Source organism: Mandrillus leucophaeus, unplaced genomic scaffold (genome assembly GCF_000951045.1).
Source record: "Mandrillus leucophaeus isolate KB7577 unplaced genomic scaffold, Mleu.le_1.0 Scaffold1268, whole genome shotgun sequence".
NCBI lineage: Eukaryota > Metazoa > Chordata > Mammalia > Primates > Cercopithecidae > Mandrillus > Mandrillus leucophaeus.
The window spans coordinates 337340-409428 of record NW_012101076.1 but is presented as its reverse complement, the minus strand read 5'-3'; positions in this window follow the sequence as shown (position 1 = coordinate 409428).

The following is a 72089-nucleotide window of genomic DNA, read 5'->3' as shown; positions in this document are numbered from 1 at the left end:
CACTAATTGAATTTCCATTATATGTTACATATGTGTCTAAGACCTTTCCCATGTGTTATTCATTTCATATAATTTATACAGTGGTTTGTGTCCCAGAGCCAATCATCCTTCAGTCTATGTCAGCATTTCCCAGGAACTTGCTAGAGCAGATTTCAGCTTAATTAAGTATCTTCCTTTCAGCAATGTCCTCTCTCCCACTCAACCTGCCTTTTAATCCAGGTGACTCTCAAATACCATCTCCTCTGCCCTTGTTTTCACCACAGCCGTCCTCAGAAACCACTTCAATCCTACCTCCCTGCTTTCCTATTCTTTTCTTTCCAATCTTTCTATAGTGAAGGTTGGACACCAGCCCCAGTGTTAAGCCAGCTCTAAGTAAACTGCATCTCTCCCCTCAGATACCAGTACTGACCTCACAGAGAGGAAGAACTTATGATAGGAACCAAATTTCAAACATTCCTACCATTTTTCTGAAACTACGTCCACCTGTTTTAAATCAATGTCATATATTAAGTGAATGTGATTCTTCTTCCAACAGGATAAAAATGAGTAGATGTTACCTATCACACAATTTTTCAAAGCTTTTCTTCTCTTCTTGACCTTTCACATTTTCTTTCCGAGTAGCAAGAGGAGTACTAAAAGGTAAAGTTTCAAAATATGATAAAGTATTCCTCAAAAGATTAGGGAGTAAAGATAAAACATGAATAGTGATGAGGCAGCGCTGAGGAGACCTCTGTGCGCTGCTGAAAAAAGAGAAGAGTCGTGATTTCCCTATGTACAAGCTTCTGCAGGCACAAACCCACCCACAAATTTACCATTTACTCTTCTCATGCAGCATTTAAAAGTCTAATGTGTTGCATTGCCTCCATTTTTCACACACTGGATTCCTAAGCATAAAAGCTGTTAAAAAAAAAAAAATCTATTTTTGCAATACAATTTCTGATATTAGGTGCTGGATCAGGCTCTGCCTTGTAAAACAACTATGGCGATAGCCAAGGGGGAAAAGAGTGCTAAGTTCCTGAAAGAACCGTGAGAAGTGGAGTCCAGACACCTTTCCAGGGTTTGAGGTGTTAATACAAGGCATTCCTACTTCTCTCCTCCCATCCGGCAACACTGTAAGAGGAGAAATGGGAGCCAGACAGAGTTCCCTTTTAGGGAAGTACAGTGGGTGTTTTAATAAAAAGAAACTATTTCCTCCCTGCAGCTCCCCCTACTGGAAAAGGGGGATTTTTCCTCCCTGAATGTTGTGGGTAGCCCCACCAGATTTCTGGTAGGATTTAGGGTGACGGCAGGAAATGGAGATTGATGTTTCATTCCCCGGTTACAGTTCTGTGGAGGAACTGCCCAACGCTACTCAAGTCCAGACATGGGACACTGGGGAATGTGGTGTGGTGGGGAGGCCTAATGGAGGGAGCCAGTCCTAGTATCTGTCCTCATTCACCAGAGCCTTGCCCCTGAGATGTCATAGGGGATAGGTCCCAGAGGTGGGACCTGCAGAGGGTGCACAGGGTAAGCAGTCTTGCTGGAACCACAGCAACATAGGGACAAAGATAACTTCTTAGAGAAATACTAGGTAATGCCATCAACTACATAGTAGAATATGGTAAGAATGAAGATATTTTAGCTTTTATGTATCATTACATATCAGACTGAAGTCGTAAAACATGTGTGTGCTTCACGAATATTTCTCTGAAACTATTTTCAAGAAGAGGCTTCAAAATGGATTTGAGTAATGACAACTAGGTGGAATGGGTGCATCATTTTTCTTCGTGGTAATTTTGAAAGAAAAGCCATTTAAATGTACCTATTTTCTGGCATCTGTTAAAAATAATTTCTCTCTGTACTTTATAGTTTCAGTTTACGTGGATTGTTACATAACTGAAGTAGCTCTACTATTCTCGCCAATCAGGAACACTTCTAAAGGTGAATTCTCTTGATTAACTTTTGCCCTCCTACTCTCCGTTCATTGACCACAGGCAGTGACATGTTGAGAAATGTTTAAAACGGGGTCTTTTGGGAGAAAAAACACACCAGATGTCTAAAGATTGCCAGTTTCTGTGGCGGAATTACTCCCACCACAGCTAACTTCAAACTACCACTGTAACCCCACTAAATGTGAAGTTAGGAAGTGGTGAGCACAATCCATTCTCAAGAGCCAGGGCAAACCATTTCTAGCACACCAGTGACCTGAAATGTGATCGTAAGATACACTCCATCTTCACCATCACTTCACTTAAAACCATTGTTGAATATTACTTTTTATTTTGTGCTATATGCCCTTCCTCAAACAATTCCAAAGGCACTGAAAGAACAAATATGGAAACCAAATATAAACAAGAAGAAGGAAAAGAAAATAGAGAAAATGAAAAATGTCATTTTTCAGAGAGGTCTTGATAGATGAAGTAGCTAATTGTTCACAACATGGCAGATAAAAATCATGTTTTTAATAAGACAAAACAATAGTGCCCCAGTTTTAGATTCATGCCATATTGACCCCTACTGTAACATATCTTAAAACATAGGGCTTTTGGGTGGGTTTGCTGACTGCGGCTTATAAAGTACCTAGACAATATAGGGTATTTATGGGACTTGCTCTTCCTTTGTATGGGAAGTAAGCTTATCAGCCACACAAGGAAGCACAGTTCTTTATACCTCTGCAAAGGGGAGAAGACCAGAGTAAAAAAGCTGGTAGAGGTTTTCTCTAAAGAAGAAGGTGTTGTCCTAACCTGATGGAAGGGTATACCAGTGGCATGCCAAAGAAGCCCAGAGATTGTTTAGGGCTGGTAGTTTCTGAAATAAGGTTTCCACCCAGGCCTCTGAAGTTATTCTGCATACATTCACATCCTCAGCTAGAGCCAAGTGGAGATAAAAATGGTCATTAAGGTGCACTCTCAGAAAATGAAATAAAAAGATTATGACTACTAGCAGTGCCCTTTCTTAGAGGAAAACACCAAAAAGTTATACTGTTTTCAAACGAAAACAAAAAGTGCTTAACAGCATGGCCTCAATTTCACATCTGCGTTAACAATTCAAGAAGAGCAATTTTGCAATCATCTGTGAGTAGAAGATTCTATCACTGGCCCAATTCAATTACATGTTGAACTAAGGCCAGGTTCATTAAAAAAAAAAAAAAAGCATAGCAAAGAGTTTCTGAATTATCACACAGAACTATTATAGAAGGCTCACTTTGATTTTGATGTGCTACATTTACACACTCCAATTATGCCTTTATAAAGCTCAGTGAGCAGCATGAAGTCAACCCAATTAAATGGCAGCAGGGGCAGCAGGAAGACCTTCTTTCACTCCCAGGTCCATTCCTGTCCAGCTCCAATCATCTCATTTTATAATAACTAAACCCTTAATATAAAGCTGAAATTTAGAGGTCTTCCTATTTCTCTAATATATTAAATAGATGAGGAGGCTGGTATAATGGTTTTATTTTAAACCCATTCTATGTATATGTAATATAATATAGTTCCTCATCGCCAAATGGATAGGCCAAAGTTACAGTACCATATGTACTCATATTTTTCACTTGTCATAATCCATTCTCGTTTTTGTCATGACAGAAAAAGAGAGAGAAAAAAAGACAGAGAGTGAGAGAGAGAGAGAAAGAGATGAAGGTGTGCTATACTGCTTCAGGGGAATCTTCCCATATGTGAAGAGTTTCTTCAGTCATGCAGAGGGAGAAGCAGTCCTTGCAACGTGTCAGAAAATTATCGATCCAATATTGCACAGATAGACAAAGAAGAAAACCTAACCAAGAAGGCTAACATCTTTGAGATGATAGCAGGCAGAATGTGATTTCAGAGCTTAAAGCCCAAGTCTGAACATGGTGAGAGTGATACCTACCTCAGAAGTCACTTCTTGCTTGAGCATTTCCAACAGCATTCTCAATGAACCTATTGAACAGGAAATGGCCAGCCAGGGACTCCAGTAGTAAAGTGACATTCATCTTGGCATGGCTTTAACGAACTGGCCCTATTTGGAAAACAGATGACCACCAAACACTCAAGGAACTTTCATAATTGTGAGCTAAGTAGGGCAGCCACAAGCAGGATGGGACAGAAGGACTATTTTAAGGATTCCCTGAAGCACAACTTCAAATGATGAGGCCCAGCTTTGTCATATTGGCATGATGAGGCTATGCTTTTGAAGACCTTAGACTGACTCAGGAAACTCAGAGCAAGCAAAAGGCTCTAATTCTGCAAATAGCAGCTGCAACCACACTTCCAAGAACAGAATGAATTCTTTCCGCCATGCTTATTCAAACTATCTGTCTCTGTCACCATCTTCTTGGGATTGAAAAGTCTACATGCAAGTGATGTGATCTAGATAGAGAAATTCATTCAGAATAATTCGTCCCAGTAATATACATAGCATGCAATGAGTCAATATATAAAGAACTGTTATAGGTTTCTTAAAGTAAATCTACAGTAGCCAGTGAATATATGAAAAGGAAGATCAATCTAAATATTGAACAGACATAAAATTACACCATTAACAAGATATCAATTTTTACCTATTTGAAGACTTTTTAAATGATAATAGCCAATGCTAGGGAGATGATAGGAAAACAGAGATTCATATACATTTATTTAATTAATATTTATTGAGCATATACCATATGCCAGGCACTATTCCAGATGCTAGAAATATAGTAAAGATCAAATCAAGCAAAATCTTTGTCTTCGTGGACCTTACATTCTATAGCTATGAATAAATTATTAAACTAAGTTCAGACAGTGATAATCCTATAAAAAGTAAAATAAGGTAATTGGATAAACAGTGACAGAAGAGGGGTCTATCTTAGACATGTTGGGGAAGGCCTCTCAGAGGAGTTAGCATTTCATTCACTATGGCAGTATAAAGCAATTTTACCTCTAAAAACATTTGTTAAGGAAATATGTCTAAAACTATTACATTGTGAAGATCTTTAATTGCACTCTGTATTTTTTTTAGTTGACACATAATAACTATGTATATTTATAGGGTACAGTGTGAAATTTTGATAAATGTATATATGTGTAATGATCAAATCATCTCAAACATGTATCATTTCTTTGTGTTGAGAACATTTGAAGCTCATTCTTCTAGCTATTTGAAAATACACAAAAAAAGTATTGTTAATTATATTCACCCTATAGTGCTGTAAAACACTAGAACTTCTCCCTCCTATCGAACTCTACTTTTCCAGGTGTTAACCAGCCTTTGGCTAGTCCCCCTCTCCCTACCTTTTCTTGCCTCTAGTAACCATTATTCTACTCTCCGCTTCTATGAATAAATTGTTTAGCTTCTACATATGAGTAGGAACTTGCAGTATTTATCTTTCTGTGCTTGGCTTATTTCATTTAACATAATGTTCTTCAAGATTATCCATGTTGCTGCGAATGACAGAATTTAGTTCTTTTATGGCTAAATAGTATTGCATTGTGTATGTATACCACATTTTCTCTATCCAGTCATCTGTTGATGGACACTTAGGTTGATACCATGTCTGGGCCATTATGAATAGTGCTGCAATAAACATGGGAATGCAGGTATCTCTTTGATATACTGCTTTCCTTTCCTTTGACTGTATACCCAGTAGTGGGATTGCAGGATCTTGTGGTAGTTGTATTTTTAGTTTTCTGAGGAAACTTCATATTGTTTTCCATAATGGTTGTACTAATTTACATTCCCACAAACAGCAGGTAAAATTTCCTTTTTTTCCACATCCTCACCAGCATTTATTTTTTGTCTTCTTGATAACAGCCATTTCAAATGGCAAGAGATTATATCTCATTGTAGTTTTAATTTGCTTTTCCCTGATTATTAGTGATGTTGAGAATTTTTTTATACCAGCTGGCCATTTGTATGTCTTATTTTTAAAAATGTCTATTTAGCTCATTGGCCTGTCTTTTGATCTCATTATTTGTTTTTCTGTTGTTCAGTTATTTGAGTACTTTGTATATTCTGGACATTAATCCCTTGTCAAATAAGCAGTTTGCAAAGATTTCCCCCCATTTTTCAGGTTTTCTCTTTATTCTGTTGTTTATTTCTCCTGCTGTGAAGAAGCTTTTTAGTTTGGTATAATCCTATTTGTCTATTTTTACATTATGAAGATGTTAATTGCACTCTATATCTTGCCTACACTTTTCAGATTTTCTGCATAAAGTCTTTGCCCAGACCAATGTCCTTAAGGGTTTCCTAACTGTTTTCTTCTAGTAGTTTCATAGTTTCCGGTCTTACACTTAAGTCTTTAATCCACTTTAAGTTGGCTTTTGTATGGTGAGAGATAGAGACCTAGTTTCATTTTTCTGTGTACGAATATTTGGTTTTCCCAACACTATTTATTAAAGAGACTGTCCCTTCCCCAGTTAATGTTCTGGAATCGTTGCTGAAAATCAGTTGACTGTAAATTCATGGATTTATTTATAGATTCTCTACTCTGTTCAATTGGTCTATGTGTCTCTTCTTATCCTAGTGCCATACTGCTTTGGTTAATATCACTTTATAATATATTTTGAGATAAGGTAGTTTGATGCCTTCAGTTTTATTCTTTTTGCTGGGAATTTCTTTAACTATTCCAGGTCATTTGTGGTTCCGCACAAATTTTAGAATTTTCTTTTTATTTCTATGAAGAATGTCATTGGTATTTTCATAAGAATTGTATTAAATCTGTAGATCACTTCTGATAGTGTGGTTATTTTCATAATGTTACTTCTTCCAATCCATGGTCATGGGATGTCTTTTCATTTTTTGTACGTCATCTTTAATTTTTTTCATTAACGTTTCAAAGTTTTCCTTGTAAAAATCTTTCACCTCCTTGGTTAAATTTATTCCTAGGTTTTTTTTTTATAGATATTGTAGATGAAACTGCTTTTTTGATTACTTTTTTGTATGCTAATTTTGTATCATGAAACTTTACTGAATTTGTTTGTCAGTCCTAAGAGTTTTTGGCAGGGTTTTTAGGGTTTTCTATAAATAAGATTATGTTGTGTGCAAGCAGAGCCAATTTGACTTCCTTCTTTCCAATTTGGATTGGATGCTCTTTACTTCTTTCTCTTGCCAATTGCTCTAGCTAGGACTTTCAGTACTATGTAAAATAAAAGTGGTGAAGGTAGACATTTTGTCATTCCAGATCTTAGAACAAAAGCTTTCAACTTTTCCCCATTTAGTGTGATGTTGACTTTGAGTTTGTCATATATAGCCTTTATCGTGTTGAGGTACATTCCTTCTACACCTAACTTGTTGAGACTTTTTCTCATGAAGAATTGTTTAAAATATCAATTTTCTGCATGTGTATATTGAGGTGATAATATGCTTTTAATCCTTCATTCTGTTGATGTGATATGTAATGTTTATTAGTTTTCATATGTGGAAACATCTTTGCATTCCTGGGATAAACCCAACTTGTTCATGGTAAATGATCTTTTTAATATGCTGCTAGAATCAGTTGGCTAGTATTTTGTTGAGGATTTCTGCATTTTATGTTCATCAGGGATACTGGTCTATAGTTTTATTGTTGTTGTCGTGTCCTTATCTGCTTTTGGCATCAGGGTAATGCTGGCCTCATAGAATCTGTTTGGAAGAATTTCCTTTTCTTCAATTTTTTATAAGAGTTTGAGCAGAATTAGTATTAGTTCTTTAAATATTTGGTAGAATTCAGCATTGAAGTCATCAGGTCCTGGACCTTTCTATGATGGGATACTTTTTATTGTGGTGTTCATCTCATTTCTCATTATTGGTTTGTTGAGATTTTCTATTTCTTCATGGCCCCATTTTGGTAGGTTTTATGTGTTCAGGAATTTATTCATTTCTTCTAGGTTTTCTAATTTCTTGGTATATAGCTTTTCATAATAGTCTCTAACGATTCTGTTTCCGTTGCCTCAATTGTTAGGGCTCTTTTTTCATTTCTGATTTTACTTATTTGAGTTTTCTCTGTTTTTTCTCAGCCTATTTAAAAGTTTGTCAATCTTTCATGTTTTCAAAAATCCAACTTGTTTGTTGATCTTCTCTATATTTTTAGTGTCAATGTCATTTACTTCTGCTTTGATCTTTATTTTTTTAAAAATAATTAATTTAATTTAAGTTCTGGGATATATGTGCAGGATGTGCATGTAGTTACATAGATAAACTATTATTTCTTTTATTCTATGAATTTTGCATTTGGTTTGTTCCTGCATTGATAGTTCCTTGAGATGCATCATTAGTTTTTTATCTGAAATCTTTCTGCTTCTTTTGATATAGGTGTTTATGGCTATAATCGTCCATTTTAGTACTGGTCTTGCTGTATCTCATAGGTTTTGTTATGTTGTGGTTCTATTTTAATTTAAGAAAGTTAAAATTTTTTTCTTCTCAATTTCTTCATTGATGTATTCATTCAGGAGCATGTTTTTAAATTTCCATGTATTTACACCATTTCAAAAATTCTTCTTGTTACCATCTTCTAGTTTTATTTTATCATGATCAGATAAGATACTTGATTTGATTTCAATTTTTTTAAATTTGTTAAGACTCGTTTTGTGGTCTAATACGTGATCTATCCTAGAGAATTTTCAATGAGCTGATGAAAAGAATGTTTTCTGAAGGCATTGTATAAAATGTTTTCTAAACATTTGTTAGGTTTATCTGAAGTGCAGTTTAAATCTAATGCTTATTTGTTGATTTTCTGTCCAGATGAGCTATTCAATGTTGAGTGTGGGCTGCTGAACTAATACTGCATTGGATCCACCTCTCCTTTCAGAACTAAAAATATTTGCTTTGTTCATCTGAGTGTTCTGGTATTGAGTGGATATATATATACAATTATTTTTCTGCTTTCTGAATTGACCCCTTTTTCATTATATAGTGACCTCCTTTTTCTTTTTTTAAAATTTTTAACTTAAAGTCAGTTTTATCTGATATAAGGATAGCTACTCCTGCACATTTTCGATAGGCATTTGCATGGAATATCTTTTTCCATACCTTCACTTTCAGTCTATATGTATCTGTACAGATAAAGTGAGTTTTTGTAGGCAGCATATATTATTTTTTTCGATCCATTCAGTCGGTCTTTATCTTTTAAATCAGTAATTGAATCTGTTCACGTTCAAGGTTATTATTGAAAAGTGAGGACTTCTACCATTTTGTTAATTGTTTTCTAAGTTTTTGTGTATACTTTGTTCTTTCCTTCTTCTCTTACTGTTTATCATTGAGACTTGGTGGTTTTCTATAGTAATAAGGCTTGATATTTTCTCTGTCTCCTTTGTGTGTCTTCTCTACCAGTGAGTTTCATATTTTGGCATGTTTCCATGATAGTAATTTCTATCTTTTCACTTCCAGATGTAGGACTTACTTGAACATGTCTTGTAAGGCCAGTCTAAGTGGTGATAAATTCCCTCAGTTTTTGTTTATCTGGAAAAAACATTATCTCTCCCTCATTTGTGAAGGATAGCTTTGCTGGGTATTGTATTCTTGGCTGCATATTAATTTCTTTCAGCACTTTGAATATGTCATCCCATTCTCTCCTGGCCTGTAAGTTTTCTGTGGAGAAATCTGCTATTAGTTTGATGGGAATTCCCTTATATGTAACTTGACACTTTTCCCCTGCTGTTTTAAAAATTCTTTTTGTCTTTTATTTTTGACAATTTGACTATAATGTGCCTTATGAAGGACATTTTGGGTTGAAACTACTTGAAAATCTTTGAGCTCTATGAATCTTGGGGTCCATAGCTCTCTCTAGACTTGGAAAGTTTTCAGTTACTATTTCATGTAATAGGTTTTTCCATGCTTTTCCCCTTCTCTTCTTCTTCTGGAATTCCCATACCCAAGCATTTATTTGCTTAATTGTGTCCCATAAGTTTTACAGGATTTCTTCACTCTTTTTCATTCTTATTTTTTTTTCTCTTATTGGGTAATTTCAAATGACCTATCTTCAAGTTCAAAGATTATTTCATATGCTTAATCAAGGCTGCTACTGAAGCTCCCCATTGTATTTTTTATTTCATTCATTGAATTATTCAGCTGCAGGATTGCCTTTTGATTCCTTTCTTTTGATTTCTATCTTTTTGTTAAATTTCTTGCTCATATCATAAATTGTTTTCCTGATTTTGCTGAATTGTCAATATTTTCTTTTATTTCATTGAGTTTCCTTAAGATCATTACTTTGCTTTTCTTTTCTGGAAATGCATTGATTTTCTTTTCATTTGGGATCTGTTCCTAAAGAGTTATTATGTTCCTTTGGTGGCATTATATTCCCTTGCTTTTTCATATTTCTTGTATCCCTGCATTGATGTCTATACATCTGGTGAGACAATCACCTCTTCCAAACTTTCTAAAGTGGCTTTCATAGAGACTGACTTTCACCAACATTTGGATTTTAGTGTGCTGATTGGTGACTCTGTTTCCAGACTTCTTTAGCTGCATTACGCATCAGTAATAACTGTGCACACTTCAGTGGCCTAGTCAATTACCCTTTATTTCCTTTTTAATTTTTATTCATTATTGAATAATAACTACTCTCATAGTATGGAAGACTTCAAGAATGTCAATTAATAAAGCTGCTAAAATTGTGAGATTTGCAACATCATCTATGTTGGACTAACAGAGAGATGAATTGGAGTATTGGTTCTTTTGTAAATTTAAGTTATTAGCTACAGCCCTGCCTAGCCTAGGGTCTTAGAAGTTTGCTCTTCCTGCTTTCTTATTATAATACATTTCCAAACAATGGTGTATAGGGGAGTCATTTTTCAAGCATTAAATTGCTAATTTTCCCAGACCAAACTGAGTATTGGACTGCTATTTCTCATGGCCCAAAAACAAGATGCAGATGAACCGGGGAGGAAGAAAGTTTTTATTTTTATAACCAGTTACAGGGTGAAGGCTTGGAAACTATCACCAGACTAACTCAAAATTACAAAGTTTTCCAGAGCTTATATACCTTCTAAACTACATGTCTATGTGTAAGTGTGCATTCATCTAAAGACATAAGTGATTAATTTATTTTAATCTATAACTAAGGTCTGAGTCTCGAAGACCTTCCTCTGGAGCCTCAGTAAATTTACTTAATCTAAATGGGTCCAGGTGCTGAGGTGATTACCCTTATTTTGTCCGCTGCTAAATCATGGAGGTTTAGGGAGTTCCTTCAGACCCCCATTAAACTTATTTGTGGAGGCCTTGGGAGTTTCTTCAGACCCCCAATAAAACTCGTTTAATCCTAAATGTGCCCTGCTAAGAATTCCTTTGTTATCTTGTCGTGCTTGGGCAAAACTCTTGGTGGGCTTTTGTTACATTCCAGCCTTTGTATAAGGACCCTGGCCCTTTCAGCTTTTAATACTTAGCTTAACAATGCAGTCAGTACTGAACCAGTCATTATGGAGGCCTGCATTAGTGATACCTGGCCTGCCACACTATCGTATTTTTAGTCCTTGCCTAGCTTCTCTCTACTATCCAGCTCTCACCTAAATCCAGGATGCATGACTATTTAGATGTTAGCTTTAAGAAAACAAACAAAAAGGCCAGGCACAGTAACTCACGCCTGTAATACCAGCACTTTTACAGGCCAAGGTGGGTGGATCACCTGAGGTCAGGAGTTCAAGACCAGCCTAGGCAACATAGTGAAACCCCATCTCTACTAAAAACACAAACATTAGCCAGGCATGGTGGCACACACCTGTAATCCCAGCTACTTGAGGGGCTGAGGCATGAGAATTGCTTGAACCCAGGAGGTGGAGGCTACAGTGGGCTGAGATCATGCCATGGCACTCCAGCTTGCACAATACAATGAGACTCCATCTCACAAAAAGAAAAGATCAAAATCAAAACAGGAATAAAAATCAAAACAGGAATAAGTGATGTAAACCTAACATTGTGCTTACTGACTGCTTGATTATTGGTAACGTACTGCTTCCCCAAGTAATAAGCATTATGGAAAACTTAACTATAGTTTCTTCAAACCTTTTATCCTGTGGAAATTTCTATTAATTACTACAAGGCCTTAAAATAAACTCCAATAAACATGAACCCTTCTACTTATTTTAAATCTATCCCACCTACAAGAACAGCAGAACATATTGGTCACAATTCAAAGCCATGTTACATTGGAAAGACATTCTTGCACAAGGGTTGACAGCAATAAAACAGATAGACCTGGAGGAAGAAGGGCCTGAAAAGCCCACTAGTGCATTTGGGCTGGCAATTTTAAATCTTGTGATGCGTTCTAGTGAGGCAGCAAGAGTTCATTATCCCAAGAGTACCACAACCTACAATCTACGAGAAGACATCCAGTCTACCAGCTGATATTCAAAACAATACAGTTTAGTGTCCTACTCCTCAAAGTGTCACACCTGGTCTGGTAGCATCAGCATCTCCTGGCAGCTTGTTAGAAATGCAGGATTTCAAGCCTTTTGTAGACATTATTTGTTAGCTGGCCTATAAAACATATAATAATAATAATTCATAAAGATGCATCAAACTGAAAAATATTTAAAGACACACCTACACACAGGCACACACACACAAAAATAGAGCTTCCTAATGGTAATTGCAAAAGGTTTTATCCCACAAATGATAACCAATTTTTTTCAAAATGAGAAAGTAGAATTTCAGTTACCCATTTCTGTGTAACAAAATTCAATGGCTTAAAACAGTTATTTAACATGATATAATCTCTGCAGGTTAAAATTATGAATAGAGTTTGGCTAGGTGGTTCTGGATGCAGTCAAATAGTGTCCAGGACTGAAATCATCTGCAGTCTCACTCACTCACATGTCTGAACGGGGCACCTGCAGCCTCTCTCTACCCGTGTGTGGTCTCTCTATATGGGCTTTCCAGCATGGAGTCTTCAGGGTAGCCAGACTTCTAATATGGCAGGGAAGGTGGCCATCTAATTCTATCAGAAACAAAAGTGACATTGTTGGCCTTTCTCATTTCTTTTTTATCTTTCAACTTGTTTAGGACCCGGGCAGGAAATAGAGCTGCTATTGGCTAGGGTGACTTGTAGTCTCAACACTTCAAAATAACTTTCCTTTCATTCCTGAAGAGTCTTCCAGCTTGGGGCCCTGCCTTGCTTGGTGCCCTACTGCACCCATATCCTTATCTCCCCAGCCCCTACAGGGCCTCAGTCTGCCAACTTTACTCCATCCACCCCCATTCCCCTATAGGACCCTAAAGCAACCCTGTGGCTTCTGTCATGCCCTTGGCTATCTGCTCATCTCCTGCTAACACCCAAAATCCTGAGTATTAGGCAGGGCTAGGAGATGGCTTCCTTGCCTAGAACTCCAAAAGGGGAAGTCTGTATGATGTGGAGCAGTCTATAAAGTTTCCTGGGGGATGTGAGGTAAAAGAGTACAACAAGGAGTGGCTGTAACTTAACTATAATGGGGAGAGAAGAGCATACCCCTCCTGATTCCCACCCACCCATAGTTCCAAAAGAAGAAAAAATTTTTTTCTCTATCTACTTGAAAGACAAAATTGTTAAATTAAATGACATCAAGTATATAATAGTGAAATATCATAGTTCTCTCTGTGCTATAACAGTATCAATAACTAGTGAAGCCATACGTCAACCACCATCACATGAAGCCATCAGTGCCATTCAAACAATGTTTTTATGCCATGCTCGAGGTCAAAGAGCTGGAACCTCAGGGAGAGGGAGAAGAAGTGAAATTTATACAGGCCTGTGATGATACTACAGCCAACCTCAACCTCAAAACACCCAGGTGATACTCTGCCTGATATATACCAGGTTTCTCAGAGCTGTGAGAAAAGGAGAGCACTGTGAGACCCTTGACTATTTGACTTGGGAGCAGAGGAAGACATCTCTAGTTTCCACAGCATCAGCAACAATTTCCTGAGCAGTGGTGAACCTGGCTACAGAGAATGGGAGCCACACAGCCTCATGCACATGTGACAGCACACAACAATCTGCCTGAAGTGGACGTATGCAGCAACCTGTTCCCCTGGCCACACAAACCGTTGAGGGTACCGCTGATGCCGAGCTGTCATTCAAGGCAATAGACACAGTAGCAGGGACAGAGGCTGCAAAATGAGTTTCCTAGATGATGGCCGGACAGGCAGCCTGAAGCATAGCCTAACCAACCAGACACAGGAGGAAAAAGTTGAATGACTCTATCATGACTTTTCTTCCAAAGGGAGAGAATGAGAAGGGTTACAGCCCAAAATAAATCCCATTTACAATTATGAATATATTTAACCAAGTAACTAAAAGGACTGTACACTGAAAACTATAAAATATTAATTTTTTAAAACTGAAGAAGACAAGTGGAAAGATATACTGTGTTCATGACAAAATCATGACCTTTACAGCAATGTGGGTGAAGTTGGAGGGCATTATCCTATGTGAACTAATGCAGAAACAGAAAACCAAATACCGCACACTCTCACTTATAAGTGGAAGCTAAATATGAAAACAATAGACAATGAGGACTCCAAAAGGGTTAAGGGAGGGGGATCACGGGTTGAAAAACTACCTATTGGGTACTATATTCACTATTTGTGTGACAGGATACGAAGCCCAAACTTCAACATTATTCAACATATTTGTGTAACAAACCTGTACCTGTACTCCCTGAATATAAGCAAGCAAACAAAAACAAAACCAATAAATAGTTTACTTTAAACAGTAAAAAAAAATTCTGAGATACAAAAAAAAAAAAAAGACAGATATACTCTGTTCATGGATTGGAAGAATTAATATTATGAAAATATTCCTATTACCCAAAGTGATCTACAGCCCGGGAAGGGAAGGGAAGGGAAGGGAAGGGAAGGGAAGGGAAGGGAAGGGAAGGAGAAGGGGAAGGGGAAGGGGAAGGGGAAGGGGAAGAGGAAGAGGAAGACGAAGGGGAAGGGGAAGGAAAGGAAAGGATTTCTGTCTTTTTAGGTGACTCACTCTTTCAAAAATGCAAAGGCCCATCTCCTAATTCCTATGTGCAGCTCACTAGTCAACCTGATCTTTCAGGTACACTTACCTGCACTATTCCTTAGGCCTGGCCAGTCCCTCTACAGTCCTTTCCTACCCCCATTGGACTTCCCAGGGAAATATCAATCAATGAAAACAAGATCTGTCCACCAGGCAAAGAAATGATTTATGTCTTTTTTAATATTATAAAGACACAACTATCTACTGTTTGAGTCTGACAAGTTAAGGAGAGAGAGGGATAAAAACAAAAAACACAAACAACAAACAACTCTAGCATCTTTGAAGGAGAAATAATTTCCAGTTTAGTGACGCAGCCTCAAAGACCTAAACACAAACATTACTGGTAGTATTTATCTGGAAATCATTGAAAGGATTTTGTTGTTGTTTTTGTTATATTTTTTCAAAGTACTCTGTAGATAAATCTTGAAAGGAAAGCTCTCTCAGATGTCTAATTTACAACTTAAAAGGATAGAATTTTTACATAATTCTTATGACAGTTACTTACAAAGTACCACAGTTTAAAAAAAAAAAAAAAAAACTCTTTGTGTTTTGCTGTAATAACCTAAATGCTGCTTCTGAAAGTAACCACCAGCCCAGGAAACAAGTTGTACACTCAGAAATAGCAACGAACTTAAGAAGGAACATTGCTGTCCTCAGATAGGGGCTGGGATGAATTGGGGAGAGAGTAACACAACATAGAGGCAGGGTGTTTTCTTTTTTCTGACCCAAATATCAGGAAGGAAAAAGTCTACAAAACACTGTTAACTCATCTGTTCCTCATAATTTGATCTGGAAAAATGATTAAATTATTATTAACTACACTAAGCACACAGGGAGCCTCTGTGAAACAACTATTACGAGATTCACTGAGTTCAAATTTCCTTGGACTTTTAAATTTTGAAGTTGTAAGCTTGATGTTTAACCAAGTTAGTATTTCTCACTTTATTTTTTTATAGACGTTAAAGCTGGAAAGTATACTGTCCTTAGGGAGAGCAAGAAAAAGCACTTCCTTTCCCTCTCCTCACACCAAATTATCCCCTCCCCTGTATTAAGGCCTAGGCCGACCTTCTGAGTTGTGTCACTTCCATGCTTTAGAGTAGTTTACGTATATTTATCCACTTAGTCCACACGACAACCCTGTTAAATATGCACCGCCATCAACTTCATTGTATAAATAAAGAAACCAGCAGAGTGAAGTGAAGGACTTTTTTCTGTTCTCATAGGTAGTAAGAGTAGAGCAGGAATTTGATTTCAGGCAGCCCTGTTCTATAGTTTGTGATCAGGACTGCTAGGAATTGTCCAGGAGGCGCAGTGGATTTTGGTTTGCATTGTTTTGTTTGGAGGATTTGTTTGTCGCTTGACAACCCTGATCTTTATGTCTCCTTACCCTTTCCAGAACTTCCTTACCATCATCTAAAGTCTCCTGGCCTCTTGTCACAAGCTGGAACTTTTTGTTGTTGTTGTTGTTTTACATTTTACTTTAAGTTCTGGGATACATTTGCAGAACATGTAGGTTTGTTACATAGGTATACATGTGTCGCTGGTCTGCACCCACCAACCCAAAATCTAGGTTTTAAGCCCCACATGCATTAGGTATTTGTCCTAATGCTCTCCCTCCCTTCGACCCCCACCCCTTGACAGGCCCCAGTGCATGATGTTTCCCTCCCTGTGTCCATGTGTTCTCATTGTTCACCTCCCACTTATGAGTGAGAACAAGCAGTGTTTGGTTTTCTGTTCCCATGTTAGTTTGTCGATAATGATGTTTTCCAGCTTCATCCATGTCCCTGAAAAGGACATGAACTCATTCTTTTTTATGGCTGCATAGTATTCCATGGTGTATATGTGCCACATTTTCTTTTTCCAGTCTATCATTGATGGGCATTTGGGTTGGTTCCAAGTCTTTGCTACTGTGAATAGTGCTGCAATAAACACACATGTGCACGTGTCTTTATAGCAGAATGATTTATAATCCTATGGATATATACCCAGTAATGGGATTGCTGGGTCAAATGGTATTTCTGGTTGTAAATCCTTGAGGAACTGACACACTGTCTTCCATAATAGCTGAACTCATTTACACTCCCACCAAAAGTGTAAAAGCATTCCTATTTATCTACATCCTATCTAGCATCTGTTGTTTCCTGACTTTTTAATGATCACCATTCTAACTGGTGTGAGATGGCATTTCATTGTGGTTTTGATTTGCATTTCTCTAGTGACCAATGATGATGAGCATTTTTTCAAATGTTTGTTGGCCGCATACATGTTTTCTTTTGAGAAGTGTCTATTCATATCCTTTGCCCACCTTTTGATGGGGTTGTTTTGTTCTTGTAAATTTGTTTAAGTTCTTTGTAGATTCTGGATATTAAACCTTTGTCAGATGAATAGATTGCAAAAATTTTCTTCCATTCTGTAGGTTGCCTGTTCACTCTGACGGTAGTTTCTTTTGCTGTGCAGAAGCCCTTTAGTTTAATTAGATTCCATTTGTCAATTTTGGCTTTTGTTGCTATTGCTTTTGGTGTTTTAGTCATGAAGTCTTTGCCCATGCCTGTGTCCTCAATGTTTTGGCTAGGTTTTCTTCTAGGATTTTTATGATTTTAGGTTTTACATTTAAGTCTTTAATCCATCTTGAGTTAATTTTTGTATAAAGTGTAAGGAAGGGATCCAGTTTCAGTTTTCTGCATGTGCCTAGCCAGTTTTCCCAATACCATTTATTAAATAAGGAATCCTTTCCCCATTGTTTGTTTTGGCCTCAGAAATAACACCACACATCTGCATCTGTCTGATCTTCAACAAACCTGACCAAGGCCTGAACATTTTCTAACCAATGTTATTTAAATATTTACATCCCATGTTCCCCAGGACACTGCCTCATTCTTCTTTGTAGCTCTCACAGAATTTAGTATTCTTATTTATGTATAGTAGGTTATATATATTTATATGTGCATGTGGGCTTTTTATATGTATATGTACAGTTGTGTGCATGTATATATGTATATGTGTGTATATATACATACATTTACTATATACCACATCTTAATTCTAATTATTCAATAACACAATGTTTTGACTCTACCACTCTGTATGAGAAAACCAAGCCATTTCTCATGCTCAAATTTGACAATGCAACCACATAAATATGACAGCAGTCTTGACATACCACAGATTAGTAAACATTCTGACTTTCCCAAGGTCTCATGCTATTTATCAAACTCAATACAAAATTTAAGCATTTCATGTACATGTGTTTTCTAACATATCTGCCCCATTTTTGAAACACTTCAGCTGTTTCACATCACATGCTACTTAACAAGTAGAAAATGGTCGCAGTATGATTTTAAAAATATAATACGCAGGTGTATTCTTGTAGTATTTTTACAGACTTCAAAAGACAATGCTGACAATTCACCAATTCCTTGCTGAAGGCATTCCTTGCAAAGGCACACATGGATTTCTTACCCGCACTAATCATGGTACCTGGTTAGCAAGAGTAAACTCTTTATGGCTAGTGAGAGAAGGAAGGGAAATTTCACAAATTCAAGAAAGAAATGCAAAGCAAAATAGTTAAGATGGAGGAACTGACCTAGTAAATAAAACATAAGATACTCTTTCCAGAAAATTCTTTAAACTTAAAAATTATAACTTTTTGTAACTATAATTTTCTAAAAAAAAATTAATATAGGCCAGGCGTGGTGGCTCACCCCTGTAATTCCAGCACTTTGGGAGGCCGAGGCGCGTGGATCACAAGGTCAGGAGATCGAGACCATCGTGGCTAACACGGTGAAACCTCGTCTCTACGAAAACTACAAAAAATTAGCCGGGCATAGTGGTGGGTGCCCATTGTCCCAGCTACTCGGGAGGCTGAGGCAGGACAATGGCGTGAACCCGGGAGGCGGAGCTTGCAGTGAGCCGAGATCGCGCCACTGCACTCCAGCCTGGGCGACAGAGCCAGACTCCGTCTCAAAAAAAAAAAAAAAAAAAGAAAGAAATTAATATAGCAATTTTTGGCATTGTGCCTACACAATTTTTAGGACAACAAAGAAAGGCTAGTTCTCATATTCTTTGAAGAATACTTCCATGAATATTTAGACCTTTTTAGTCAAGAAATATCTCAGATAACCCTTGTTTAGCAATGTTTCATTAGGTAGAGAACATTGCAGTACATTTTGGATATAATCCAAATCTACAATGGGGTGATATAGGTGAGAAGCTTAATATAACTTGAAAAGACCTAGACTCAGATTCTAGTCCAGATTCTGCTAGGCATGAGCTCCTATATTCCTACTGTCCCTCTGGAGTAATGGCCATAATCACCAAAAAAGGGTTGAGCCTGAAGATTCTACAGTTCCTTCCTTTTCCAGGACTCTATCAAAAGCCTCTGATTTTGGCAGCTCAAATTCCAAATGTGCCTTTAAAATTATAATTTATGTATCTGACTCAAGTAGAATAATAAATAGTACAGTCATTACCACATGTATTTAATCAAAAAACTATTTACTCTTATTTTTCCTCTATTGTACTAGCCAGCTACTTCCTTAAATTGACTAAAAGCAATCTGTTGTTTAGAAAGTCATATAGACATAGAATAGATGAGGTGAAGATGGTTTTAGTAAGTTAAAGTCTAAACAGGGATCAACAATACTCTTTTTCCTCCTAATATTGCTGGCTTAGTAACATAACTTTATTTTGACTATATTATAAAGCAAGGAATATGGTCATTTGATTAAATTGTTATTATAAGCTAGTTTGGAATATTTGTATTATATAATGTGTGTTCAATAAAGGAAATTAGTATACTTGAAAACAATTACCTCTATTCTAGAACTTATAGTAGAATAGATTTAACTTATTATTTTAAGCACCTCCTAAATTGTTAATAAGATTTGCTGATGACACCCTGAACAGAAGCAGTCAGTCTCCTAAGGCTAATTTTAAACATCTGCTTTCATCATTAAAGTTATTGTTTATTTCATCTTAAATGGGAGTAATACAGCACTCAGCTATTCCAGAAATGGACTTATCATTCCTAAATAATTACTAGTTGGAGCATTTTATTACAGATAAAGAAAATTTATATTCAATAATTCAATAAATAGATATATCCCAGTTTCAAGATAAACCACAAAAATAGGCCCTGCCATAGACTAAATTCTGCCTGTTCTCCCTGACCCTTCACCACAAAATTCACAATTGAAGCCTTGACTCCCAGTGTGACTTCATTAAAACGAGGACCATTACTGATGTAATTAGTGACAAATGAGGTCATAGGGTGAAGCCCTAATCAGACAGGCTTTGTGTCTTTGTACGAAGAGTAAGTGAGACCAGAGCTTTCTCCTTCTCTCTCCACTCCAGCAGACCAAGGAATGACCACATGAGAACAAAGCGAGAAGACAGCTATCTGCAAACCAGGAAGAGAGCCCTCACCTGCAACTGAATTGGCCGGCCCCTTGATCTTGGACTTCAGCCTCCGGAACCGTAAGAAATACATTTTGTTCTTTAAAGCATACAGCCTGTGGTATTTTGTTTTGGCAGCCACGTGGGCTAATACAAATGCTATGATGGGAGAAGGAAATCAATATTAAGATAGGAAAAGGGAAGAAGAATAATCCATTAAGTAAAAGATGAATGTACTTTTTAGTGTCCTCTTGCAGTTATTATTTGCTTGTTTCTTTGTTTTGCAGGAGTGGAGATTCCAAATATGGTCCATGAATAAAGAAAATATTCAAAAAAGGGCAAGAATCTAGTGTGTACATGCCATATAATTCTTCACAAGCTCTTTCTATGCTCTTCAGGAACCCAACCTGAGCCTCTGACTCCCCGATTAGCAGATAGGCTTATGCCTCTTCTATCAGCCATGACACCTGTCCATGTTTTTTTGACCTGGCTAGAATTACTATCTAGTTCTCACTGATTCCCCTTCCCCTGTTGAAGGGGTTAAGAATACTATAAATGTACAGATCTCATGAGATTGGCAAAAGTAAGTCCATGTGAACACTGCTGTTGTTTGAGGTCTGATGTCAGATTCATTTGTATCGTCCCAACTGGGAGTACAATAAAAATGTTCTATTAAAAAATAGTGCTTGTTTCTTCTCATAAGAGACATAGCAGACAAAATAGCTGGGTGAGAGCTGAAAGAGTCATTGTAGAATCACAGAGATAGATTAAGTAACAAACATATGCTGTGAATAACATTTCTGGAACATAAACTATGCAATGTGTACTCTGGGGAACCCAAAGAGGTAGAATCTGACCCTGCATATGGTGTAAGGTGATCTCATGAAAAAACACAGCACAAAATCAATCAACCCATATTTACTCAACCCTAACTATGCTCAAAGCATCATACTTGGTGCTATGGTGTATATTCAATTTTTCTAGATTCAGGGAACTAATAATCCAATTGGAGAGAGTCTGCACACAAATACAAATAGATGATTTGCAGTAGAAAATAACAATAATTTACTAGACAGTTATTTAACTTACATGAAGACAATAATTCTTAAGCTCACAGCATTTTGGGTAATCAGGAATGAGGATTAAATGAAAAGCAAAATACTTAAGGGCTCCAGATAAATTTAAGTTTCATTCCCTGCTTTTCCACTTATGAGATAATCTTAGGCAGCTCATTTACCTTTTGTTAAGCCTCAGTATCTTCATCTGTAAGAACAGGTAATAGTAGCTTCACATGATTGTTGAAAAGATTAAAGAACATGATTTGTATAAACGTATTTAACACAGAACCTGACATGTAGCAAGTACTTAATAAATACTAGTTAATCCATTATATGCATTTAAATATCCAGTCCAGGAACTGGTTTGTATAATTGTAACAAATGCTATTTTTCATTCTTTTTTGCCTAAGTGTCAAAATAAGAAGATCATTAACAAGAAATAACATATACAACAAATATGTAATTAGAAATAAATGAACAAAAAAGTGAAGGAATTGGGACTATAGGCTTATCTAATCTGAACTACAAACAGACAAAACCAAAGGCAAAAAATATTACAGGATTACTGACCAAAGGGTGTGGCTCTGAGCCCTGCAGCATCTATGTAATCAAATCCATTAGGAAATCCTTTGGGCAGAAACTTTAGAAGAGCTCTTGTTACCACTACTGTTATTGCCAGGTCCAGGCTACATCATCTGGTAGCTGGGTTACTGAAGTCATCTCTTGACTACTTTCAGCCTCTCCCCTTCCCACTTTGTGCTCTATTCTTACATACGTAGAGTGATTCTTGTTAACTGTGAGATTGCCTTAGTCTGTTCACGCTGCTATTAAAAAAATCTTAAATGGGGTACATTTATAAATAATCAAAACAATAGAAATTTGTTTCTCACAGTTCTGAAGGCTGGGAAGTCTAAGATTAAGGTCCCAAAAGATTGGGTGTCTGGTGAGGGCTTTTCCTCACCAACAGCACCTTCTCTGTGTCCTCACACGGCAGGAGAAGGCAGCCCCCTTCAACTTCTTTTATAAGGATACTAATTCTACTCATGAGGCTGGAGCCCTTCTTAAAAGACCCCATATTTTAATACCACCAAAATGGGGATTCCACTTCAACATGAATTTTGGAGGCACACATTCAGATGACAACATAAATCATGCCATTCTCCTGATTAAAACCCATCCATAGCTCCCAATTTCACTTACAGTAAGAGCCCCTATCCTTACTATGTCCTACCAGGCACTCATGATCAGCTGCCCACATCTTGCACCTCTTCTTTTCTAGTTCCTGACCTCATCTTTCATGAGTCTCCTGTAGCTCCCTCTGCTCCAGCCGCAGAGCATCCTTGCTGTTTGTTGAACATGCCAAATAGCTCTTTGCCTTAAGATCTTTTTATGGGCTGTTCCCTCTACTTGGATCTTTTGTCCTCCGGGTAACTCCCTTATCTTCTTCAAGCCTTTGCTCACAACTCAACTTCTCAATAATGATTACCTTATTTTATTTTATTTATTTTGAGACGGAGTCTCACTCTGTCACTCAGGCTGGAGTGCAGTGGCATGATCTCAGCTAACTGCAACCTCAGTTTCCTGGGTTCAAGCGATTCTCCTGCCTAGGCCTCCCGAGTAGGTGGGACTACAGGTGTGCACCACCACACCTGGCTCATTTTTTGTGTTTTTAGTAGAAACAGCGTTTCACCGTGTTAGCCAGGATGGTCTTCACCTCCTGACTTCGTGATCCAACCACCTCAGCCTCCCAAAAGTGCTGTGATTACAGGCGTGAGCCACCATGCCTGGTTGATTGCCTTATTTTAAACTGTCACCTACCTCCTATAACCAGCCCCTCTAGCACTACTGATTTACTTGTCCTGTTCTCCTTTTTTGGCTCATAGCACTTAGCATCTAGTTAACTTATTCATTATAGTTATGGTTATTTTGTTTTCCCCCAGTAGAATATAACCTTCTACATTCATAAAGATTTGTGTCTGTTTTGTTCATGGTATTGTTCATAGGACTAAAAGAGTGTCTGGCAAATAGTAAGTATTCAAATATTGCTGAATGAATAATCTAATATACTATGAAGATAATTAATATACTACTAATAATCCTAATATACTAAAAATTACTAATAAGTTTAATCTTCTAATATAGTACTAATCTAATATAAACAGGTAAGCATTTGAAGTGTCACAGGTTTCCATGGAAAACACACATCCCTTTGAGTTTGTTGACTGAGCATCACTGCCAGAGGTAGGCTTCTTGTGGGCATGGTTGGAACAGGCAGAGGTATTGCTAGACAGGAAAGCAATAAAAGGGAAAGAATCATACTGGTCTTCACTATGGAGATGACCAGCAAACCCATTTGGGGATGCCATGGTTATAGCTTAATGATCAAACTGAGGCTGTGAATTGGACTTTTAAGTGGATGACTTAAATCAGAATCATCTAGCAAGTCTTTCAAAAATAAATCCACTGGCCTGATAAATTATGTGATGGATCATTAATCTCTGGATGTAAAATTTCCAGAAACTGAGGGATGAATACACAGAGAAATACTGTATTTGTCATGCTCCCCAAAAAGCAGAGTTGATAAAATCAACATATTCATCATCATGTGTGTCTTTAGAGGAAGACCTTGGTTCTGACCCTGGTTGCTGTCATGCCTCTGATACTAGATGAATTTCTTTCCTTCTGTGCCTCCCGCAAGACCCCCAATCTGTATGGCATGGACATGCAGTCTCTTCATATGGAAGCAACAAAATTTCTCCCACTTCTTCCCCAGTTACATTGTTTATCATTTTCAACTTATACCTAAAGTGTGGAATTTATATTTTCCTCTTACCAAGACAAGGTTCTGTTCTCAACAATTTGTTTCAATGGTCCACTGGGGAGAATAGGTGTTTCTTCACATAACCAGATGTGAAATGTGGATTTTTCTTTCAGCAATTTACTGACATATATTTTCTCTCTCTCCTCTTTTCCTTGCTTTTATGTCTTTTAAATCTCTTATGGTGACACAAAATTTTGTGAGCAAAAAATGTCTAGAACTTTGCAATGAAACTTACTTGAGGATAAACTTTTTCTAAACTTTAATATATATTTTCATTTCAATAAAAAAGTGAATTCCCTTTAGTTTTCTTTGTTTAGAGAAATGAAGACATTTTTATTAAAATACAGGTAAGTTCTACATTTTTTACTATGTGCTGTAGAAAGTACTACATGAATGCAAATTGGAGAAAGCTATTTTCTTAGTAGTAGAAACCATATCTAAGAGAAAAAGCTTAAAAGAAACTTCCAAATTCCAAAGAACAACAAAGAATATATTAATAGATTCTCTGTTAAAAGTTTTATGTTAATGTAAGGGGTACCTTGTTGAAAAGGACTCTCTATTAGTTTTAGTCGCTAATGACTATGAGCATTATCACCTTATTTTGTTATTTCAGAATGATTTTGCCTCATGTTCCCTTATATTAACAAAAATCTCTGGCCTTTTTTCTGAGTCAGGGTCAAGATTTAAAAGGAAAAGAGTTACTGCCTCCTCCTTTAAGCAAAAACCATCTTTATAAGGACCTAAAGAGTCTCAAAACCATCTCAAAATTTTTCAAGTGATGGGATATAAATAATAAATAAACACTGTAATGGAAAACATCAGGCAAGGTGGCCTAGCTCTCTAATGGAACACCAGGCTCTGCACTCAGAGCTAGTGACAAGGAAGAGCCAAGCAGGCATTGATGGTACCTCTCTGCATCATTCAGGCTGGGCTGTGTGCCATGCTTCCATAGTGTCTTGAAATGATATCAACCTCTAGAGGACATGGCTAAGTCACACAAGAAGGACACATAGTTTTAGTTGCTGATAGACACATAGCTTCACATGGTGTCAGGGAGTCAAGTCCTACACATGACTCCAGCTGACATTATGTTTTGGTTCATTGGCTTTTATCACTGACCTCTGAGATATAGACAGGCGTGCCAAGAGGAATTAACTTTCCACAACTTAAAAAATAAGTTTTTGTGTCTTCCCTTGTTAAAGGGTAGCAGCCATCTAAGACCCACAGGTGTTAGAAGCACCGAATCTTGAATTTGTTGAGATACTATTGTGCTCTATAGATTTTTTTAACTTCTAACAATCTCTGAAAAGGTCTTCTTTTACTGACTCTAGAGTCAAGGAAACTGAAGCATTTCTTCAGATTTGGTCCAGAGCAACTTCTTTTAATAAGAGGTGAAGTCAGTGAGGTTTCAATTTGACTTTCAGAGTAATTCAGGTTATTTTTAAAAAGCACACATTTTATTGCCATGTAGGGATTTGCACATTTGCCGTTAGGCATAGGATGAAAGAAAACGAGAATCAGTTTTGTTATCTCACGCTGGTATCTCCCAGAATGCTTGCTTTCATGAGTTAGACTCAGAGTTATTCACTGCACCCTATTAGTAGTATTCAGCAGAGAAACAAAGTCACTGTACCATTCAGTTCATCATTGAAACAAACTTGGCTTTAGTTACAGAGAAAAAGATTCCCACTTACGTGTATGAAGGGACTGTGTCAGTCCCCTAAGAGACTCAAAACTGTTAAGCACAGCTTGAGGAAAACCTCCACCATGGCACTTAGGATCTACAAGTCCTTAGAGGTGTTGCTACGCCAAGTTCAAGTCCATAAAACTCACATCACTTTCCAGCTGTTTGAGTCCATTCACCTTTAGTTTTCAGCCATGCCCGAAGGCCTATAGGAAGAGGCATTTTAACTCCACTTACACCAAGAGACTGATCTGGCTGGTTGGCATCCATTCCTAGAACTCTTTCTGCCTCCACGATTTCTCTGGCAGGAAATTCTCTAACGCTGCCTTGCTTTACCGTGTAATTGTGTCCTATTCATGTGTGACCCTCCTCAGGGAGTCTGAGGGCTGGTGAAGTGTGAAGTCAGACCTCAGCTTATGTTGCTGGCTTTCCTTTCCCTTCCCTTCCCTTCACCCCTTCCTCAGTGCTCTACCTTGTATACATTTTGAGTAAATTCCTTTACTGAATAGGACTATCATCCTTTATAGGAAAAAAATGCCTTAAGACAAATTGGTTCTGTGACTCTTTGTAAGTGCATATTTTAGCCCCATAGGCAAGTTTTTCAAAAAAAATCCCAACTGTAATAAACATTTCTCCCAAGGAGTGATTAAAAACCAAATCTGAATGGACAATACTGTCTTATTAATGGACTGTGGAAAGTACAGTAGTGACACTTGTGAAATTAGCAGATTCAGGAATAATGTATTGTTTTAGAATTGTGCTAATTCATTTCCCACTTCTAATCATTTAGTGTGAAAAGGGTTAATGAAATGTTTAATAAATAAAGATTAATTTTAAAAGAGCTTTGCTGGCTCGATTCTATGTAAAAAGAGCATGTAAGAAAAGGGAATAATATAATATTTTATGACATACCCTCTGAGACTCTTTTTTGTCAAAGAAACAATTTGTAAATTGTCCTCACATTATAAACTCTTTGTCTTCTTAGTCTGACACGTGAGTGCCAAGCTTAGTGATTTGTAGCATGGAAAGGCAAGTGTTGTAGCTGGATAGTCACACAAAGGTTCTGCTGGTTTGGAGGGTAAACGTTTCATATATTTGTCCCACAATTAAGCCAATGTTCTGCCCCAGGAACAAGTATATTTTCTCAATTATGAGAAGGAGCAAGACAGTATGTCCATCTCATGTTCTTTTTTTTTTTTTTTTTTTTTGGAGATGGAGTCTCACTCTGTTGTCCAGACTGGAGAGCAGTGGCGTGATCTTGGCTCACTGCAACCTCCGCCTCCTGGGTTCAAGCAATTCTCCTGCCTCAGCCTCCTGAGTAGCTGGGACTACAGGCTCATGCCACCATGCCTGGCTAATTTCTTGTACTTTAGTAGAGACAGGGTTTCACCGTTGTTGCCCAGGCTGATCTCGAATTCCTGAGCTCAGGCAATCCACCCGCCTTAGCCTCCCAAAGTGCAAGGATTACAGGCATGAGTCTTGCCTGGCCCATCCCATGTTCTTGAGAGGTCCTGGCTCAAGCCAATAAGGCTCATCTTTGTCTGCGAGGATGGAGATCAGTTTCAGCCTGCTGTCACACAGACTCTGGCAGCCAGAGACCAACAGGATCTCATAACAATAAACCTGCTGCTGTCCAGGACAGAGCCCCAAGTTGCTAACAGCCTCTCAGGCTTAAAAAAGTAAGTTCACATAGAACAATTGTATTCTCACAGTCAGCCTTGTGATCTTTATAAGTTTATACCTAAAAAGTATAAGTTTGTTATACTTTGGTTCTTCACACCGTCAATAAACCTTTAAAACCAGAATCCTGAGAAATGTTCCCTCCCTTCCCACACACACACATCAGCCTCTTCTGCTACCTACCCATACACACTGATCAGCATTTTCTTTTATCTTAGGAATTAACAGAATGAAAAATACAGTCTTGATGTTATCTTTTGAAGCAGATCTTCACTTTATGAAGAAAATTATTAAAATGTATTGATACTCTCTTGAGGTATATTGCTCCAGGGGTCTTGGAATTTTGTTGGTATGATTATATGCAGCAAATACAGTATCCAAAGTTCCCAGAAAGTATAAAATTTCTACCAAAATCATTGATGATAAATTCTCTCATACGAAAATCCTGCTACAGTCACAGAAATCTTCACCAACTGAGTAATTTACACTGATCCTTGGATGAAGCATAACACCATGTCATACCATATTATATGAACTAACATCCTTTGAGTATGTTACATGTGCTAGAAACTGTGCCAGAGGATTTTGCACGTTGTTTCATTTCATTCTACCAACAGTTTGGACTTATGTATTACTCCAGTTTCTGCCAATGAAAAATGGAGACCCAGAAAGGCTATACAAGTAATCAATAATTCAAACTCAGGAACCCAATTTAAGAACTTTTTTTCACTATGTCAAGATGCTTCTCATTTATTTAGCTTCTCAACATCTATAACAAAATACCAGCAATTTCAAAGTTAAGAGATCATTCAAAAAGGACCAGGCTCTCTAAAGGAAAAAGAGAATATATCTGTTTCATCAGTTTAAAACCCAGGATGCCCTTTTCCTTGGGGCCAAAGTTAAATTGGAGTGTGTTCAACTTATATGCTTAAAATATAAAAACAGTGTTGGCCCATAGTAATTTTTTAAAAGAGTAAATTAATAACTTACTCTTACCAGAAAACTAATGGGAAATGTCCTATTTATTTCTTGCCTTCATTTCAATCCTGTTTCCCATGGCTCCCATAGAGGTCAGCAGAAAAAGCATTTTCTTATGTCCCTGAACAAACATCTAGCTCATGGGAGGACTACAGAATCCACTAAGACAGAAACCCGAAGTTGCTAAGAGAACCTAAAAGGAAAAATTTGTGCTTCCATTGCTATTTCCTAAAGCCCCAATCATTCTGCCTCTGAAGAGCAGGGGTTACTTATTAAGTCATTTGCTTTGTATCTTAGTTTTTAATCTTTCACTGGTAAGACCACTGGACAAAGTTCATCAAGATTTATTGCCATGTCCAAAAGTTTATTCAACTGGTTGTATGATGTTAGAGCCATGCAGAGTAGCCTGTTTCCACAGATAAAGATAATAAAAATTTATAACTCTGCATGTCTTTTAGCAAAAGGAAATTGAATTGCATCCTGATGTCAAACGAAAGCACTCCTGTGTAATTCAATAAAGTAATATGACAGTTAATTATTTTGTTATAATTCATTGTTTAAGTATCTTCTCTGATTTATTTTACTGACACCAACCAGTGTGTCTTTCCTACAGACTGAGATTTCTGGCATTCTTGACTTCCCCATCTCCTCTGAAAAGCACCCTTCAGCTATCAGCATGGGAGCCATGGAAATGAGCATGTGGATTCTAAGAAGCCTTCAATATATGTTCAAAGGAAACTCAAATAGAGAAAAACAGCCTCAATGAACAAAAAAAAAAAAAAAATGAAACTTTTGGAGAAGAATGCTCTTTCTCTACTTCTTAGATGCAGTGCAGCACAAAGAATTTTATTTAGATCAGTAATTCTCAAACTTTGGAAGGTATCATAATCCCTTGGGGGGCTTGTTTGTAATTTAGATACCCACTCCGCACATCCTTGGATGTTCCGATTCAATACGTTTGGATAAAACCTGTGGTCTCACTCCCTGTTTCCAGCATTCTCTATGCCCTTCTCAGCTTTACTTTCCTTCACAGTACCTATTACTTTCTAAGATATTAGACATATAAATTATCTAATGTGTATGCTGTCTCTGTTAGTATCCTCCTATCTGTTTTGTTCATGAGAATGGTGTCTGGTACACAGTGATGTTCGCAGGGAAGAAAGGAAAGCAGACAGGGTGATTGGCAATGTGATCATCTCAAAGCCCTTATAGTCTAGTGTTAGAACCAGATGGCAATCCCAAGATGATAATGTCCATTTGAATCCATAACAAACAGTAGGCCAGGCGTGGCACAGGCTATCGATGATTCTTTTGAGGACTGGCATACATGCAACCCACTCACCTTATTCTTACCTCCTTGCCAACTTTCCTATCTTGCCTTATTACTCAATCAAACTACACCCAGTCTCAGGAAAACCAGGAAAAGTGATGGAAACTTTGTCAACGACTGAGTTAGGGGTTAATTTGTCTCTTCTCATTTAAACATGAAGGAAGAAGATGTGAAAGAAGAAAATAAGAGATAGACAAGTGAAAGAATTCTCTAGATCGATCCTGGAGATAATTGTGTAGAACTTTGCCAAGTATCTGCCTAGTTACAAGTGCTAATCACTTTCACATAAAAAGCCTTAAGAAACTCTACACAGCATATTATTTTGGATCCACTAAATTCTAAATCTGAACAGTCTTAGATCTCTTCCTTCTAAAAAGCTCAATATATAGACCTGTATTACATTTAAAGAACATTATGAGAAATTTGGAAAGACTGAGAGACATTGATGAGCTGGGAACTTGGCTCAGACTCCTATGAGACTTATGATCTCAAACTCACTTTATCAGGCTAATTAAAGGGAGCCTGAAAAAAAAAAAAAAAGCAAAATAGGACTAAATTAAGCTGTGTTATTTAACCATCTCTTGTTTAAAAGAAATGTAATAAGAAGAAAGAAAATTGTGTAATGGATATTTTTGTTATCATCTTTTTGTAGGCAACTTGTTTTTACTGAACAGATGGGCTCTATTGATTTTGATCATAAAATAAATTTCTATGAAAGAAATACTATTTTCCCCCACTGACCTCATTATAAATTGGAGAAATATTCCCAGAGAAAAATAATAGTACGGTGGTAAGCAAGAATAACATCTCCTTTCAAAAAAGAAATAACTAAGGAAGTGCTTACAACTACCTTTCTCCTAGATCATGTTACAGCCTAAGAGGAAAGGCTTTCTAATGTGTTTCCACCATCTACTGCACAAGTAAAAATTAATTTGGAGCAGTAAGTTATTTTTTAAAGCTATTCTCTGGATGAGCTAATCCTGCCATTGACTCATTCAGTAAATATTTTTATAATAACACCATGTACTGGAGGAAATTAAATAAATTAGGTTCCTGACAGTCTCTATATAGCAAACACACAGTAGAATGTCTAATAAACAATATTTACTAAACCTACAATATAAATTCAGTATTATTCTAAGACTGTAGGGTTGGTGGAAGAAGTATGCAGAAATGAAAGATGATTGAGTCCTTAGATTATGAAATTAACAAACTTGAATACCACGCTGTATTTTTTAGAGGCATCATGTGCAGATTGAATAATCCCATCAAGTGCTCAGCAAAATGAATGAAAAGTAAAGAGCATAATATAAAATAAAAAAAGTAAATTTAATTATCCATATATATTACAGTAATAAATAAATGGTATAGAAATCACCTATTATAACACAAAGACTCTAAGAGTGTACACAGATTAAAATATAAATAAATGTAGCATATGAGACATTTACAATAAAGTGATTTGTAAAGACCTTTTAGACCATTTAAAAATATGGTGACTGAAATTTATAATAATAATAATTAATAACATAGTCGGAAGATAAAGTCAAGGAACTCTTCCATGGTAAAACTAGAGGAAAATGAAAATGCTCAATAAATGCCCAGCTCATTGAATTATAATACACACACTCACACAAACACACAGGAATATTATTTTAAAATGTTAGAATATCAGGAAAAATCAGAAAATCCACAAAGTTTCCAGAGACTAAAAGAAGGTCAAATACAAACATACTGGACAATAGATATCCCAATGGCAACATGGGCTACTAGAATACAAAGAAGTGCCTTCAACATTCCAAGAGAAAATAATTTCGATTTCTAGAATCAAATGTGGTAGAATGAAGTATTTTGATGTGTCATAAAATCTATCTACTATATACCCTTTCTTAGAAAGCTACTGGTAGGTGTAATACAATAAAGAAATGGCTTAAACTAAGAAACAGGAAGACATGTTTTCCCAACAATAGCTCCAACCACAAAGCCTAACTATGTCCTAGGATGACACCTATGCAGCAAGCCTAGAGATAAATCGGTACAAATTGGAGAAGGGTGGAAGACTTCAGGAGAGAGGACTTCAAGAATTATTAAAATAGATGATGTGATAAAACATTTTAATATAAGTAAGTATATAAGGAGAACAAAAAGAGAATCAAAAACAATGATAATGGTTAATATACAGTGAACTACATTTTATGGGGGTAAAGAGAATTATGCAACTAAAAACAAACAAGTACTCAATTACTAAATTTAGGGGAAAATGCTTTATAAACATGGAAAAAAAATCGGCATACTGTTGTATCTACAGTTACCAAGATACATATAGTAATAATAAGATAAGCAATGATAGATTTAACTAAAAATGATCACTGATTTAGGAAGATTGTATGGAGAAAATAAGGGCGTTTGAAAGAGCAATGTTGGCTGGCCGTGGTGGCTCACACCTGTAATCCCAGCACTTTGGGAGGCCGAGGCGGGTGGATCACAAGGTCAGGAGATGGAGACCATCCTGACTAACACTGTGAAACCCCGTCTCTACTAAAAATACAAAAGAATTAGCCGGGCGTGGTGGCGGGCGCCTGTAGTCCCAGCCACTCGGGAGGCCTAGGCAGGAGAATGGCGTGAACCCAGGAGGCGGAGCTTGCCATGAGCCGAGATTGCGCCACTGCACTCCAGCCAGGGTGACAGAGCCAGACTCCCGTCCCCCCCAAAAAAAAAGAAAGAAAAAAAGAAACAAAGAGCTATGTTTTCATCTATCATAATAGAAAGTTAATATATAATGTCCGTAATTGGTAATTCAGATAAAAGCAATGTAGAAATATTCTTTCTAAACACCAAAACAACTACCAGAAGAAGTTGAGTTAAGGGGGTTGCCACACAGAGTATGACTGTGTATCAGACCAGATTTTTTTTAATTATAAAGCCTCCAAAAATAATTTACTTTTTAAAATTATCAAATGTACTTGGTTTACTTAAAATGTTTAGTAAAGTAAATATAATGCATTACAAAATAAAGAACAAAGTGGTACTTTCAAAGACCTCCATTACTTAAAACACTCATTCCAGCCATTTTTACTCCATGACATATACCAAAGTGTGTTAGTGCTAATTCCCAAGGTGTAAATATTCCCACTGCAGTTGATTTCAAGCTGTTAACGTAACATCACTGAATATGGAGTTGAGAAGAGATGCAAAGTAACATACTATTATGTAGTATCTCCATCATACAGATACAGTAAATGCAAATAACCTTAAGAGCACAGATAACACTAAAACGTAGTAAAATAATTAGGAACTGATGAGTTTTGAGTATCTATTAACTTTATTTTTTAATATAATGTATTTAATTTTGTTTATAAAAGTTGATTGTTTAATGGTTGCATGGAAAGCATGTAAAATTTTTAGAAATTTAACAATCATCACTCACAAGATTGTATGAGTCAGCTTCAGCACATAGCTGACAGCTAACATTAATATGTCCATTATACTCCTGTGGAGTGGGATGGATATTAGATGGATAGGATGGATGGATGGATGGATGGACAGATGGATGATGGGTTAAACTGCAACTAACAGAAATGATTAACCATCCAACAGGCCATTCTCAGGGATGAATTTCCTCTTCTGTGATTAATCCTTCAAAATTAAAAACCATGTACCCACAATGACGGTCGCTCTGTGTAGTGGCAACAACAAGTGTTGTTAGTAATTCTTTTATAAAAAGCACCATTGGTTATTTTATGACAATTTTGGTCACACTCACATAGAAGAAAATTTGAATGTTTCATCAAGTAGTACCATCTTCAAATCTAAAGAAATTATCAATAATTATCAGTCACCATAAATCTGGGCATAGAGTAGCTATTTATCTAAATTACCTGATGAAACTGTGTAAGAATTAAGTTCTTGAAGTCAATTATAAGTATTTGCAGATAGATTTTGTGTCTGGTTTGTTTTTCTAACTTGCTTTTAGCACCAATACAATGTTTAAAATTATTTTGGAATTTACCACCCAATATTACAGTTATTTACGTGTTTTTCTCTTCTAATTAACTGTGTGTTTTTCTTGAAGGTGAAATTTTCATCTTCTCAAATTTATATACCAGTGCCTAGTTTATATTACCCTCTCACTAAATATTAGTTTGGTGAGATTGAAGAGCTGTCCAATACATATTTATTGAATTAAATTAATTAGAATGGATCTGAATTTAATCTGATGCCATGTTAGCATAATCCTAAAAAGGCTGTTAAACAAAGTTTTGTATCTTTAGGCAGTATAATGTATTCAAGGTGGATTGAAATTCCAGCTCTATTTCTTATAAGCTTCCAGGTCTTTATCAAGTATATAATCTCTGTAAACCTCAGTTTCCCCATTCTAACAAGTAGATAATAATACGGTTGTTAAGGATTAAATCCATATAAAGTGCTTAGTATAATACCTGGCACATAGTAAGCTCTTAATAAATGTTTGCTATTATATTGTCATCCTTTATGTTATAGATAAACCTGAAATGTGGTCATAATATATGATTTGCCTGAAGAGTGACGTAGGTCTTTAAAACAGTGACACATTTGCAATTGCGCGTCACAGGGCTTCTCACAAAATTGAACTTCACAATGCCATCAGATTGTCAGAGTTTCCCTTCTAGAAAGGGAACCTGGGATTCATTAAGCTAAATCAAGACTGAGTATCAAGTGACTATTGACTTTTGATTTTTTCTTGCCTTAGGTTTGCCTTGATGATCCAGAGTGTTAATAGAAGCTGGTATATTGGTCTTCATGTTATCTCACTGGATTTCATGCCAACCATGAAGATTGATGAGTTTTTATTAGTCCTCACAGAAAAACTGATTCTCAAAGTCAAAAGTCTCAAGCAGAGAATACAGGATATTGACCCATCAATTCCCACTACACAGTCTTTTCTAGGACAGAATACTGACGCTCAAAGATTGCGTATCTCATCTCACTTTTCTTACCAAGATTTCTCCCTTGAGATGTGCCATCCAGGGAAATCAATTATATGTGTTCATTCCTGATCCTCAGTTGTTAACATAAAGATGTATACTGAGGCAAGTTTAAAACATAGCTGAAAATCCTTTGACATTGATATGGTTTGGCTCTGTGTCCCCACCCAAATCTCACCTCAAATTTTAATTCCCATAATCCCATGTGTCAAGGGTTGGACAAGGTGGAGGTAATTGGGTCATGGGCATGGTATCCCCTATGCTGTTGTCATGATAAGTGAGTGAGTTCTCACCAGATCTGATGGTTTTATGAGCATCCCGCATTTCCCCTGCTTGCACTCACTCACTGTGTCCTGCTAACATGTGAAGAAGGTGCCTTGCTTCCCCTTTGCCTTCCACCATAATTGAAAGTTTCCTGAGACCTCCCCAGCCATGCTGAACTGTGAATCAATTAAGCCTCTTTCTTTTATAAATTACCCATCTCAGGTATTTCCTTATAGCAACGTAAGAACAGACTAATACAGTAAATTGACACCAATGTAGTGGGGCCTTGCTATAAGATACCTGAGAATGTGGAAGTGACTTTGGAACTGGGTAACAGGTAGAGGTTGGAACCATTTAGAGAGCTCAGAAGAAGACAGGAAGACATGGGAAAGTTTGGAACTTCCTTGAGACTTGCTGAATGATTTTAACCAAAATGCTAATAGTGATATAGACAATGAAGTCCAGGTTGAGGTGGTCTCAGATGGAGATGAGAAAGTTGTTAGGAACTAGAATAAAGACAACTCATGCTATGCTTTAGCAAAGAGACTGGCAGCATTTTGCCCCTACTCCAGAGATTTGTAGAACTTTGAACTTGAGAGAAATGATTTAGTGTGTCAGGCAGAAGAAATTTCTAAGCAGTGAAGCATTAAAGATGTGACTTGGGTGCTCTTAAAAGCATTTGATTTTATACATTCACAAAGATATGACTTGGAATTGGAACTTATGTTTAAAAGGGAAGCAGAGCATAAAGTTTGGAGAAATTGCAGCCTGACAATGCAATAGAAAAGAAAAACCCATTTTCTGAAGAGAAATTCAAGCCAGCTGCAGAAATTTGCATAAGTAGCAAGGAGGCAAATGTTGATTACCAAGACAATGGGGAAAATGTCTCCAGGGCACATCAGAGGACTTCATGGCAGCCCCTCCCATCACAGACCCAGCAGGTCTGGAAGGAAAAAAATGGTTTCCTGTGTTGGCCCCAGGGTCTTGCTGCTTTGTGCAGTCTCAGGACTTGGTGCCCTGCATCCCAGCCATGGCTAAAAGTGCCTAATATACAGCTCAGATTGTTGCTTCAGAAGGTGGAAGCCCCAAGCTTTGGCAGCTTATACATGGTGATGGGCCTGCAGATATCAAGAACTGAGGTTTGGGAACCTCTGCCTAGATTTCAGAGGATGTATGGAAATGCCTGGATGTCCAGGGGTACAGGGGTGGAGCCCTCATAGAGAACCTCTGCTAGGGCAATGTGGAAGGGAAATTTGAGGTTGGAGCCCCCACACAGGGTCCCCACTGGGGCACTCCCTAGTGGAACTGTGAGAAGACAGCCACCATCCTCCAGACTCCAGAATGGTAGATCCACCAACAGCTTTCACCGTGCATCTGGAAAAACCAAAAGCACTCAACACCAGCCCATGAAAGCAACTGGGAACAGGGGGATCTATACCTTGCAAAGCTACAGGAGCAGAGCTGCCCAAGGGCTTGGGAGCCCACCTTTTGCATCAGCATGATGTGGATGTGGGATATGGAGTCAAAGATTATTTTGGAACTTTAAGATATAATGACTGACCTGTTGAATTTCAGACTTGCATGGGGCCTATAGCTCCTCTGTTATAGCCAATTTCTCCCATTTGAAATGGGAGCATTTATCCAATGCCTATACCCCTATTTTAACTAGGAAGTAACTAGCTTGCTTTTGATTTTACAGGCTCTTAGGCAGAAGGGACTTGCCTTATCTCAGATGAGACTTTGGACTGTGGACTTTTGAGTTAATGCTAAAATGAGTTAAGACTTTGGGGGACTGTTGGGAAGTCATGATTGGTTTTGAAATGTGAAAAGACATGAGATATGGGAGGAGCCAGGGGCAGAGTGATATGGTTTGGCTCTGTGTCCCCACCCAAATCTCACCTCAAATTGTAATCCCCACAATCCCATGTGTCAAGGGCGGGACCAGGTAGGTGGAGGTAATTGGATCATAGGGGTGATATCCCCCATGCTGTTCTTGTGATAATAACTGAGTTCTCACCAGATCTGATGGTTTTATGGGCATCTGGCATTTCCCCTGTTTGCACTCACTCACTCCATCCTGCTTCCCTGTGAAGAAGGTGCCTTGCTTCTCCTTTGCCTTCCACCATGATTGTAAGTTTCCTGAAGCTTCCCCAGCAATGTGGTACTGTGACTCAATTAACTCAACCTCTTTCCTTTATAAATTACCCAGTCTCAGGTATTTCTTCAAAGCATTGTGAGAACTAACTAATAGAGGCATCTCTTAAATTGAGAAGTGAGATCTATGGTCCCTTTCTGGAATCTGTGTAAACTTGTAATTGCTTCAATCAGTAGAGTATGACAGAACTGTCACTGTTACTTCTGAGACTGTGTCATAAAAGGCCATGTATCTTCTACCTTGTTCACTATAGCACTTGCTCTTGAAGTACTCAACTACTATGGGCATGCCATATTAAGAGGAAGGCCAAACCATATGACCACAAGTAGATCATCTGGTCTGTAGTTCCAAGGGAAGCCAAATTTGAGTCATTCCAGTCCAGAAGTCAGATATGCGAGTGGAGAAACCTCCAGATGACTCCAGCCTTCAGCCATTCAAGTCACCATCCACTAGCTGTTCCATTATTGCCGGCTAAGTCCCCAGACATGAAGCAGAGAAAAGGAGTCCTTAATGTGCTCTGTCAGAATTTCTGCCCCCAGAATATGTGATCATAATAAAATGGTGGTTGTTCTTTACCACTAAATTAGAAATAGTTTGTTATGCACCACAGGTAATGGGAACATTTAACATGAACCACAAGGAAAGTCATTGAGATGGAAATTCACAGAAAACAGGAAACACTGAGATGTGCATGAAAGGACATTGTTGCCAGGAAACTAGACTCGAGTGTTCACTGTACATGTATATATAGCATCTCCTATCTTTTTTTTTTAGTATCAGTGAATGCTGTCATTTTCTTACTAATTCCCAGCCTCTATCCTGTTGTCTGATCTCTGAAGCTATGCCAAGTACCACCAAAATATAGGCTTTAAGGCAATTTCCCTGATTAACTCTATGTGAAATGCAGCTATGCAAGGGAAGAAAATTTTCAAATATGAGTAAAGGAGAAATGTTCCCTGCTGAGGTAAGAAAGTAAAAGAGCATGAGTTTGGGAAAGACTTTTTCTAAAGGTTATTATCTGTCCCTATTCTTTGGGGATAAATAATAAGGTATTAAATAATAAGAAATACCATAGACTTTTTAAAAAAAACCTGTAGAAAAGAGAGACACTTTATTAATTCATCTTACCAAATTATACCCAAAAATCTTATGATGTCTAGAAGGTATTGGACATTTATTAGTGCCTGCTATTGCTTCTTTGACCTGATGTGCTTTCACATTATAAATGTGTCAAAATCATTAAGATATAGCTATATGAGGTATTTCTTTTCCGTAATCCTCAAGCTAAAATGTCAAAATACCATCAATTACAAAACCAAAAGACAGTATAATTTTCATGGCTGTGAAATAAGTGAGTATCACACAAATGAATGTACAAAAATAATAATACATTTTAATGAAAAGCAATACTTTTTTTTTTGAAATGGAGTCTCACTCAGCCACCCAGGCTGGAGTGCAGTGGCACAATCTCGGCTCACTGCAACCAGTGTCTCCCGGGTTCAAACGATTCTCCCATCTGCTGAGTAGCTGGGATTACAGGCGCCTGCCATCATGCCCAGCTAATTTTTGTATTTTAGTAGAGACAGGGGTTCACCATGTTGGCCTGGCTGGTCTTGAACTCCTGGCCTCAGGTGATCCACCTGCCTCAGCCTCCCAAAGTGCTAGGATTACAGTCATGAGCCACTGTGCCCAGCCAATAAGTTAATTTTTAAAAAGTCCCTGTAACTCCCTCCAGTTCTTCAAAGGTATTATTTGACACTGGTCTTAGTAATGACTAACAGTCATAATTCACTAATATTAAGAGACATCACCCATTTAATGCTTACAGCAATCTTATAAGTTGGGTATCTTTCCCCCTTTTTAAAGGTGAGGAAATGAATAGGCCCAGAGATATATTACTCATAAGGTGGAACAGGAATAAAACAGAGGTAGCCTATTTTCAATGCCTATGTGCCAAGGTGACCATCTAAATAGCACCCGATAATTCAAAACATACTTCCACATGCATCCTTTATCCTCTTTGAATCCCGAAAGTGTCCCTGTGAGCCAGCCTGTCCTTTCTATTTTATAGATAAAGACTTATCAGCTCTGGGAGGCTGAGCAAATTTCCCCAAGGAAAACCATAGGTATGAAACACGTGTGTATATCACAGCTTCTCAATAGATAAGACTTGAAATGTGTTCATCCGTGAGAAAGACAAAGAATGTATTACTTGAAAATATGGTGCCTCATGAAAAAACACATTTTGGTTTTTTGGTGGACCATTTATGGAAAAGAATACAAAATTACAATTACAAAATTTGTTCAGAATGAGAAAATGAGTCATCATAAATTACAAATTTTAAAAAGCTGAAAATATCTCTAACACTGCATAAGTCTTGAAAATAGCCAAAGGAGTTTTATGAAATAACTGCTAACATGGTTTGGCAATAGATTTTCCCTACATTTTTGGTTGCATACTCCCATATGACCTCTTCCTATGACAATGATTTTTAATATATTATGAAAAGAGAACAAAAAGCTAATTCATTCTTTCATCTAATATGATTAAAGTCTTTTATTATTGGCAGTTGAGAATACTTAAGCCCATGACCTCACACATAGACCTCGCTGTTCGTCAATTGCTACAAGTTTGTCCTGCAAACACAGGAACTCAGATATGTTCTATTTTGCCTGTTCCTGTCCAGTGTATGGGGGTTGATAATTGTATATGTTGCATTGTTGATTATATTCCCGACGTGACAGAATGTCCGTTTTGACTAGGAATCAACAAGAACCAAGTCCTCTACAGTGCTTACAATTGTATGCATCCAACGACTGGAATACTTTTTCACCAATTGGCTTTTGAGTCTCTGCACTTGAAGCCTTGTTTCTCTTCCACTACCCACATGCTTCCAGTACTGGGGACTGGTGTATCAGCAGCCACCACTGGCCCTGTACCTTCTGTGGCACACCATCACCCGAAAACCACTCTCACAAAGAAAACATTGGCAACAATTTAACTGACTGTAAACCATAAACACATACATTATTTGGGAAAAAGATTCCCCAAAATTTTCACAGCCCCTCAAAGGCTACCTGACTAGAGAGTAAATATGACTGAGAGGAAATCAAAGAGTAACAAAACTAAGGCCCAAAGAGGTTGTAGTTAGATACTATAGTGTTGCAAATTTTACAAAAACCCATGTCCATAGGAAAACATTGCTTGACCCATGCTCCAGGGCACTGGCAGGAGCCTGTCCCAAGGAGGGACCTTGACATTTCAGCTTCACTGGTGTCACAATGAACCATCTCTGTCTTCCTGAAAAAGAATGATAGAGAAGAGTCTTGCAGAAAGATCTAAAATGTATTAGGAGCTCAAAAGCTTCCGTTGCTTTTTTGACTTTGACTTTCATTAATTAGCCAAGAGAGAGTCAAATTCTAATTGTCTAAGGATTTTCCTACAGTGTCTTTTCTTTGCCAGGGAAATGCTAAGACAACTACTGAGCTATAAAGGGGCAAAATGAGGCACCTAGAGTTTCCAAATAATTTAAGATGCAAAACCACTTCATTTAGATCAATTAAAAATGTTCTTGACTAACTTCATTTGCATGTTTATATTAGTTCTCCACTTCACTTGGATTATGTAATTTTAAAGCTGCATTTAATTATAGCACAAACCTTTATTTATCAACCATCACTGATGTTACCGGTAAATAAGCGTTATCTTTCTATTCAGTATAAAAAGTACATCATAATAAACAAAGAGGAGCAATCTTCAAGCTGGAAAGGTTTGAATGAACATGATGGCAAGGGAACGGAAACCCAGGATTAAGTGGAAAGCAGTTGGGGAGAAAAAAAGCTCTTCGTTACTTTAAATAAACTAAAATCTCCAGACAGACATGATTTCCCTCTCAAAGTACTGAAAGAATCTGCAAATGTGAACATTGCTCACTTTCATAACTTTTGCATAATTACAGAAAACAGAGGAGATGTTGAGAATATCAAAATGGAATAGTTGCCCATTCCAAAGAAGAGGAGAGAAATGTATTTGAAAAAAACACAAGACCAAAAATCTTGGAGTCAATTTCTGACAAAATGTTAAGATATATTATGATTTTCTCAGTTAGGAATTCCACAATCAACAACTCATTATAGTCAAATCTGATTTCTGGCTCCCAGCCCCAATTTTATCTGACAAAAAATAATCTAAATTCTATTAAACTCCACCACTGTCTCAATTATTCAAGTTTGTAAATCAGAAAGGGGTTAAAACCCTCTCTGAGGGATTTTTCCTCTCCCTTTCCTCCATGAGGTTGATTCTAAGCTCTAGGGGAGGGGCATATAAGAAATGCCCACATTGTCTCTCCTGCTGGTACAGAAGGAGCTGATTTCATTTTGAGTTTGCCCTTTCTGCCTATATCCTGTGTGAGCCTCCTGCTCCACATCCACAGAAAGTCCTTTAGGGGACAATGGACACAGCCCCCTCCAATAGCAGCCTTGTGGGTCTACATGGAGTGAGTAGGCTGCCACTGGTGTCTAGGAAATCAACTTCAGCCTGATACGAACCAAAGGCTCTCTTTTCCGAGAGGCCACATCAGTTGCAAACTCAATTGCTTCAAGACAGCCTGCTCCAGTTCAGTTGGTGTTTGTAAACAGCCCTCACAGCAGATTTATGCTGCTCCTATGAATTTGCAGTGATCTGCCATATGCAGAGGTGAAAATTACAAGGCACAAATTTTGGTGTTCCAACATGAGTACAAATGGCCTGAATTGCCTGAGAAACAGCAGAATGCGCAATGGTTTTCTTTGATTTTGGAAGATTACACTGTCCATTAGGCAACAGAATGAAGGTTCAAGAATAAAGTGAAGCTTAATTTTTAAAAAGCCCTATTTTTGCACAACTAAGCTTGTAGCCTATACAATTCACACATGATCAATATAACACTGTCTTTTAAGCACTAAGTAAAGGAGGCATTTATCACTAACAGCCCACATGTGCTTACAAACAATAAGGCTCACTAAACCACTGCTTTTTCGGGTACTTATATTTGTACATATTTTTGGGGTACATGTGACATTTTGTTACATGCATAGATTAATGATCAAGTAAGGGTATTTAGGGCATCTATCATCTGAGTACTTATCATTTCTATGTGTTGGGTACATTTCAAGTCCTCTCTTCTAACTATTTTAAAAGTATAAATCATTGTTAACTACAGCCATCTTACTCTTCTAAAATTAGAACTTACTTATTCTATCCAACTGTATGTTATGTTGTACTCATTAACTAACCTCTCATGCTTTTTTTTTTAAATTTGAGAAATCAGAGAAAACTATAAACCCATATCTTGACTGAAGAAAAATAATGATTTTTTTTTTTTTTTTTTTTTGAGATGAAGTCTCACTCTATCACCCAGGCTGGAGTGCAGTGGCGCAATCTTGGCTCATTGCAATGTCCGCCTCCCAGGTTCAAGTAATTCTGCTCCCTCGGCCTCCCAAGTAGCCAGGATTACAGGTACCTGCCACCACACCTGGCTAATTTTTGTATTTTCAGTAGAAACGGGGATTCACTATCTTGGCCAGGCTGGTCATGAACTCCTGATCTTGTGATCCACCCTCCTCTGCCTCCCAAAGTGCTGGGTTTACAGATGTGAGCCACCACGCCCGGCCAAATAATACATTTTTTATAGCATCTCAGAGGCAAATGACATAGGAGAAGAACTACTTCAAACTCCAATAATTCGAATGAGAAACATGAGGCTCAGAGAGGTTCAGTGACATCTTCAAGGTGAAACTGTCACATGGTAATGAAGAGCAAACTTGAAATCTGGGCTCTTGTCTCTCAAACCATTTGCAAGCATGCTCTGTGTCGCAACTTGTGCTAGAAGTTGTGGATATAAAGATGGATAGTAACAATTCTAGCTTTACACAGCTCAAAGCTGAGTCAGGGACATTAAATAAACCCCAGTTGGCTTCAGTCTCTAGGCCCAAGGGAAATCCTGTCAATTTTCTTCGAAGGGGTGTCCTGGAGCTGGCCTTCAACCAGCTCACAAAAGCCACTTGCGTCATCTCTTCCCAATTCCGTGTTCAGTGACATTATGTTGGTATACTGAAACTGGCAGTGGTGTGAATATTTACACTAAGGAAACCAGCAACACTACGAATCAGAGCTTTCCGTCACCCCAGGATCATTTTTTAAGCATTTACTGGTACACCATTCGGGGACTCTCCTGCGTTTCACTCTTGTTGCTGGCACTAATCTTCTCCAGCCTGTGGCTCTCTTTTCCCTAAAAGCAGGATTTGGAGTAAAAGGAGGGCTTCCTACATTTTCTTGTGACTCTTAAAACAACGATCCTACCATTTTAAGGAAATTGAAGCTATTACAGAGGTAAAAAGAATTAAACAAGCACATGAGGAAGTTACAAAGGTTCCTATAGTTCACATTGTACCATCCTGACCTCAAGTCTCTTTCCTAGTTCTCCACTGAGTTCGTGAATAACTAAAATAACGTACCTAAAGTTCCTAGTATAGTGCTTGGCACATAAGATGATACTCAGTAAAGATAGTCATTGTGATTACAGTATTAATAAACAGAAATATCTTTGGGACCTGGTCCTTGGTCTTTGTTGGGCTGAGGTTGGAAAACAATAGCCCTCCTGATCAGCCCTCTTTCCTCAGGTGAATAGCTGCCCTCCCAGAAGTTTTCCTGGGAGAAAAAGGAAGCCTGAAGATACAATTAATGTGGAACAATATATACCCTGATTTTCTGATCCCCTTTTTTTTCCTAACGTCCCTGACTATATATGTAGACTGGATCTGGTCTTGCACTGGGACTCTGATCCCCATAAAGATGCCCCCTCCTGCACACACACTGTTCCACAGAATTTTCTTGTCAAGAAATATAGTTGAAAATAAGTCAAAAAGGTTCTGAGAACACTGGATATCCACAAGCAAAAGAATAAAATTGGACCCTTAGTTTACACCATACCCAAAAAAATCAACTCAGAATGAATTAAAGGCTTAAACTAAGTAAGACCTGAAACTAAAACTCCTAGAAGAAAATAGGGGAAAAGTTGCTTGACATTGGTCTTGGAAATGATGTTTTTGGATATCACACCAAAAGCTCAGGCAACAAAGCAGAAATAAACAAGTGGGACTACACCAAACTAAAAAGTTTCTACATAGCAAAGAAGATAATTTTTAAAAAGCCAGTCTACGAATTGGGAGAAAATATTTGCAAACTATATATTTGATAAGGGATTAATAGCCAAAATATGTAAGGAACTCATACAACTGAATCTCAATAAGACAACCTGATTTTTATTTTATTTTTTTTTTATTATACTTTAAGTGCTGGGATACATGTGCAGAACGTGCAGGTTTGTTACATAGATATACACATGCTATGGTGGTTTGCTGCACTTATCAACCCATCATCTACATTAGGTATTTGTCCTGATGTTCTCCCTCCCCTAACCCCCTGCCCCCGACAGGCCTTGGTGTGTGATATTCCCATCCCTGTGACCATGTGTTCTCATTGTTCAGCTCCCACTTATGAGTGAGAACATGTGATAACCTGATTTTTAAATGGGCAAAGGACTCGAATAGATATTCTTCCAAAGAAGACATAAAAATGGCCAATGGGTACATGAAAAAGTACTCAACATCACAAACCATAAGAGAAATACAAATCAAAACCACAATGACATGTGATCTCACACTTGTTAGGATAGCCATCATTAAGAAGATGAATGATAACATGTGTTGGCAAGGATGTGAAGGAAAGGGAACATTTGTACAATATTGGAGAAAATATAAATTGGTACAGACCATTATGGAAAACAATATGTAGGTTTCTCAAAACATTAAAAATAGAACTACCATACAACCCAGCAATCCCACTGCTGGGAATACACACAATGGAAATGAAATCATTATGTCAGAGAGATATCTGCATGCCCGTGTTTATTGTAGCACTATTCACAATAGCTAAGACAAGGGAACAATCTAAGTGTCCACTGACAGCTGAAAGGATAAAGAAGATATGGTATATGTATATTATACATGATGGAATATTATTGATCCTTTAAAAAGAAGGGGATCCTGCCGTTTGCAAACACATGGATGAACCTCAGGGACATTATGCTACATAAATAAGCCAGACACAGAAATAAAAATAATGCATGATGTCCCTAACATGTGAAATCTTAAAAAGCCAAATACATGGAAACAGAGTGTGAAATAAGGGTTGACAAGGGTGCAGATAGGGAGAAATGGGGAGATGTTCGTTAAAGGGTATAAAGTAGCAGATATATAGGATGAACAAGTCTAGGGTTCTGTCCAGGCACAGTGGCAGCTCACACCTATAATCCCAGCACTTTGGAAGGCCGAGACAGGAGGATCGTTTGAGCCCAGGAATTTGAGGCCAGCCTGCTTGGATAACATGGTGAAACCCTGTCTGTAAAAAAAATCCAAAACTATTAGCCAGATGTGATGGTGCGCATTTATAGTCCCAGCTACTCAGGAGACTGAGGTGGGAGGGTTGCCTGAGCCCAGGAGTTCGAGGCTGCAGTGAGCTGAGATTGTGTCCCTGCACTGCAGCTTGTGCAAGAGTGAGACCCTATCTCAAAAAAAAAAAAAAAAGAGGAAAAAGAAAAGCGAGTCTAGAGAGCTAATGTACAACATGACTACAGTTAATAATACTGTATTGCATTCTGAAAATTTGCTTAGAGCGTGGATTTCAGGTGTTCTTACTATGAAATGAAGGCAACTATGTGAAGAGATGAACACATTTATTTGCTTGATTTTAGTAATCATTTTACTATGAATATGTGTATCAAAATATCATGTTGTACCCCACAGAATCACTAAATAAAGTGGCAAATACCACAGTAAAGCACAAATGCAATGTATGTTAGCAGTTCAGGCTGGGATAGGGGCAATGTGGAATGTGAGAAGGCCTCATAGGTTCTTTCCAGGCAAGATGTGTCTGTGAAGCAGATGAAGAAATGTGAACATAAGGACAGTACATTAAGGAGGATTTATTACTAAGGGGAAAAGGTGCCAGGAATCTGTGATAAAAAAGGTCTCAGTCAATCCAGATGGAGGTCCCTAGTGCCAGGCATATGTCTTTCTACTTGGCCCTAGGCTGCTTAGCCATCTGACATAAGAGAAGATGCAAGACATTTGCTTATCACATTTTTGGATGGCACAAAGTTGGGAGTGAAAAATAACACAGCCAAAAGAAGAACAGAAGACCACTTGGTATGATAAGATGAGCTCCTCCCAAAAGCAAGGTGAAGTTTAGACATGATATAAGCAGACTCTGACTCTTGGGTGTGCACATAAACAATGAACATGGGAACATTCTGTCCTTCAAATATAATCTGGTTAACACAGGCCTGTGCCAAAGAGCTTGGAGCCTACCTTTCTCACATGTTATCTCTTTCAGATCCTGTGAGATTGAGGATGTGATCTGTGGCTGTGGCACTAAACATTTCTTTCCAGATGGTTATCTGACCATTGAAGTGAATGAACCTGATTTTTAATGTTAAATGAAATGTATTCTAACCAAATCAGCTAACCAGAATTTAATATTTGGATTGGGAGGAAAATTTGTATTGAATTATTGGGGCAATTTCTTGATTCTTCATTTAACATTGCTTAACTTAATAGTAGCAGAGAGAATATCAAGGACTCTTTCATCCCTTTCACTAGTTATTGAACATTCATTAGTGGTACAAGACAGGATCCAAATATGGCATGTAAGAGATGTCATCTAGAAAAAAAAAAACTGTGCTTAATTTTGACTGTCCATAAAGATGGCTTCATGACCACTCCAAGAAAATGCTTCAGCAAATAACTTCATAATATACTAGGTATCATTTCTGATGAATGCATTAATACATTTTAAATATCCTAAAAATACATTCTTTAGTGAGTGTGAGAGAGTTTTTATATTACAATCCATTGACATTATCTGCTTCCCTCAAACATGTAAATAAAATTTATTATCCTATTAATGAAATTTTTCCCATAAAGGTATATTTTTACACCATATATAATGAAAAGCAGCACAGGCTGTAAATCACACTGATTTTTTTTCTGAAATGCACCTACTCTACATAATGCTAACATGCTAACAATTGTTCCTTCCATACTGCCCAAAGCAATTTACAGATGAAAAGTTATTCCTTTTTTTTTTTTTTTTTTTGAGACGGAGTCTCGCTCTGTCGCCCAGGCTGGAGTGCAGTGGCCTGATCTCAGCTCACTGCAAGCTCTGCCTCCCAGGTTTACGCCGTTCTCCTGCCTCAGCCTCCCGAGTAACTGGGACTACAGGTGCCCGCCACCTCGCCCGGCTAGTTTTTTGTATTTTTTTAGTAGAGACGGGGTTTCACTGGGTTAGCCAGGATGGTCTCAATGTCCTGACCTTGTGATCTGCCCGTTTTGGCCTCCCAAAGTGCTGGGATTGCAGGCTTGAGCCACCGCACCCGGCCTAAATGTTATTCCTATCAAAATACCAATGACATTTTTCACAGAACTAGAAATAACTATTCTAAATTCCATTTGGAACAAAAAATAAAAAAATAAAAGCCTGAACAGTGAAAGCAAGCCTAAGCAAAAAGAACAAAACCGAAGGCATCACACTACCCAACTTGAAACTATACTACAAGGCCACAGTAATTAAAACAGCATTGAACTAGTACAACACAGAGACCAATAGAATAAGTTAGAGAACCCAGAAAAAAAGCCGCACACCTACAACCATCTGTTCTTTGACAAAGTTGACAATAACAAGCAATGGGGAAAGGATTCCCTATTAAATACATGGTGCTGGAATAGCTGGCTAGCCATATGCAGAAGATTGAAACTGGACCCCTTCCTTATGCCATATACAAAAATCAACTCAAGATGAATTAAAGACTTTAATATAAAATCCGTAACTATAAAAAGTCTGGAAGAAAACCTAGGAAATACCATTCTGGATATCAGTCTTGGCAAAGACTTCCTGATGAAGACTCCAAAAGCAATTATAATGAAAATAAAAATTAAAGGTGAGACCTAATTAAAATACAGAGCTCTTGTACAGCAAAAGAAACTACCAACAGAGTAAACAGACAATCGACAGAAGGAGAGAAAATATTTGCAAACTAGGCATCTGACAAAGGTCTAATATCCAGACTCTATAAGAAATTTATACAAATCAACAAGCAAAAAACAAATGACCCCATTTAAAAATGGGCAAATGACATGAATAGACACTTCTCAAAAGAAGACATACATGCAGCCAACAAGCATATGAAAAAAATGTTCAATATGACTAATTATTAGGGAAATGCAAATGAAAACTACAATGAGATATCATTTCACACCAGTCAGAATGGCTATTATTAAAAAGTCAGAAAATAACAGATGCTAGTTAGATTGCAGAGAAAAGGGAATGCTTCGACACTACTGGTGGCAATGTATGTTAGTTCAACCATTGCAGAAAGCAGTCTGGAGATTCCTCAAAAACCTTAAAATAGAACTACCATTCAACCTAGTAGTCCCCTTACTGGGTATATACCCCAAAGGGATATAAATCCTTCTGCCATAAAGACACATGCACACATATGTTCACTGCAGCACTAATGACAATGACAAAACAGGGAATCAACCTAGATGCTCATCAATGGTGGACTGTATAAACAATGTGTGGTACATATACACCATGGAATACTATGCAGCTATAAAAAAAAAAAAAGAATAAAATCATGTCCTTTGCAGAAACATAGATAGAATTGGAGGTCATTAGCTTAAGCAAAATAATTCAGGAACAGAAAACACGACATGTTTTCACCTTTAAGCTACACATTGGGTACACATGGACACAAAGAAGGGAATGACAGACAATGAAGCTTTTTTGAGGGTGAAGGAGAGAAGACTGAAAAACTACATATTGGATACTATGCTGATTATGGGGTGATAAAATTATCTGTACAGCAAACCCCCATGACATGCAATTTACCCATGGAACAAACCTGCACATGTACCCCTTGAACCTAAAATAAAAGTTGGAAAGAAAAAAAATTGTTGCTTTTATACAAAGAAGATACTAGAAACCCCTCATGGTTTTTGTGACATAATTTTTATCCAAAAATATTTAAAATTTAACATTTTAAAGATGTATTAGAAAATGTATCCACTCAATAGAATTAAAAAAACTTTTTTTGATAAATCAGAGGAAATATTAGAATAAATACATGCTTACTGTGAGGTTCTGTTCATTTAATTCTGAATTTTTCAGCCAAGAAGAAATCAATCAAATGTTACATTCACAGTGTTTGTAAGATAAACAACACCCAGTTAAGAAAAAGTACAGTTTTTAGTAAATATAAATATTTGAGAGACGGTCTTCTCATGGATGTTCAGCTCATCATAAGACAATCTGCAGTTCAATCAGTTTATAGGCTTCTCTAGTAATTACAATAGCGTGGGTTAGTCTACCCTTAGGTTCCAACACCATTCATCTTGTGACCAATGATACTGGTGATAAAACCTGTGTTAATGAAAATCTGTGTTAAAGATACTGGTGATAAAATCTGTGCTAATGAAAATCTGATGATCCTCCCTGTGGGTAATGAACAATTGTAACAAGGATATAGAGAAAGAGATAGAGTGAGATAGAGATGCAGATAAACATAGCGATATGGAGACAGAAACAGGGAGGAACATAGAGCACTGGAGCTGACCTTCTCATTGTATAATACTCACTGCTGCAGGTGAGGGGAGAGAGACGTGTTCTTCCTCAGAATATTCTGAAAAGCAGTGATTTCTGACGAAAAGAGGATTTATTTGTATAGGAACCTAAGGATTTGGAGGCAAGAAGGCAGACATAATCCCTAGTTCTCTGAGACTGTAAGTTAGAGAATCCAGTGGGCCAAGTGGCTTTGACAAGACAGGAAAGATCATCAAAAACTCCACATTGTTCAAAGGAAGTCAGTTTTGATGACCCTCATTCTATACAAGGTCTTAAGAATTGGTGGAAGGGCTGGTTCCAGCAGAGAGGGTAACTGAAGCCAGAATCACCATGTATCTTAGCTCAGTGGCTGTCCTTTCAGAAAAGCCTCTGGCCATATGGGTGTGAAATGAAGAGTTTCAGCCTAGGATTCTGAGAGGGCACCAGTTAGTCCTGGACAGACAGCAGGCCATTCACCAACCATCTGACAACTGACTGCAGCAGCAAGAAGCAAGGGCAGCAGTGGACTCATCCACTATTCTGGTTTGCTTTGTACTTGACATTTGGAAGCAGTGCTAATCCCAGTCCCCCTTCCCAAAATAATCAAACCCTCAAGATTGTGGAAAATTAGTTGTGGAAAAAAAATTACGGGAGTGATTCTGGACTTTCTGTTAGTAAGAAAAGTGTTGTTCTCAAACATTTATTTGGAAAAATGCATATTTATTCGCTAGGTGTATGAAGCAAGCAGAAACAATTCCATGGGGCTCAGGCATCACATTGAGACAAACAGGTTGAGCTGATCAGCCACAGTTAGTCCTAAACTTGCCAAGTGACTTCTGTTAAGCTGTATAATTGAAGGGAGAGGATCCAGAAAGAACATGTATACCATATCTATGCCAGGAAAATAAATGCAGCCCTTGAAGAATCTTCAATATGAATTTTGGCATCCTTAATACCCAAAGTAGCTTTCCATAATTGAATGTTTATTAAGTATCCTGGAGAAGTCATTGCTTTCCTTAATAACATCTGGTAGCCTATGGCCATCCAAAGTACTTAATTAGTAATTGTTAAAACTGTAAACATATCGTGTACTTGTTATTTCCCTCCTACACATCTTGTAAAACTGCCACCAAAGACAATGCCCACTATAATATTCAACATTCCTGGGTGAAAAATTCTCTTCTAGTTAATGCTAAAAAGAAAAAAAAAATGGAAAGGAAACATACTTTTCTTTTCTTTATATTCTGGTATCCATTCATTCATTCATTCATCCATCCTATCTATTATTTCAATTATTCACTTAAAGTACGAACTATGTGACATTTATTTGCTATGAGATGGAGATACAAAGATGTGTGGAATGCCTCTCTAATCTCTAGAGATGCCCAAGTAAAGTGGAAGAGGACAATATGCACATAATGTGTTAACAGGATGCAATCGAGGAAGTATTTAACCTGGAGGTAAAGGAAGACCTGTAAAGGAGGCAGTGTATGAGATGAATCTTGAAGAGTGAGGGAGAAGCAGGCATTAAGATGGGTCCCAGGTTTCAGACTTGGCACGCATGAATCCTGGTGCCAGTAACTAAGATAAAGAAAGAACAAAGGAAGACTCATTTCTGGGAGACCATAAAGAGTTCTGTTTTAGAATTGCACCTTGATACTGCTGCCTTGGTTTTGATCACAGTGTGGCATAGTTGATTGGCACCTGCTTTCAGTTCAGCTGAACCGGGTTCATAACCTGGCTCTACCACTTACTAATGATATTACCATGGGCAAAGGTCTTAAATTCTCAGAGCCATGATTTTCTCACCTATAAAACAGAATTCATGATGCATACTTCTTAGGTTGCAAGGAAATGTACAATACTAGCTAAATTGATAATCCTTTTAATAATCCTTTAAAATAACCTCTTGGTCAGGTGCAGTGGCTCACACCTGTACTTCCAGCATTTTGGGTGGCTGAGGCAGGGACATCACTTGAGGTCAGGAGTTCTAGACCAGCCTGGCCAACATGGAGAAACACCATCTCTACTAAAAATACAAAAATTAGCCAGGCATGGTGGCACATGCCTGTAATCCCAGCTACTCATGAGGCTGAGGCAGGAGGCAGGAGAATCACTAAAACCCAGAGGCAGAGGTTGCGGTGAGCTAAGATGGTGCCATTGCACTCCAGCCTGGGCAACAAGAGTGAAACTCCATCTCAAAAACAAAAACAAACAAACTAAAAAACCCTCTTGAGTCCAGTGTGGACCCAAACTGAATCTATTTTGCTTCTCTTCTTGGTCTTGGTCTTTGCTAATGAGTGGTGCACTTCTTTCTGTTGACTACTCTGACCTTTATGCCGTGCTGACTGGTTTCCTGGTGCCCCACCTTTTTTCTGCCTAGAGTTGAATCCCCTTCTTCCCAGCATGTTTCATAGCCAGCGTGGAGAAGTGTATGCTATCTCACTGTTGTCTTTAAGCCTTGAGAGAGTGAATAAATAAAAATAAAAGTACACGTTATCTCTGCTGTTCAAATATCTGTCACCTGTTAGAACTACACCTTGCTGATGGATGGGGTGTTTACAGCTATGAACTTTGTCCTCACTTCCTTCATTCGTCAATCCTCCATCATCTGAGGGGAGTAATGTCACCCCCCAGTCTTGGAGTGAAGCCAGGGTACACAGGAATGTCGTTCTGCTGGACTGCTCACGTGCATTGGAGGGTGACAGCTGGATCCCAGACAGCTGTTGTGTGACTAGCTGAAGTGGGATAATCATGAGCTGGGAGGAAAGAGGAAATGCTTTCAGGATTCACTGAAGCGCAACTTTAAGAAACACAGAAAAACTGGAGCCAATTAGGAAACTCAGGCTGACAAGCAGCTATCAGGAACCAACTTTTTAAACAAAAGCATCAGGCTAAGAAACAGTCACAAACAGCAAAATATCTTTCAGATGGACGTGGCCAGTGGTAATTAAAGCACATTTCCTGCATGCTCAGTTTAGCAAGGACTGCCGAACCATTGAGGATATTTTTGGTTACATGCTCATCCAGATTTCAATGCCTTCTATTTGAAGAGGGATGATCAGATGTCTTTCCCCTAATCTATCTGTTTTGCAGGGCATACAGAAGTAGGGCCTTCCAGCCATTCTTTATGCAGATAAAAAGACTTTAGCAGCTAGAAGAGAAAGAAACATAGCACATGACGTTAGTAAGCCAGATAGTTGGGTCAAACAGTGAATGATCTGACAGACTGACACTGAGAGGTTCAGTACGTTGTGGCAATGAGTCAGAGCTAGATTCAAATCCCAACTCTGCAACAATGTGAGGATTTGCCTCCTGGTAAAATGGAGGGAAAGTACCTCTCATGGCTATCTAAACATTACAAGAAATAATACATAGTGTGCTTATAATAGATACTGTAAAAACAATTAGTTCCCTACTTTCTTTTTCCTGTGCTAAGGGAAAACAGTCAGATACAGAAGTGGGCCTTCAGTTATGCCCTTAGCTATGCCATCTATGACTTTCTCATGTTCAGTTTCCTTTCTGGCTAATGAACATGATGTTTTCATAACCTAATTTTGGTATTTCATTTATAAGTTAACTAGTAAATAAGGCAATTACTTTACCATCTATTTCCCTCTGTAAGGAAATAAACTTGCATAATGCTCTCACTTGTGGTATACAGTTTTTTTTTAAAGTAAGCGCCAAGTCGAATTTTCCAGCTTGATGTCAGAAAGGGGGAAGGACAATGAACAGGTAAGGTGCTGAGGGTTTCCCCAACCAGAGCAGCCTTACTTTGAAATATTTCATGTATTGGCCTTCCCATAAGGTTTTTCTACACATAAAGAATCCCATCGCTGAATAATTAAGTTCAAAGTCATTCTTCTATAATATTTATGTTCAGGAGAAAACTTGGATAAAAAATCATTAATTTTACACCTTGGGTCAATTAACATGGCCACTCCTCTCATTTAGTCTATGCAGGGCCAGAAATTGATACATAGTGTGGAAACAGTTCTCTGTCTCTACCAGAAACATTTATGCAGTGAACTAGTCCCTGAAATGACTTAGGGGATAGGGAACATTTCAAAGATACTGAGTTGGGGGTTCCCAAGACAACCCTCAGGTTTGATGATTCCCTACAAGGACTTACAGGACTCAACCTATAGTGATCCTCGTAGTCATGACTTATTACAGCTAAAAGATACTAAGCATAATCGACACAGGAAAAAGATTCAAGTGGCAAAGTCTGCAGGAAACCAGGAGCAGGCTTTCAAGAGTCTTCTTCCAGAGGAGTCACATAGGATGGGCTTAATTCTCCCAGTTACGACAGCACGTGGGAAATGTTAGCCCAGAACAAATACCTGTTCCCAGCTCTGTGTTAATTGGATTTGTGCTATCACAGGGTATGTTCTCAGGGAATTTTCCCCACACATATTCAAGTAAGCTTTATGTGTTCAATATTCATATAACTTGTACTTTTACAGATTCTATACTGATTTTCACAAATTTCCTTTCCTTGGTGGTTTTAGTGTTTCATCCATGATTGGACTGAATTAAGCCATCATGTGATGTCTCTAACCTTCTACTAGAAGAGAAGACTCAGCTTCTAAAGAGGCAGAGGGGTGTGTGAAGAAGGAACTGGCTGGCATTAGGGTCTGAGCTGAGGAAGATCTTCCTTCAGCTCTTCCTGTGTTCTCTCTCGACCCCCTTGTTTTAGCAAATGGGGCTGCCTTTCAGGGTGAGTATAACGGGCTATTGCCCAAACTCACCCTCCATGCTACCTCTCAGAAGTCCTCACTCCCCCTAAGGGGGAGGGGTTGGAATGGCATGGCAGGCAGAGCAGTGCCTCCCTAGACACCTTTATATAAGATGTTAAGAGCTATTAAAATGTCATGTAAACTCCAAAGAAGAAACAAGAACAAGAAAAGCATATACTTAGTTTTGGGGAATGGATAATATAAAGAATAAACTACCAAATGTCCATTCCACTCAAGTTTCTCTATCAATGCCGGTGGTATTAATGGTGCAAAGTTCAATTTTGAGAGGAAAACAACTGAAGTTCAAAAATATTGAAGGGAATTGTCAATTGTATGCAACTCTCCTTGGTCCTCATGAATTATATTCTCCTGCTTGCAAACAGCATGGAGTACCCACAGGAGAGCTGGGTTTTTGTTTTCTAGTTTTTAGAGACAGACAAAGAGGACAGATATGAAAAGTCTTTACAGATGGGCAAATGTTGTTTTCATTTTCAAAAAGGAGAGAATGTAGTTATAGCAGACAAAAGACTTCTTGAAATTCATTCTGAGCAAGATCCTATAGAAGACAACAATGGAAAATTGCGATATTCTACTGCACGCCAAGCATTGTTCCCCGTGCTTTACAGATCTTAGCATTTCACACCCACAATGGCCTTCTGAGGTAGATATGTCTGAGGTTCTCACTGTGCAATTTCCTTACTTAGGGTCTCACCTTCTTCAAATGGGCTAAAGATTTCCCCTCAAAAATCACATCCCTCTGCTAGAAAATAATTCTGATTATTACAACTCTTTTCCACCACATATCATAAAGGATAGGGGTGGGGTGGAGGGAAATGTACTTCTTCTCTATTAAAAATTATTATTAAAATCCTATTCTGTGTTCTGAATGTGCTTCCTTTCTCTGGTCCAGACAGCGTGAAATTTGTAGGAGAATCACCAAAGGACCAAATCAAGGTTCCCTGAGTGCAGTTATTGAGTCAGCTGGTCTCTCTGCTGCCCCTATCATCCATGAGACTGGAAAAGTGAGCCTGGCCTCTTCCATTCCCAAAAATTGATAGACAGCCTTTCTCCAAACTTCATCCAGGGTTGAGAAGGGTGTCCTCATCTTTGAAAATGTTGAGTGTGTAAGGTGCTTGAGCTGGGATTAGGGAGAGACTGTATAAACCTTTGTTTATTCTGAATATCAGCCTATTTCATAGCATTCGTCCAAGTCCACGTAATTTCTGGTTCAAGTATTTATTCTTTCACGTAATTTGCCTGTTCTTATGTAAACCAAGATTGATGGAGAGAGCTACATCTGTTTCTCAGATACAGTCCTCTTATTCCCATGGTCATTTGCAGTTCTGAGATCCTAATTCTATTCTCTTAGCTTTATGCTATTTCCTGGAACTCTGGGGTTACATCTGACTAGGGACAATACAGTCCTGTCCTGCTTTACTAAGAACTTCTTCCTTGCTGATCAAATTTTCTCTAGAACAGTAATTCTCTCTATGGTTTCCTTCACCATCCGGAACTTGATACAGACAACAGACTAGGTTAAAACATTTTTTCTTTCTTTTGTTTTTCCAGCTGAATGGGATTTTCAAAAACTATACATATGCTCAAATTTTAACTTTATTGTAATCAGTTTGAGTGCATTGTTTGTTGTTTGTTTTATGGTTTTTATGTATAAATATGAAAGAGCAAGAGAATAGGGGAAAGGAAGTGAGAAAGGTATTTCATTGCTTTTGTTTGGTTGAAAATGATGCTAATTTTAGTGGTTATTATATATGAGTATTACAAAAAAGACTGCCTAAAAAGGCATGCTGAAAAATCTGAACTCAGTTTTTTAGCTCCTTTAAGGACAGAATAAGGTAATGGCTGAGAGCATAAGCTCCAGAGTTTGATAAGCCTGGTTTTCAGTGCTGGCTTCTATACTCACCCACGCTATGACTTAGTGACTTTAGTCTTTCTCACACACAACTTATTAAAATATCTCATTGTGAGGTGGAAATTATATAATTCATAAAACATAGTAAACACCTTAAAAATGGTAGTTGTTATTTTAGTAGGAACTAGATAAATCCTTGCATTATTTTGGGGCTAGCCTCATGAATAACAAGAGTAGGCTTTGTGGTCTAATTTGAGTTACGCCCTCATGATCCGCTTGCTCATCCTCCCACTGGCCTTCAGGAAGTAAGGCTCTTGAATCTAGTCTATTAAATAAGCTGGATTCAATAGAGTGCAAGCAAAAAATCAACTTTTTTCCTCTTGCCACTGTCTCTTCAAACCTACATGCTCAACTTGTTCTTTCTCTACCTCTGAGGGACTATTGGACAGAACTCATAGTTCACACGATTACTACTAAGTAATAAGGCACTAATAAATAAGTAAAAACCTAACGCTATCCAAAACTCACAGAAGTCTAAACTTATTCAGTTTAAATCTCCCTCACACCAGCTCAGGTCTCCTTTAGGTTTCAAAGCTGTGGAGGTGGAGAATGGCCGCTGGTTGCTGCTTTATTTCCTTTCTTTGTTCTTCATTAAAGCCTGTCTGCAAGAAGGAAAGATTGAACCAGTGTTAGCTCCCAACATCTCAATTCAAATGTTATTAAATTAGCTATCAACTCCTGACTTCCCCACGGCAGCCTCAGTGGGCATCACTGATTCCCTCTAGCTACGAGTACAGTTGTGCCCATTTTGGCAAGGAGAGGAAGAGTAGGGACCTCAGCCTCATCAGTCTGACTCACCTCTGCCCAGGGCCTCAGCCAGGCTGGTATTTGGGGGTAGCCATGGCAATGGGCTAAGTTGGCTTGTTGTGGCTAGGTGTCACAGACAGGACAGGTTACATAAATTGTGGAGTCATTTGCAAAATGAAAATGCAGGATCCTTTTTCAAATATTATTAGGAATATTAAGACAGCAACAGGAGAGCATTAAGCCAAGCTCCAGACAGGTCACCTGCCTCTGAACTGTACCCATAGTTAGAGAGAATCATCTCTAATCATTAAACAAATCCAGGAGAACATGTGACAGGAAATCAAGTGAAGAATTAGGGTTCTGTTTCCAGGGAGGAGTGGAGACTAAGAACAAAGTCCAGAGCTGGAACAATAAAAGGAGGTGATTCGAGAAGAGGCTGAAGGATTCCCAGAAAGAGACCTGAGGGCGTTGGCTGGTTCATAAAGCCACTAACTTGTGATGTTATCTACACCAGTGTGCAGGATGCCTCGGTGAGGCACCTGCACAAAGCTCTGAAAGCTCCCAGTGCTTTTCAGAGTGAGGGACAGCCTTCCTCTAGACCTGGCCCAGGAGCCCTGCCTCTATTTCCCTGTGAGCACAGGGTCTCCGATCAGGGTCCCTCATCAAAGCCCCAGCAAATTTTCTTGTGGGAGAAGACAGTGTTCAATGGTGAAACACTGATGAAGCAGTACAGAAAGAAAGGTGCCAGATGTACCTACTCCTTAAGAATAGTCAGCAGATCATAATGCATTGAACTTCAGACTTTCAAAGCAAGTCTGCATCCGTTGTTTCACAGACATAATATCTGTGCCCATAGAATCACAAGGCTGAGTTTCATTGAAAACACATCTGGTAGATGAGCACATCAGAGCCCTCTTTCTGAGAGACAAAATGTGAGAAGACTGGCCATTGGCCACCACAACCTCCTTGAGCCTTGAATCAGCTCTGAACCCCACTCTGCCCTGTGGGCACCTGGCAGTTGTCTCACCACTGACATTCAGCTTCACCACAGCTTGGTTTTCCTCTCCTTGATGTTATTTCTCAGCCAGGAAAAGAAAGTGCAAGGAAGGGGATGGACATCAATCTGCAAGATTAGTGAGAATCTTCTCTCAAAAGTAGATGTTAGCTATTTCATAGAAGTGAAAATGCCTTCCTAAATACTAAAATGCTGTATGTGAGTTGCTTTGATCTGCAATGTCCTGCCATGTCACTGTGGCTCCGATTACTTCAAAAGGGTCAACTGATGTGAAAAAAAATCAGTGGCTTCTCTACAATGTAATCCTAATACTTGTCACTTATAACAATTTTTTTTTTTTTTTTTTTTTTTTTAAGACAGAGTCTCACTCTGTCACCCAGGCTGGAGGGCAGTGGTGCGATCTCAGCTCACTGCAACCTCCACCTCCTGGGTTTTCAAGCAATTCTCTCACCTTAGCCTCCTGAGTAGCTGGAATTACAGGTGTGCACCACCACACCCTACTAATTTTTGTATTTTTTGTAGAGACAGGGTTTCACCATCTTGGCCAGGCTGGTCTCGAACTCCTGACCTCAAGTGATTCACCCACCTCAGCCTCCCAAAGTGCTGGGATTACAGACGTAAGCCACTGCACCTGGCCTGTAACTCCTTTTCTGTTTTTTGTTTTGTTTTGTTTTTCAATTTCTCCCAGGGAGCAGCCAAGATGGCCAAACAGAAATAGCTCCACTCTGTGGCTCCCACCAAGAAGGATGAAAAGGGTGAGTGAATTCTGCATCTTCAGTTGAGGTACCAAGGTTCTCTCATTGGGACTGATTGGGCAGATGGCATGATTCACAGAGAATGAGGAAAAGCAGGGTGGAGCAAGGGCCCACCGAGGAGCTGCATGGGGCAAAGGGAGCTCCCTCCCCCAGCCAAGGGAGACGGTGATGGATTGTGCCACCCCTCCCTGAAAACCATGATTTCCCATGGATCCTTGCAACCCGCAGATTAGGATGTCTCCTCATGAGCCCACACCACCAGGGCCTTGATTCCCAAGCACAGAGCTATGCAGACTCACAGCAGCTGCTTGGGTAGGCAGAAGCTCAGTAGGCACTGAGACAGGAGTTTTTGCGTACTCAGGCTCTGGGATTTCTGGTGACACAGGAGATCTGTCCACTCCTGTGGGAAGGGGACTGAAGCCAGGGAGCCAAGTTGCCTCGCTGAGCGGGCCCCACTGCCAAAGAACCCCATAAGCTAAACCCACTGGCTTGGAATCTCCTCTGGCCAGCGCAGCAGGCTGGAGACTGTCTAATAAGACCGAGTTTGGGGGGAGGGCCGGCTGCCATCATTGAACTCTACACCCAAAAACAACAGAATATACATTCTTTTCAGTGTCACATGGTACTTGCTCTATAATTGATCACATAATTGGAAATAAATCGCTCCTCACCAAATGCAGAAGAACTGAAATCATAACAATCTCTCAGACCACAGCACAATCAAATTAGAACTCAAGATTAAGAAACGCACTCAAAGCCACACATCTACATGGAAATTGAACAATCTGCTCCTGAATGACTCATGGGTAAATAAAAAAAAATGTTGGCAGAAACCAAGTTCTTTGAAACCAATGAGAACAAAAAGACCATGTACCAGAATCTCTGGGGCACAGCTATAGCAGTGTTAAGAGGGAAATTTATAGCGCTAAATGCCCACATCAAAAAGCTAGAAAAATCTCAAGCTAACAACCTAACATCTCAATTAAAAGAACTAGAGAACCAAGAGCAAACAAACCACAAACCTAGCAGAAGACAAGAAATAACCAAGCTCAGGGCAGAACTGAAGGAGACAGAGACATGAAAAACCCTTCAAAAACAATCAATGAATCCAGGAGTGGAGTTTTTGAAAACATTAATAAAATAGACTACAAGCTATTAATAAAAAGGAAAAGAAAAAGGAATCAAATAGACACAATAAAAAATGATAAAAAGGATATCACCACTGACCCCATAAAAATACAGACAACCAGCACAGAATACTATAAACTGCTCTATACAAATAGAGTAGAAAGTCTAGAAGAAATTGATCAATTCCTGGACACATATACCTTCCCAAGACAGAACCTCAAAGAAGCTGAATCCCTGAAGAGACAAATAACACGTTCTAAAATTGAGACAGTAATAAATAGCCTACCAACCAATAAAAGCCCAGGACCAGATGAATTTATAGCTGAATTCTACCAGAAGTACAAAGAGGAGCTGATATCCTTTCTTCTGAAACTATTCTAAACAATTGAAAAGAAGGGACTCTTCCCTAACTCATTATATGAGGCCAGCATCATCCTGATACCAAAACCTGGCAGAGCTACAACAACAACAAAAAAAAACTTCAAGCCAATATCCCTGATCAACATCAATGCAAAAATTCCCCCCAAAATACTGGCAAACTGAATATAGCAGCATGTCAAAAAGCTTATCTGCCACAATCAAGTTGGCTTCATCCCTGGGATGCAAGGCTACTTCAACATATGCAAATCAATAAACATAATTCATCACATAAACAAATCTAAAGACAAAAACCACATGATTATCTCAACAGATGCAAAAAAAAGATCTTCAATAAAATTCAACAACCCTTCATGTTAAAAACTCTCAACAAACCAGGCATTGAAGGAACATACCTCAAAATAATAAGAGTCATTTATGACAAACCCACAGCCAATATTATACTGAATGGGCAAAAGTTGAAAACATTCTCACTGGAAACCTGCAAATGACAAGGATGCCCTCTCTTACCACTCCTATTCAACACAGTATTGGAAGTTCTGGCCAGGGCAATCAGGCAAGAGAAAGAAATAAAGCGTATTTGAATAGGAAGAGAGGAAATCAAATTATCTTTGTTTGCAGATGACATGATCCTATACTAGAAAACCCCATCGTCTCAGCCCAAAAGCTTCTTATGCTGATAAGCAACTTCACCAAAGTCTCAGGATACAAAATCAATGTGCAAAAGTCACAAGCATTCCTATACACCAACAACAGGCAAGCAGAGAGCCAAATCATGAATAAACTCCCATTCACAATTGCTACAAATAGAATAAAATACCTAGGATACAGCTAACAAGTGAAGTGAAGTTACTCTTCAAGAAAAACTAAAAACCACCGCTCAGATAAATCAGAGAGGACACAAACAAATGGAAATACATTCCATGCTCATGGATAGGAAGAATCAATATCATGGAAATGGCCATACTGCCCAAATTAATTTATAGATCCAATGATATTCCTATTAAACTAGCATTGGCATTCTTCACAGAATTAGAAGAAATTATTTAAAATTCATATGGAAACAATAAAGAACTTGTGTAGCCAAGACCTTCCTAAGCATAAAGAACATAAGCATAAAGAACAAAGCTGGAGGCATCATGATACTGGACTTCAAACTATGCTACAAGGCTTCAGTAACCAAAACAGCATGGTACTGGTACAAATACAGACACATAGACCAATGGAACAGAATAGAGAACTCATAAATAAGACTACACATCTACAACCATCTGATCTTTGACAAACCTGACAAAAGCAAGCAATGGGAAATGATTCCCTATTTAATAAATGGTGCTGGAAAAACTGGCTAGCCATATGCAGAAAATTAAAACTGGACCCCTTCCTTACACCTTACACAAAAATTAGCTCAAAATGAATTAAGACTTAAATTTAAAACCCAAAATGATTTAAAAAAAAATCCTAGAAGAAAATCTAGACAATACCCTTCAGGCCATAGGCACTGGCAAAGATTTCATGACGAAATCCCCAAAAGCAATTGCAACAAAAGCAAAAATTGACAAATGGGATCCAATTAAACTAAAGAGTTTCTGCACAGTAAAAGAAACTATCATCAGAGCAAACAGGTAACCTACAGAGAGGGAGAAAATTTTTGCAATATATCCATCTGACGAAGGTCTAATATCCAGAATCTACAAGGAACTTAAACAAATTTACAAGAAAAAAACAAATGACCCCATTAAAAAGTGGGCAAAGGTCACGAACAGACACTTCTCAAAAGAAGACATTCATGTGGTCAACAAACATTTGAAAAAAAAAGCTCAACATCACCGATAATTAGAGAAATGCAAATCAAAACCACAATGAGATACCATCTCACATCTGTCAGAATGGTGTTTATTAAAAAGTCAAGAAATGACAGATGCTGGCAAAGTTGTGGAGAAATAGGAATGCTTTTACACTGTTGGTGGGAATATAAACTAGTTCAACCATTGTGGAAGACAGCATGGTGGGTACTGAAAGATTTAGAACCAGAAATACCATTTGACTCAGCAATTCTATTACTGGGTATATACCCAAAGGAATATAAATCATTCTATTACAAAGATACGTATGTTCATTGCAGCACTATTCACAATAGCAAGGACATGGAATCAACTAAAATGCTCATCAGTGATAGACTGAATGAAGAATATGTGATACATATATACCATGGAATACTATGCAGCCATCAAAAGGAACAAGATCATGTTTTTTGCAGGGACATGGATGGTGCTGGAAGCCATTATTCTCAGCAAACTAATGCAGAAACAGAAAACCAAACATCACATGTTCTCACTTACAAGTGGAAGCTGAACAATGAGAACATATGGACATAGACAGGGGAACAATATACACTGGGGCCTGTCAGGGGGTGGGCTAGGGGGAGGAAGAGCATGAGGAAAGATAGTTAATGCATGCTGGGCTTAGGCAATGGGTTGATAGGTGCAGCAAACCACCATGGCACATATTTACGTATGTAACAAAGCTGCACATCCTGTACATGTACCCGAAACTTAAAATTAAAATTAAAATTAAAAAGAAATTTCTCCTGGGCTGACACCTTTAAGTCTAATATTGTTTATTTATGTAATTGTTCTCAATATAGATATTTAATAATTTAAAAATTGTGCTTAAATGCTATGTTGTCATTAATACGTTTTAAAATCTATTAAAGGGAGACAAAATTATGCCAATATTGTAAAAAGAAAATGCTTTGTGCATGAGTACTTATAATGTATATTATTATATAATTTTAGTGTTACATAATATAATACAATGAAAATGATATAATTTATATAGCATGTTACACACACATGCACACACACACACACACACACAAACACATATATAATGTTTAAAGAACAAGAAAAAGAAGATTGAGAGAAAATCCACCAAAAAAATTATAGTAATTCTCTGGGTAGTCGAATTGGATATGGTTTTTATTTTCTTCTTTACATTTTTCTCCGTTTTTCAAACATTTTATATTGATAAAACATTGCATATCATCAGAGGAGACAAATCATTATTTTTAAATGTCCCTTGGGAGCCAATAACACATGTTTGTTTAAACATTTCCAGGCTTTAAAAAACCCTCCTTTAATATAGCCATGACATTTTCTTGCAATATGCATGTTCACACAACTTCTTTCCCCTCTAGACTTTATTATCTTAACATCTGTGATTTACTTGTTTTTATATTCCTACCTACTCAGCTATTTATTATACATAGTAAATGCTCAGTAAATGTTTGTAGGATAAGATAATACACATTTATGAGTAAATGCAACTAGGCCATTTTTAAATTCAGACTTAGTTAAATAACTCTACTTTTGTTGTCTTTTCCCAAACTTATTGGTTCATTTTCCTTACTAATTTTAAGTAAAATTTAAACTCTTTCCAAAACATTTAATTTTATTTTCATAAAAACAAAACCCTTTTCTTTTTGTAATCATTTCTTCTTTGGTTTCCCCGGTATTCTATTAAATTACATAGTTATAATAATGAGTTCAAATGGCACGAACAGGCTAAGTTTCAAAACAGCAGACTATTGGGGAGCATACGCCTCAATGGTGGAAGAAGTGAGGGAGTGAACTAGAAAGTGGCACAAGGGCAGTAATTGTCCAACATCCAAGGGACATTTCTGTGGTTTTTTTTTTTTTTTTTTTTTAAATTGGAGCAAGTAAGCAAAGCGGAGTTCAGTTAAGAGAGCTCTGACTTGCTTGCATCAGGCCACCTGCTTTGCCTACAGGATTCTTTTGAGAGCATGAGCACCCTGTGCATTATGAGCATTTGCTCCTGATTTTCGGAAGCAAAATGAAATGGCTGAAAAACAAGAAACAGAAGAAACTAAACTAAACAGAAGAAATAAGAGCTCAAATTGTGTGTGTGTGTGTGTGTGTGTGTGTGTGTTTCTGGCAACTGAAAGAGTTAAATTTTAGAAAAACAAATCAATTAGATATAAGAGGGAAAAAAACTTCTAGTCACTTTGTTACAAAAATATCCCACATTCTGGGAAACTGGCCCAAAACCTAGGAAGATTTGGATTTCATATTAGACAAGCAGCATCAGCCACAGAAGAACTTTCTAGTAAAAAAGTGTGCATAGAAAAAAGGTTGGAATTAGTTGAAAGAGAAAAATTGAAAATAAACAGGGAAGGCCGGGGATGGTGGCTCAATGCCTGTAATCCCAGTACTTTGGGAGGCCAAAGCAGGTGGATCACCTGAGGTCAGGGGTTCGAGATCAGCTTGACCAACATGATGAAACCCCATCTCTACTAAAAATACAAAAATTGGTTGGACATGGTGGTGTGTGTCTGTAATCCCAGTTACTCAGGAGGCTGAGGCAGGAGAATCACTTGAACCCAGGAGGCGGAGCTTGCAGTGACCCGAGATCGCGCCATTGAACTCCAGCCTAGGTGACAGAGCGAGACTCTGTCTCAAAAAAGAAAAGAAGAGAAACAGGGAGGTCAGAAATCATAACTCCAGTTTGGTTTATGCCTATATTGCCATCTTAAATATAGTGTTTGCATGCTTAGGTTTAAATGGTTTGATAGATATTTCCCCCAAAAAATAACAATTTAGTTACAACTTTGATTAAGAGCTTAAGCCTTGTCGTTTGAATTCTGTAACCATCCTAGTACTCCTAGAATATGTGCCCCATCAACACTTCAGAATTTAATTTTGATGAGTAAATAAAACTAAACCTAGGTATAAACCTAGGTACAGAGCAACCATAAACATCACAATTACACACACATATACATACAAAAATTCATAGATTAAAATTGTTTATCCATTCCTTCACTTGAGTTGAGGATAATCTCAGGGAAAGTGTATTCTTCATTTAACATTGAGCTGAATTTGTTTATTTTTCCTTTGCTGTACCTAGCATTTTCCTTGATTATATATTATTAAGTTATATTATTAGAAATTGTTTAGAGTATTGAAGAAGTGTTTTGAAAGACAAATTATTTTCTAATGAAATCAGCACTATTTCTTGCAGCAAATTACTGGATATTACAGATGTGACTCATGAAATACCTGTCAACAGATGAGGAAAGAAATCTAATTGTGTAAAGGGTGGAAGGTACATATATCTTGTTTTGTAAAAAGAGACTACATAATGTTCAGAAGAAGTTTTAGGACCTCTACATAAACCAAGGTGCTATTTTAGTAATGATACATACATAAAATAATTTCAAATCAATCACTAAATCATATACAAACATATTTGGACAACTCATCTGACCTATACTTGTTTTAAAGAAAAATGTACAATATAGTCATAGTTGTTTCCATGCCTAGAAAAATGTGGAAAAATTCAAATGTAAATATTTGATAGATTTACTTTGCTGATACGATGTTTGTTCTACAAAGAAATGGGACAATAATAAACATTGCTAGGAGTAAGGTATGGTTGAAATTTGTTTTAATATTTACCCTTAACCCTTTTTCTGTCCTTTCCTTATTGTGTTCTATCTTTTTTTCTTTCTTTACTTTTCCTTTCATCACAATGCAAACTCTATAAAAGCAGACACTTATCCTCAGAAACTGTGCTTTCTTTTATACTTTACCTTGAAGTAATAATGCCATTTAAACATGTAATCAACTTTTTTCCTTATCCAAAAATATCCATCCTTACACCAAAAGCACAATAATAAAAGAAAAATATAGATACATTGGTGGTTATCATCAAAATTAAAAACTATTGTAAAACAAAGGACACAGTCAAGAGAGTGAAAGACAACCTATAAAATGAGACTAAAGTTTTTTCAAATTATGTATTTGATAAGGGACTCATATCCAGAATATACAAAGAACTGGTACAACTCAGTAATAAAAAGACAAACAACCCCATTTGAAAATGGACGAAGGATTTGGATACATATTTCCCCAAAGAAGATACACAAAGGACCAGTAAGCATATAAAAAGATGTTCAGCATCATTAGCCATCAGGGAAATATAAATCAAAATCATAATGAGACACCACTTCATACCCACTAGGATAGCTATAATCAAAAAGTCAGATAACAACATGTATTGGTAAGCCTATGGAAAATTGGAGCTCTCATATACTGTTGGTAGGAATATAATATGAATAGCCACTTTGGAAAACAATATGGCAGTTCTTAAATGGTTAAACATATGGAGTTATATAATCCAGCAATTCCACTCTATATAACTAATATACAGCAATATCTATATATTAGTTATATACCCCAAATAAATGAAAACACAGGTTCACAAGACAACTTGTACATGAAGGTTTATAGCAGCACTATTCACAATAGTCAAAAAGTGGAAACAACCAAAATGCCCACTAGTTGATGACTGGATAACCAACTGTGGTAGATCCACACAATGGAATATTATTTGACAATAAAAAAGGATTAAAACACTGATACATGCTGCAACTTGGATGAACCTTGAAAACATTATACTAAGTGAAAGAAGCCAGACACAAAGGACCACACATTGTACGATTCCATTTATGTGGAATGTCAAAAATAGGCAAATCTATAGAGTCAGAAAGTAGGTTTCTGGTTAGTGGGTTTCCTATGGCTAGATGGAGAATGGGGAAATTGGAGGTGACAGTTAAATAAGCTTAAAAAAATACCTCCTTTTTCTAGAAACAGATAAAGGATATTGCTACAATATCTCTTGTAGCAAGATATTGGTAAGCCTGCAATTTGTTGCAAACTCAATGTCATGAGTTCTTACACATTTGTGTACTCACCTGTCCCTGGTAGTGCAGAAGCTCTGAATGTAGCCTCAGAAGCACTAGGTTTTGTGTCTTGTATTCCTCTTACTAGATGACCTTGAGAAATTCACTTAACTTTTTCAAGTCTTATTAGACAGAGATCATAATAACTAACTCACAGACACATTGTGATTAAATGATATGACATCGGTCAGAAGGCTTATCAACTATAAACTACTATACAAATGTAAGTGGTTGCTATTGTCAGTTCTATAGACTCAAGGCCTTGAGAAGTCAGGCCCAAGGAGACCCGACTCGAATCACTCAATTATACCAAATACAGGAGCCAAAATATTTTTTTCCATAAGTTATTGGGGTACAGGTGATATTTGCTTGCACGAATAAATTCTTTTTTTTTTTTTTTTTTGAAACGGAGTCTCGCTCTGTCGCCCAGGCTGGAGTGCAGTGGCCGGATCTCAGCCCACTGCAAGCTCTGCCTCCCGGGTTTACGCCATTCTCCTGCCTCAGCCTCCCGAGTAGCTGGGACTACAGGCGCCCGCCACCATGCCCAGCTAGTTTTTTGTATTTTTTTAGTAGAGACGGGGTTTCACTGGGTTAGCCAGGATGGACTCGATCTCCTGACTTCGTGATCCGCCCGTCTCGGCCTCCCAAAGCATGATTAAATTCTTTAGTGGTGATTTGTGAGATTTTGGTGCACCCATCACCCAAGCCAAAATCTTAATCTACAGTGAGAGATCACACTGCCAAGCAGATCGAATCATGCCAGTCTGTCTACTCATTTCCTTCCAAGGAAAGAAATCTATTTGGGAAACCCAGTTACCATCAGAAGGTTGCTTAGAGAGTGTAAAAACAGGGCCAAGGAGTTGGATTATCCTGGGAGCATTATGAAGATAAAGCAAACTAATGGACCACTTTCCTTCCCTGTGGCGATAGATCTGTCAAACAGACCAAACGCCCTTCTTTCTTTAATGCAGTAGACTGCTCACAAATCCACCCTTATACCTCTATTTCCTCAGGTAATACTCCTCCCACTCTGATTATTTTTAACTACCTCCACTTCAGCACTCTTCATTTCACACATTGTTATAACAAGCCAATTCCCAATTTCCAACTCCTTTTGTATTTATTGCATTTTGCGGTAGACTGCTTTCCTGGTGACAATTGGTAACATAGAATTCCTCACAGTCTCTATAGAAACTTTGATCTAAGCATTTCCCAGAGAAAGCTAATCTCCCTATATGGTGTGGCTTCTTTTCTGATCCAGTTGTCTTGTCTTCTTCCAAACAACTTATCTCCAACCTGAAAAGTACTCTGTAAGTGTGCATTATTATGATCACTGTTAGTTATGCAGGTCAGTACCTTAATGTTTGGTTACCATGGCATGATTAGAACCTTCCGGTAAAACACAGTCCTCAATGTCTCTAGCTTTTCTGCCTTCCTGGCAAACACGTATTACCATTTTTAAAAATCAGCTTTGCTTAGAAAAAAAAAATGTCTATGGTTATAAAAAACATTCAAGTCATTGTATCATTCTTAGTCTCACTGAAAGTTCTCTACTATTCTAAAATTAAAATGTAGTTATTAACAGATTTACTGAGTGTGTCCAGAAATATAGATATTATTATGCAGCTCACATGGCATAGTGGAGAGAAGGTGGATTTCAGAGTCAGAGAGTTAGTTTTATATTCTGACACAGCCTCTTAATGAGTAATGTGTCTTGGTCCAGTTACTTAATCACTCTGAACTTCACTTTATTTATCCATTACAAATATCTCATTGAGGGTATCCTGCAACAGTGAAAAATAAAGTAAGATAGCAAGTAAAGTAATTGGTATGTTGTAGGTACAACATAAAAGATAGCTGTTATTATTGGGGACTTTGCATTCTTTAAAGAGGCCTCTATCTTTGTGACTTTAAAATCAGTGTTGGTCTTGGCTTGCTAGGTAACCTTCAGAAAGCCTGGGTCTTTCTGTTCATTATTTGAAAAGTAAAGGGAAAATGACATTTTTCATGTTTAAAAGTAATAACAGTGTGGTTACATAAGTTTTCCTCAGCCCACTGAATTTTTTTCTTATATATTTCAAAAAAGTGTCTCAGTGCATTATAGAACCCAAGTAAGGTTTATAGGGCAGACGCTTAAGAAATGACCTTCTATGTTGAGAAACACAAACAGTATCTGTATGAATTTTCTCATCTGATCTCACCTACTATTTCAGGAGAGAGAGCAGGAGAAAGAGAGTAGCTCACAGCGTTACAGGTCTCTGACTTCAAAGCTTCTTAGTTTTAAAACTGCTGTTTGACTTGGAAAAACCATGGTCGGATGCTTCGGCTTTTAAAAAATCAAACACCATTTAAATGTCCTGCTAACTGCATTCCCTGGGTTTTATAACCTGATTCTTTTCCAGAAAGGAAAGAATGGTCTGTGAAAGGAATACTATGTAATGAAGCATTTTTAGTGAGTCAAATTTTTTACTTTCTAAAAGTGCTCTGAGTGTTGATGACACTAGTGCAACTCTTCCACTGAATAAAACAGATGCAGAAAACAGAAAAATCTAAGAGGAGAGGCCTGGTGCAGAATACCAAATATAAGACAGTCCTAAATGAAGCAAAGGGAATTTTTCAAATTTCTTCTTTTTAAGATGATGTTCTCTGGGTTCTTTATGTTCCTGGGCTGACCTTTTAGGTCTCTTGAGCCTGTCCTACCCCTGCCATAGCATCTCAGTCACTCAAAGGAAAATTGCCTCCTTATTTTCCATTGACCCCTTGGATTAGTCTGCTAAGGCTGCCATAACAAAATATTATAGCCTGGGTGGCTTAAACCACAGAAATTTATTTTCTCACAGTTGTTGAAGATAGAAACCCATGATCAGGGTGTCAGTATGGTCAAGTTCTAGTGAGGGCATTATAGATGTCCTTGCTTATCTATGTCAACCGTCTCACTGTGTGGTTTCGTGACCTCTTTGTGCACACAGAGAGAATGGAAGCAAGCTCTCTCTGACGTCTCTTCTTATAAGGGCACTAATCTCATCAAGAGGACCCCACCCTCATGAGTTCCTCATAACCTATTACCTCCCAAAAGGTTCCACCTCCAAATATCATCATGTTGGAGGTTAGAGCTTTTTGTTGTTGTTGTTGTTGTTGTTTGTTTTTTTGAGACGGAGTCTCGCTCTGTCGCCCAGGCTGGAGTGCAGTGACACCATCTCGGCTCACTGCAAGTTCCACCTCCCGGGTTCACGCCATTCTCCTGCCTCAGCTTCCCCAGTAGCTGGGACTACAGGCGCCTGCCACCACGCCCGACTAATTTTTTGTATTTTTAGTAGAGATGGGGTTTCACTGTGTTAGCCAGGATGATCTCAATCTCCTGACCTCGTGATCCGCCCACCTCTGCCTCCCAAAGTGCTGGGATTACAGGCGTGAGCCACCACACCCAGCAGAGGTTAGAGCTTTAACATGGGAATTTGGGGTGGAAAATAATTCCGTCTACAGCACTCCTCTGAACCTCTCCCTACCATATCACTTTACTGAAATTTAATGACTTCATGGTTTATTCTGCCTTATAGTGTGACAGTCACCAGATAAAGTGAACTGATACATTTACGGGAGTTAAGTAGAAAAGCTAAAACCCACACCAGGTTTAAATTCTGAATACAAAAGGGTCAGTGGCTTATTGTTCAAAAGGTTTTACATAATAACTTTACTTTAATGAATTTGCCAATGTTCAGAGACCGGTCTTCAGTCTTCTAGACTCAGAAATCAGATTTTTGTAGATCCAGCTTTCAAAATCCAACCTCTAATGAGAAAATTCACATTTACATAACTCACAAAACTTTTGTGCAAATAAGAATGCCAATGTATTTGTAGACAATGATAAATAAAAGCTCTCACACACACCAGAATATTCACATTGACACAGACTCCAAATTCTAATGTGTTTTTCTTGGAAAGTCAACTTATAATCAGAAAGCTGCTTGCTAAACAAGAATTCAGAGGACAAGAGATTATCTGCATAATTAAAATGTCTAGTATCATGAGGCTAAGAAAGCCTGATCTATCCACGCTGCCTGTAGAAATATCCTTAACCCTAAAGGATCATGAGAAACAGTCGATTGGCAGGACCTTCTCTTCCTGAAATATGCCCAGATTGGGCCTCCCAAGTCACTCTGATTGGCCACACTTCTGTTGCTAAATTATATCATGGATGATGAAATTCTCCAGTCTTGCTCAGGCCTGGGAGCCACTGCACCTTCTTTGTAAGGATATTATAATGTGAGAGTTCAGGACAAGGGCTTGAGAGCTAGACGATCTCAGTTCTGCCACTTTCTGGCCATGTGACCTTGAGGACTTCACTGAAAATGTCCAAAAATCAGTTTCTTCCATTGCAATATTAAGAAAATAACCTCATTTAATTTGCAAAATTGTTGTAAGGATTATGTATGTAATAATTTTCACAAATTAGCCTTAGCAAATACTAAAAGAATCTTACCTATTATTTAGCAGGAATTTACAAATCTGTTTAAATTCATTATCTGATTTTATAGTGTGACTCCCAGGGCACAATCTCATTTGTCTTATTTCCAGCTTCCTTGCAGCTATGGCTTATCTCATATTTGCTCCTGGAACCTATCTATCATACTGATTATAGAGACATGTGAATAACTCTTTCTAGAGTACACACTGACTTTTCTGTCCAGTGACAGAGGGCTGCAG